The sequence below is a fragment of the Chlamydotis macqueenii genome, chromosome 30 (assembly GCF_036417535.1).
Source record: "Chlamydotis macqueenii isolate bChlMac1 chromosome 30, bChlMac1.mat, whole genome shotgun sequence".
NCBI classification, from domain to species: domain Eukaryota; kingdom Metazoa; phylum Chordata; class Aves; order Otidiformes; family Otididae; genus Chlamydotis; species Chlamydotis macqueenii.
Window position 1 is genome coordinate 642,349 of NC_141585.1, and position 67,928 is coordinate 710,276.

At 63.6% G+C, this 67,928-nt stretch overlaps 4 protein-coding genes across 4 annotated transcripts in view; 2 read left to right on the forward strand and 2 right to left on the reverse strand.

Moving 5' to 3' along the window:
- Window positions 1–13,890: 13,890 nt before the first annotated feature.
- Window positions 13,891–29,800, reverse strand: VAV1 (vav guanine nucleotide exchange factor 1). Its single transcript, XM_086769095.1, has 27 exons — window positions 29,583–29,800; window positions 28,444–28,560; window positions 28,301–28,359; window positions 27,682–27,747; window positions 26,667–26,775; window positions 26,484–26,573; window positions 25,481–25,549; window positions 24,693–24,799; window positions 23,622–23,718; window positions 23,442–23,537; window positions 22,416–22,484; window positions 21,349–21,435; window positions 20,881–20,966; window positions 20,001–20,133; window positions 19,387–19,496; window positions 19,166–19,267; window positions 18,423–18,520; window positions 18,239–18,261; window positions 18,071–18,113; window positions 17,821–17,957; window positions 17,041–17,106; window positions 16,856–16,887; window positions 16,282–16,398; window positions 16,113–16,200; window positions 15,883–15,997; window positions 14,498–14,646; window positions 13,891–14,103 (listed from the first exon to the last, which is right to left on the reverse strand). Exons 1-27 carry the CDS (start codon window positions 29,784–29,786, stop codon window positions 14,050–14,052), a joined length of 2,523 nt encoding a protein of 840 aa, XP_086625221.1. The 5' UTR covers window positions 29,787–29,800; the 3' UTR covers window positions 13,891–14,049.
- Window positions 29,801–31,829: 2,029 nt separating this feature from the next.
- C3 (complement C3) lies at window positions 31,830–46,840 on the forward strand. Its single transcript, XM_086769094.1, has 40 exons — window positions 31,830–31,935; window positions 32,668–32,860; window positions 33,225–33,384; window positions 33,735–33,805; window positions 33,886–33,980; window positions 34,062–34,144; window positions 34,221–34,311; window positions 34,515–34,617; window positions 34,752–34,872; window positions 35,168–35,283; window positions 35,552–35,698; window positions 36,526–36,738; window positions 36,827–37,021; window positions 37,439–37,600; window positions 37,681–37,810; window positions 38,015–38,086; window positions 38,230–38,430; window positions 38,781–38,892; window positions 39,227–39,312; window positions 39,631–39,770; window positions 39,859–40,071; window positions 40,376–40,442; window positions 40,801–40,887; window positions 40,977–41,180; window positions 41,467–41,542; window positions 41,629–41,788; window positions 41,967–42,062; window positions 42,196–42,346; window positions 42,455–42,618; window positions 43,123–43,281; window positions 43,683–43,833; window positions 43,916–43,967; window positions 44,131–44,218; window positions 44,483–44,572; window positions 44,863–44,968; window positions 45,227–45,316; window positions 45,481–45,567; window positions 45,819–45,902; window positions 46,270–46,405; window positions 46,602–46,840. The coding sequence occupies exons 1-40, from the start codon at window positions 31,865–31,867 to the stop codon at window positions 46,741–46,743; spliced, it is 4,965 nt and encodes a 1,654-aa protein (XP_086625220.1). The 5' UTR covers window positions 31,830–31,864; the 3' UTR covers window positions 46,744–46,840.
- A 3,962-nt stretch (window positions 46,841–50,802) lies between these two features.
- LOC147597000 (uncharacterized) lies at window positions 50,803–54,503 on the reverse strand. The gene is made up of 3 exons (XM_086769023.1): window positions 54,312–54,503; window positions 52,299–52,332; window positions 50,803–51,224 (listed from the first exon to the last, which is right to left on the reverse strand). The coding sequence occupies exons 1-3, from the start codon at window positions 54,501–54,503 to the stop codon at window positions 50,803–50,805; spliced, it is 648 nt and encodes a 215-aa protein (XP_086625149.1).
- A 3,352-nt stretch (window positions 54,504–57,855) lies between these two features.
- Window positions 57,856–67,928, forward strand: part of HACL2 (2-hydroxyacyl-CoA lyase 2) — a 10,995-nt gene continuing 922 nt past the window's right edge. The window contains 15 exon segments of the mRNA XM_086769096.1: window positions 57,856–57,882; window positions 61,711–61,855; window positions 61,988–62,189; window positions 62,681–62,808; window positions 62,917–63,055; window positions 63,271–63,382; window positions 63,476–63,575; window positions 64,969–65,066; window positions 65,481–65,617; window positions 65,696–65,830; window positions 65,912–66,026; window positions 66,911–66,916; window positions 67,602–67,716; window positions 67,718–67,766; window positions 67,854–67,924. Of these exon segments, the coding sequence (XP_086625222.1) occupies window positions 61,742–61,855; window positions 61,988–62,189; window positions 62,681–62,808; window positions 62,917–63,055; window positions 63,271–63,382; window positions 63,476–63,575; window positions 64,969–65,066; window positions 65,481–65,617; window positions 65,696–65,830; window positions 65,912–66,026; window positions 66,911–66,916; window positions 67,602–67,716; window positions 67,718–67,766; window positions 67,854–67,924 (1,521 nt within the window). The 5' untranslated portion in view covers window positions 57,856–57,882; window positions 61,711–61,741.

Consider the following 67,928-nt stretch of genomic DNA (forward strand, 5'->3'; position numbering starts at 1 on the left):
AGGCGGCGGGAAAAGGCTGGAAACGGAGCGATCCCGGGGGAGAACACGCCGGAAGCGGGCCGTTCCGCAGGAGAACGCTGGAAATGGGGTGATGGTGGAGTGAAAAATGGGGAACACTTGGAAGAATGCTGGAAATGGGGCGTTGTGTGGAAAAACGATGGAAGCTTGTTGTTTCCTAGAGAAAACGGTGGAAATGGGTCAAATCTGCAGGAAAAAATGCTGGCGATGGGTCCAAACAGCAGGGAAAATGCTGGGAAACGGGGCTTTCCGTGGAAGAAATGCTGGGAGCGGGACGTTCTGTGGAAAAAAATGCTGGGAATGGGGCGTTCTGTGGGGAAAAAAATGCTGGGAATGGGTTGTTCCATGGCAAAATGCTGGAAATGGGTCAAGCGTTGGGGGAAAATGCCGAAAGTTAATCGGTCCTCGGAGAAAATTCTGGAAGCGGGTGACATCTGCGGGCAGGATGCTGGAAACGGGACGTTCCGTGGAGGAATGATGGGAACTGGTGGTTTCTTGGAGAAAATGCGGGGAATGGGTCAAAATGGCAGGAAAAATGCTGGAAGGGGGTTGTTCTGTGGGAAGGGGCTGCAAATGGCTCGGTTTTGGGGGAAAACGCCGGAAATTGGTCGTTTCTTGGAGAAAATGCGGAGAATGGGTCGGATGTGCAGGAAAAATGCTGGAAAATGGTTGTTTCACAGGAAAAACGCAGAGAATTTTTCCATCCTGGGGGGAAGCAGCTGGGTACGGATTGATTCGTGGGGGAAATGCTGGAAATTGGATGTTTATTGGGGAAAATTCTGGAAAATGTGGGGGAAGTGCTGCAGATGGGCTGTTCTGCAGGAAAAATGCTGGAAACAGATCCGACCTGGGGGGAAAATGCTAAAATCAGGAAAAAAAAACCCCTAGAAATGGGTCAGATTGGCAGGAAAACTGGGAAGATGGGTTGGATGGGTCGGAAATAGGCCGGAAAGGGGTGGGATGCGCCGGGGTGGCCCGGGGGGTGCCCGCTGTCACTTCTCCCACTGGCAGCCCTCGGCGCTGTGGCTGTGCGGCCTCTCCGCCTCCTGGAGAGGAAAACGGGGCGGCGGCGGGGTGAAACGGGGACAAAACGGGGTGAAGTGGGGCAGAGATCCCGGTGGCGTCTTGCCAGGCACCCTGGGGAGACTCGGGGGTCCACGCAGCCACCCCTGTGCCACCGCTGGCCCCCACATCCTTTTGGTGGCAACCAGAGGACCCGGATGTTTGGGTGCCCACCCGTCACCCCCCAGGGACCCAGATATTTGGGTGCCCACCCATCACCCCCCAGGGACCCGGATTTTTGGGTGCCCACCCGTCACCCCACAGGGACCAGGACGTTTGGGTGCCCACCCGTCACCCCCCAGGGACCCGGATTTTTGGGTGCCCACCCATCACCCCACAGGGACCCAGATATTTGGGTGCCCACCCATCACCCCACAGGGACCAGGATTTTTGGGTGCCCACCCGTCACCCCACAGGGACCAGGATTTTTGGGTGCCCACCCGTCACCCCACAGGGACCAGGATTTTTGGGTGCCCAGCCGTCACCCCCCAGGGACCCGGACGTTTGGGTGCCGGAGCGCCCCGGGCGCTGGCGTGTCCTTACCGTGATGTAGGTGACGTGCGTCTCGGTGGTGGGCATCTCGGGAGGGTGCGCTCGTCGCCGCAGCGCCCTCAGCCAGCGCCGGTACTGCTCCGTCACCTGTGGACGGGACCCACGCGTGCGTCCCCGTCCCCTCCCGCACGTCCCACGCCTGGGTGTCCCCCCCCCGCCCCCGCCGTGGTACCTGCCGGTTGAGGACGCAGTGCACGAGGAAGATGAAGGCTCCCTGCAGGCTGTTGACGATGGTGAAGACGAAGGCCACCGCCGTGTCCCCCCGCGCCTGCAGCAAGCCCAGCCCCCAGGTGCAGCCCAGGATGCAGACGTGCGCCAGCGCCTTGAACGTCATCAGCCTGTCGGAAGGCTCTTTTTCACCCCGAACCCATCCCCGATGCTCTTCCTCCTCCTCCTCCTCCTCCCCCCCAAAACCTCGGCGCGTTTCCCGCCGGCGTAAAAACCCACCGAGTGTTTTTTAAGGCCGTGGCGTCGGTGTTGAGGGAGGAGAGTCTGTCCCGTAGAATCCAGAGGGTGGTGAGGAAAAACAGCAAATTGACCTGGGCGGAGAGCGAAACAACTCGTCGTTTTTCCAAGCTGGGGCCCGCGGGGTGTAAATTTGGGGTGGGAAAGGGGCAACGGTGCAAAAAACCGTAATTAGTGCCCCGCGGGGCAGCCCCTGCTGAGCGCGCCCGGCCCGCGGGGCGTCCGCTTCGTCCTGTTCTCCGAGGTTCGTCTAAATTTGCCTTTTCTCACCCATTTTTTTTTCCCTTCTGCCTCTGCGAGACACCCACCAGGATGATGACACAGACGGGACCGAGGAAGCTCCAGATGAAGCCTTCCTCCACGCTCAGCCAGCAGCTGAAAACGGAGCAGATCAGGAATGACGCCCCGAAAATCCCGTGGGTGATTGCGGTGGCGTCTGGACGCCGCGGCCGTGATTTTGGCGAAACGCGTGATCTTCTCCGCCGGCGACCCCGCCCCGCTCGGTTGAGCCCCGCCTGGGTGCCGCTGGGACTCACTGTTTCTCGGTGCCGTAGCCGCCGGGGTGGACGGCGGCGGAGATGGCCACCACGATGGCCGGCGTGCCGTAGCCCACCGCGTAGATGTACCGCTTCCTGAAGCGGCTGGCGCTGGTGTAGTTGAGGACGCGCAGGTTCCTGACGGTGAGGAAGAGGTGCAGACCCTCCAGGAACATCCAGGCGAAGCAGGCGAGGAAGAGGTAGTGGAGGAAGCCCGCCGTGATGGCGCACGCCAGCTGGAGGGGGGACACCAAGGCCGTGCTGGGCTCCCCGGCGTCACCGCAGCGTGGCCTGGGATGGTGGTGGCATCTCCGGCACTTGGGAGATGTTCCACGCGCCCCAACGTGGAGGAACCTCAAGGAGATGGAGATGCTTTGGGCTGGGGGCAGACCAGAGACATTCAAACGTCTCTTCTAAGCTGAGCTATCCCACCCAGCCAGAGGAAGAAGGGACCCAAGAGCCTTGAGGAACCCCCACTGGGTGGACCTGAGGAGGTAGAGTTGGCCTGGAGACCTCCAAACATCCCATCCAACCTTGGTTATCCTCTCATTCAGGTGCTTTCGCTCCCCTGGAGAGCGATGGGACCCAGCGACTCTTGAGGAACCTCAGCCAGTTGGACCCACTTGGAGTGGAGATTGGTCTGGAGACCTCCAGCCATCCCATTCGGCCTCCATTATCCCATCATCCAGGCGCTTGCACCCACCCAGCGTGAGATGGGACCCCCGGCAGAAGGTCTGCTGGAGCTGTTGGGGTAGAAGCTCCAGCTAAGAGCCGGGACCCTGGGGTTCTTTTCCACACGAGGAGCTCGGGAAGGTCCTGGGGAGCTTGAGGAGGCCCCAAAGACCTCATGGAGACCCCCCATGGAGCCCCCGATGGCCCCAAGGTGCTCAGGGAGACCCTGAGGAGCATGGGGAGACCCCAGGGAGGCTCAAGAAAGCCTTGAGGAGCCCTTGGTGGCCCCAAGATGTTCAGTGAGACCCCGAGGAGCATGGGGAGGCCCCAAGGAGGCTCAAGAAGGCCTTGAGGAGCCCCGATGGCCCCAAGATGCTGAAGGAGACCCCAAGGAGCCCAAATGACCCCAGGGAGGCTCAAGGAGACCTTGAGGAGCCCCAGTGACCCCAAGATGCTCAGGGAGACCTTGAGGAGCCCCAGTGACCCCAGGGAGGCTCAGGGAGACCTTGAGGAGCCCCGATGGCCCCAAGATGCTGAAGGAGACCCCGAGGAGCCCCAGTGACCCCAAGGAGGCTCAAGAAGGCCTTGAGGAGCCCCTGATGGCCCCAAGATGCTGAAGGAGACCCCGAGGAGCCCCAGTGACCCCAGGGAGGCTCAGGGAGACCTTGAGGAGCCCCGATGGCTCCAAGATGCTCAAGGAGACCTTGAGGAGCCCTGATGGCCCCAAGATGCTCAAGGAGACCTTGAGGAGCCCTGATGGCCCCAAGATGCTGAAGGAGACCCCGAGGAGCCCCAATGACCCCAGGGAGGCTCAAGGAGACCCTGAGGAGCCCTGATGGCCCCAAGATGCTCAAGGAGACCTTGAGGAGCCCCAGTGACCCCAGGGAGGCTCTAGGAGACCTTGAGGAGCCCCAGTGACCCCAGGGAGGCTCTAGGAGACCTTGAGGAGCCCCTGATGGCCCCAAGATGCTGAAGGAGACCCCGAGGAGCCCAAATGACCCCAGGGAGGCTCAAGGAGACCTTGAGGAGCCCTGATGGCCCCAAGATGCTGAAGGAGACCCTGAGGAGCCCCAATGACTCCAGGGAGGCTCTAGGAGACCTTGAGGAGCCCCGATGACACCAAGATGCTGAAGGAGACCCCGAGGAGCCCCAGTGACCCCAGGGAGGCTCAAGGAGACCCTGAGGAGCCCCGATGACACCAAGATGCTCAGGGAGACCTTGAGGAGCCCCAGTGACCCCAAGATGCTCAGGGAGACCTTGAGGAGCCCCAGTGACCCCAAGATGCTCAGGGAGACCCCGAGGAGCCCGTACCCGGTTGGCAGTGCGGTGCACGGTGGCGAGGAAGAGGAGGTCGGCGGCGAAGAGGCAGATGCTGAGCTGCAGGTGGAGGGCGACGCTGACGCTCCAGAGCGAGCGGCACAGGAGGAAGGTGAGGATGGCGAGGAAGAGGCAGAGCAGCGACACCGACAGCCCCACGGAGCTCACCACCGTCAGCGCGAAGCTCTCCTGCAGGCGACGTCGGCACGCGCGTCCCGTCCGGGAAGGAGGGGAACGCGCCCCTGCGCCGGGAGTTTTCGGGGCGCGGGCGGGGCCTTACCGCGTCGGGGTGGACGGCCACCAGCACGGCGAAGGTGGAGAAGTGGGTGCAGGCGCAGACGGAGCGCAGGGCGTCGCCCCCCAGGCGGGCGCAGCCCCGGGACGTCCAGCGGCTGGCGGTGCCGGGCCCCCGCCAGGACACGCAGCGCGGCTCCTCGCCCGCCCGCAGCGCCTGCGGAGCACGGCCCGCTCGCGGTGCGGCCCGGCGCGGCGCGCCCTTCCCGCCGCCCGTTTGGGGGCGGAACGGGACGGGGGCGTGCTGAGCCCCCGGGTTTGCAGCGGGAAGGGGATGCGCCAGCCCTGAATTTGCACGGGATGGGGATGCGCCAGCCCCAGATTTGCACAGGATCCAAATTTGCACGGGATGGAGATGCACCAACCCCAGATTTGCACGGGATGGGGATGCGCCAGCCCCGGATTTGCACGGGATCCAAATTTGCACGGGATGGAGATGCACCAACCCCGGATTTGCACGGGATGGGGATGCGCCAGCCCCGGATTTGCATGGGATGGGGATGCGCCAGCCCCAGATTTGCACCAGGATGGGAATGTGCCAGCCCCAGATTTGCACAGGATCCAAATTTGCACGGGATGGAGATGCACCGACCCCAGATTTGCACGGCATGGGGATGCGCCAGCCCCAGATTTGCACGGGATGGGGATGCGCCAGCCCCAGATTTGCACGGGAAGGGGATGCGCCAGCCCCGGATTTGCACGGGATGGGAATGCGCCAGCCCCGAATTTGCACGGGATGGGGATGCGCCAGCCCCGGATTTGCATGGGATGGGAATGCGCCAGCCCCGAATTTGCACGGGATGGGGATGCGCCAGCCCCGGATTTGCACGGGATGGGGATGCGCCAGCCCCGAATTTGCACCGGGATGGGGATGTGCCAGCCCCAGATTTGCACAAGATGGGGATGCACCAGCCCCAGATTTGCACGGGATTCGGATTTGCACCGGGATGGGGATGCACCAGCCCCAGATTTGCCAGGGAACGGGGATTCACCCCCAGATTCACCATCACCACGCTCCAAATTTGCACCCTCGCGCTGCCAAACCCGCCGCTATTTCACCCTCGGTGCCGCAAACCCTGTTGTGCGTCCTCGTGCAAACCCCGCCCCGTGCAAACCCTGCCTCGTGCAAACCCCGCCCCATGCAAACCCTGCCCCGTGCGAACCTTGCCCCATGTGAACCTTGCCCCATGTGAACCTTGCCCCGTGCGAACCTTGCCCCATGTGAACCTTGCCCCATGTGAACCTTGCCCCATGTGAACCTTGACCCGTGTGAACCTTGACCCGTGTGAACCCTGCCCCGTGCAAACCTCGTCTCGTGCGAACCCGCCCTCGTGCAACCCCTGCCCCGTGCGAACCTCGCCTTCTGCAAACCCCCTCCCCGTGCGACCCCCTCCCCGTGCGACCCCCTCCCCGTGCAAACCCCTCCTCGTGCAAACCCCTCCCTGTGCAAGCCCCGCCCCGTGCGACCCCCGCCCCGTGCGACCCCCTCCCCGTGCGACCCCCTCCCCGTGCGAACCCGCGGCGCCCACCGTGCGGTGCCGCAGGGTGATGTTGAAGGTGACGTTGAAGGTGACGCCGGGCGTCCCCACGCTGCCGCCCACCACCGGCGAGTTGAGCTTTTCCGTCGCGCCCTTCAGCAGATCCTCTGCCTCCTTGTAGACGATGAAGGCCACCGCCTGCTTCCCTGCCCGGAGAATCGGGTCAAAACCCACCCAAATCCGTCAAATTTGGGGGTTTGTTCAGGTTTTTTTTTTAATTTTTTCTTCTTTTTTTTTTTTGCAGCCGTACCTGCCTGGGCGTGGCTCAGCACCTCGTGGCACCTGATGGCCAGGCTCTCCTCGCCCACCGCCAGCACCAGCGTGGCCCGGGGGCAACCGTCGCGCACCACCTCCACCGCGGCCGCTGATTTGAGGTGAAAAAAGGCTTTTTTGGGGCTCTTTTTACGCGGCCCTGGGCGCCGCCGGGCTCTCGCGGAACCCGGGGGATGCGGCGAGGCCGCCAAACTGGTTCTTGGGGGGCTGCGGTGGTTTTGGGGGGCTGCGGTGGTTTTAGGGGGGTTGCGATAGTTTTGGGGGCGCTGGCAGGATTCGGGGGCGGGGTCTTGGGGGCACCCATGGGTGCTGACGTACCCATGGTGGAGGTGTTGAAGTTTTGGGGGCCGGAGCTGGGGATTTTGAGCGCCGCATGCAGCACGAGGGCTTCGGTGCTCTGCAGGAGGAGCTGCGTGGCGTTGGCGTGGCGTTCCGTGAGCGCCCGCGTCTGCAGCTGCTCCAGCGCTTTCTGAGGGGGGAACACGCGTGTGTCGGGGTGCACGCGTGTGCGGGGATGCACACGGGGAGGGTGGCGTGGGGGAAGGATGCGTGGGGGCGATGGGGGATGCACGCAGGGATGGGCACATGTAGGGTGCAGGGGGTGCACGTGGAGTGGACATGTAGGGGACAGACGTGGGACATGCACACATGTAGGGGACAGATGCCGGGATAGACACGCGTAGGGGATGCATGGGAGAATGGACGCATGTAGAGAGGATGGACGTGTGTGCGGGGAGTGCACATGGGATGCTCACGTAGGGGCGCACATGGGATGGACACATGTAGGGGTGCACACGCATGCAGTGGGTGGACATGGGATGGACATGTAGGGGACAGACGTGAGACACACGTGTAGGGGATGCATGGCAGAATGGACACATGTAGGGGACAGACACAGGCCATGCACGCGTGTAGGGGATAGGCACTGGGATGGACACGTGTAAGGGATACATGTGGAGGGGACGCACACGGAATGCACGCGTGTAGAGGCTGGACATGGGTTGCACACACATGTAGGGAGATGGACGTGGCACGCACACGTGTAGGGGTCGGACACGGGGTTGCACACGCGCAGGGCCCAGGCGTGGGGTCGCACACGGGAATGCACAGGGGATGCTCGCGGGGCACACGCGTGTGCTCGCCCCCTCACCTGCAGGTTGCCCTGGGTGGGCTGGGCGCAGGCGGCCGCCAGCAGCTGCTGGGTGCTCTGCAGCGGGTGCAGGGTGGGCCCCCCGCGGGGACGGGGGCAGGGCGGCAGGGCCCACCGGCGTTCCGTCCCTCCCTCCGTCCCTCCATCCCTCCCTCCATCCCTCCGTCCCTCCATCCGTCCCTCTGTCCGTCCCTCCCTCCCTCCATCCCTCCCTCCCTCCCTCCATCCCTCCCTCCATCCATCCCTCCGTCCCTCCATCCGTCCCTCTGTCCCTCCGTCCCTCCCTCCGTCTGTCCCTCCCTCCATCCCTCCCTCCCTCCATCCCTCCATCCATCCCTCCGTCCGTCCCTCCCTCCATCCCTCCCTCCCTCCGTCCCTCCATCCGTCCCTCCATCCCTCCATCCCTCCCTCCATCCATCCCTCCGTCCCTCTGTCCCTCCATCCATCCCTCCCTCCGTCCCTCCATCCCTCCGTCCCTCCATCCGTCCCTCCGTCCCTCCATCCATCCCTCCCTCCGTCCCTCCATCCCTCTGTCCCTCCATCCGTCCCTCCGTCCCTCCATCCATCCCTCCCTCCGTCCCTCCATCCGTCCCTCCGTCCCTCCATCCCTCCCTCCCTCCGTCCCTCCATCCGTCCCTCCATCCCTCCATCCCTCCCTCCATCCATCCCTCCATCCGTCCCTCCATCCCTCCGTCCCTCCATCCATCCCTCCCTCCGTCCCTCCATCCCTCTGTCCCTCCATCCCTCCGTCCCTCCATCCGTCCCTCCATCCCTCCCTCCCTCCGTCCCTCCATCCGTCCCTCCGTCCCTCCATCCCTCCCTCCCTCCGTCCCTCCATCCGTCCCTCCATCCCTCCGTCCCTCCATCCATCCCTCCCTCCGTCCCTCCATCCCTCCGTCCCTCCATCCATCCCTCCCTCCGTCCCTCCATCCATCCCTCCGTTCCTCTGTCCCTCCGTCCCTCCGTCCCTCCATCCCTCCCTCCATCCCTCCATCCGTCCCTCCATCCGTCCCTCTGTCTCTCCATCCCTCCATCCCTCTCTCCCTCCATCCCTCCGTCCCTCCCTCCCCACTCCCCCCACCCCCCCACCTCGGGGCCCGGCCCGGCGCGCAGGGCGGGGACGCCGCAGCAGGACGCGGGGTTGGGGCCGAACGCTGCGGATTTGGGTCAGGTTGGGGGGGCGGGGGGGGGACACCCCCATCCTGCCCTGCCTGGGCACCTGGGGGGGCTCAGCGCCCCCAGGATGGGGGGAAGGGGGGGAGGTAAAATGGGGGGGGGAGGTAAAATGGGGGGGGAGGTAAAATGGGGGGGGCATTGGACGGGTTGGGGGGCTCGGACCCAGGCTTGGGGTCCCCCGCTCTCCACTGGGGGGGGGGGCAGCACCCAAGTCTGAGTCTGACCCCCCCCATCTCCTGCTGTGACACCCAAACTCCCCCCCAGAGCCCCCCCAATCCCTCACAGACCCCCCCCACCCCCCCGAGCCCCCAAATCCCTCACAGACCCCCCCAGAGCCCCCCCAATCTTTCACAGACCCCCCTCCCAGACCCCCAAATCCCTCACAGACCCCCCCAGAGCCCCCCAATCCCTCACAGACCCCCCTCCCAGACCCCCAAATCCCTCACAGACCCCCCCCAGAGCCCCCCAATCCCTCACAGACCCCCCCCAGAGCCCCCCAATCCCTCCCAGACCCCCCTCCCAGACCCCCAAATCCCTCACAGACCCCCCCCAGAGCCCCCCCAATCCCTCACAGACCCCCCTCCCAGACCCCCAAATCCCTCACAGACCCCCCCAGAGCCCCCCCAATCCCTCACAGACCCCCCTACCTCCCCAGAGCCCCCCAGTCCCTGACAGACCCCCCCCGGAGCCCCCAATCCCTCACAGACCCCCCCCCACCCCCCCACTCACTCGTGCGGTTGCCCCCGCTGCGGGGGAGGTGGCTCAGGAGGTGACACAGCGCTGGCGGGGGGGGGCACAGGGGGACGTCAGCACCCCAGGACCCCCCCTTCCATGAGTGACCCCCCCGCCCAGCATCGTAGGGCTCAAACCCCACTTTTGGGGGTCAAACTCTTATTTTGGGGGGTCAACCCCCCCACGTTGGGGTCAACCCCCCCCCCCGTTGGGGTCAGCCCCCCCTTTTGGGGTCAACCCCCCCCGTTTTGGGTCACCCCCCCCCCCCTTTTGGGGTTCATCCTACCCCTGTGAGAGCTCAGAGGCCCCTTTTCGGGGTTCACCCCCCCAAAACTCAAACCCTTTTTTGGGGGGGCTCACCCCCCCCGCCATGAGATGTCACAAGCCCCATTTGGGCCTCAACCCCCCATTTTGGGGTTAACCCCCCCCTTTTTGGGGTTAACCCCCCCTTTTTTTGGGTTAAACCCCCCCTTTTGGGGCCCCAACCCCCTTTTTTGGGGTTTAACCCCCCTTTTTGTGGCCTAACCCTCCCTTTTTGGGGGTTAACCCCCCCTTTTTGGGCCCCGACCCACTTTTTGGGGTTAAACTCCCCTTTTGGGGGTTAAACCCCCCATTTTGGGGGTTAAACTCCCCTTTTGGGGCCCTGACCCACATTTTGGGGTTAAACCCCCCTTTTTGGGCCCCAACCCCTTTTTTGGGGTTAAACCCCCCTTTTTGGGGTTAAACCCCCCCTTTTGGGGCCCTGACTCCCCTTTTGGGGTTAAACCCCACTTTTTTGGGGTTAAACCCCCCCTTTTTGGGCCCCGACCCCCTTTTTGGGGGTTAAACTCCCCTTTTTGGGGTTAAACCCTCCCTTTTTGGGCCCCGACCCCCCTTTTTGGGGTTAACCCCGCCTTTTGGGGCTCAAACCCTTCCTTTTGGGGGTCCAGACCCCATTGGGGGGGCTCAGCCTCCACCCCCCCAGACTCAAACCCATCATTTTGGGGCTCAACCCCCCGTTTTGGGGCGTGACGCGCCCCTCCCCGGCCCCAGAAGCCCCATTTTGGGGTGATTTCAGGCCGTTTTGGGCCGCTCCGCACTGCCCCCACCTACTGCTGTCCCTGCCTCAGTTTCCCTTTTCCCGTTTCCCCGAATTTCGCCCCAGACCCCCCTGGGGCGGAGCGGGGTCGTGACTCACCCCAGAGGCAGGCAGCGAGCCGGGGACGCCCCATGGCAGCAGACGGGGGACGCGGTGGCCCCGCGGCGCGGGTGGCAGAGGGGAAGTGGAACCGGACGGCCCCGAAAACCGCTTCCCCCCACCCGCGCCCCACGGCCACCCCCTGCCCCCGCCCTGCCGCGGGCTGAGGCCTGAGGCCGCTCGTGGCACCTAACAGCAGGGAGAACGCTCCCCCGGCCGGGCGGCTGGGGCCTCCTTGCAGATGTTGACCCCATGGTCTCATCCCCGCCCGGACATCTGGGTCCCTTCCTGGAGACACCGACCCCATGGTCTCATCCCCACCTGGACACCTGGGTCCCTTCCTGGAGACACCGACCCCATGGTCTCATCCCCACCTGGACATCTGGGTCCCTTCCTGGAGACACCGACCCCATGGTCTCATCCCCGCCTGGACATCTGGGTCCCTTCCTGGAGACACCGACCCCATGGTCTCATCTCCACCTGGACACCTGGGTCCCTTCCTGGAGACACCGACCCCATGGTCTCATCCCCGCCCGGACACCTGGGTCCCTTCCTGGAGACACCGACCCCATGGTCTCATCCCCACCTGGACATCTGGGTCCCTTCCTGGAGACACCGACCCCATGGTCTCATCCCCGCCTGGACATCTGGGTCCCTTCCTGGAGACACCGACCCCATGGTCTCATCTCCACCTGGACACCTGGGTCCCTTCCTGGAGACACCGACCCCATGGTCTCATCTCCACCTGGACACCTGGGTCCCTTCCTGGAGACACCGACCCCATGGTCTCATCTCCACCTGGACATCTGGGTTCCTTCCTGGAGACACCGACCCCATGGTCTCATCTCCACCTGGACATCTGGGTCCCTTCCTGGAGACACCGACCCCATGGTCTCATCCCCACCTGGACACCTGGGTCCCTTCCTGGAGACACCGACCCCATGGTCTCATCCCCACCTGGACATCTGGGTCCCTTCCTGGAGACACCGACCCCATGGTCTCATCCCCGCCTGGACATCTGGGTCCCTTCCTGGAGACACCGACCCCATGGTCTCATCTCCACCTGGACACCTGGGTCCCTTCCTGGAGACACCGACCCCATGGTCTCATCCCCACCTGGACACCTGGGTCCCTTCCTGGAGACACCGACCCCATGGTCTCATCCCCGCCCGGACACCTGGGTCCCTTCCTGGAGACACCGACCCCATGGTCTCATCCCCGCCCGGACACCTGGGTCCCCTCCTGGAGACACCGACCCCATGGTCTCATCCCCACCTGGACATCTGGGTCCCTTCCTGGAGACACCGACCCCATGGTCTCATCCCCACCTGGACATCTGGGTCCCTTCCTGGAGACACCGACCCCATGGTCTCATCCCCACCTGGACATCTGGGTCCCTTCCTGGAGACACCGACCCCATGGTCTCATCTCCACCAGGACATCTGGGTCCCTTCCTGGAGACACCGACCCCATGGTCTCATCTCCGCCTGGACACCTGGGTCCCTTCCTGGAGACACCGACCCCATGGTCTCATCTCCACCTGGACACCTGGGTCCCTTCCTGGAGACACCGACCCCATGGTCTCATCCCCGCCTGGACACCTGGGTCCCTTCCTGGAGACACCGACCCCATGGTCTCATCCCCGCCTGGACACCTGGGTCCCTTCCTGGAGACATCGACCCCATGGTCTCATCCCCACCTGGACACCTGGGTCCCTTCCTGGAGACATCGACCCCATGGTCTCATCCCCACCTGGACACCTGGGTCCCTTCCTGGAGACACCGACCCCATGGTCTCATCCCCACCTGGACACCTGGGTCCCTTCCTGGAGACACCGACCCCATGGTCTCATCTCCGCCTGGACACCTGGGTCCCTTCCTGGAGACACCGACCCCATGGTCTCATCTCCACCTGGACACCTGGGTCCCTTCCTGGAGACACCGACCCCATGGTCTCATCTGCACCTGGACACCTGGGTCCCTTCCTGGAGACACCGACCCCATGGTCTCATCTCCACCTGGACATCTGGGTCCCTTCCTGGAGACACCGACCCCATGGTCTCATCCCCACCTGGACACCTGGGTCCCTTCCTGGAGACACCGACCCCATGGTCTCATCCCCACCTGGACACCTGGGTCCCTTCCTGGAGACACCGACCCCATGGTCTCATCTCCACCTGGACACCTGGGTCCCTTCCTGGAGACACCGACCCCATGGTCTCATCCGCACCTGGACACCTGGGTCCCTTCCTGGAGACACCGACCCCATGGTCTCATCTCCATCTGGACATCTGGGTCCCTTCCTGGAGACACCGACCCAATGGTCTCATCCCCGCCTGGACACCTGGGTCCCTTCCTGGAGACACCGACCCCATGGTCTCATCTCCACCTGGACATCTGGGTCCCTTCCTGGAGACACCGACCCCATGGTCTCATCCCCACCTGGACACCTGGGTCCCTTCCTGGAGACACCGACCCCATGGTCTCATCCCCACCTGGACACCTGGGTCCCTTCCTGGAGACACCGACCCCATGGTCTCATCCCCACCTGGACACCTGGGTCCCTTCCTGGAGACACCGACCCCATGGTCTCATCTCCACCTGGACACCTGGGTCCCTTCCTGGAGACACCGACCCCATGGTCTCATCTCCACCTGGACATCTGGGTCCCTTCCTGGAGACACCGACCCCATGGTCTCATCCCTGCCTGGACGCCTGGATCCCTTCCCAGAAACACCAACCTCGTGGTCTCATCCCTGCCCGGACGCTTGGGTCCGTTCCCGGAGAAGCCGATTGCACAACTTTGACCTCGTTGTCCGCCTGGACACCTGGGTCCCTTTCCCGGAAAAACCAACCCTGTGGCTTCATCCCCCACCCAAACTTCTGGGTCCCTTCTGGCAGAACCCTGCCCTGCAGCTCGTCCTCGTCCTCATCCTCATCCTCGTTTATTGTCCCTCCTGGGCAGGAAGAGGCATAAATTAACGGGGAAGGTGGGCTGGGGGGCGTGGGGGAGCGATGTGGTGGCCTCTGGGGGGGTCGTAGGTGGTGGGACACAAGGTGGTGGCTGGGATGGGGTGGGGGTCCATGGTCAGCAATACTCAGAGTAATCTTCCTCCACGTAGTTTGCGGGGAACCATCCAACCTGGGAGAAGGAGGACACGTTGGAGAAAGTGGACACGTTGGAGAAAGTGGACACGTTGGGAGAAGGTGGATGCAGTGGGAGAAGGAGAACGTGTTGGGAGAAGGAGGACGCGTTGGGAGAAGGAGGACACGTTGGAGAAGGTGGACGCGGTGGGAGAAGGAGGACGCGGTGGGAGAAGGAGGACACGTTGGAGAAGGAGGACGCGGTGGGAGAAGGAGGACGCGGTGGGAGAAGGAGGACGCGGTGGGAGAAGGACACGGAGAAAGTGGACACGTTGGGAGAAGGTGGATGCAGTGGGAGAAGGAGGACGTGTTGGGAGAAGGAGGACACGTTGGAGAAGGAGGACGCGGTGGGAGAAGGTGTGAGGAGCTTGGAGGTGGGGAAAGGTCCATACCCGCCCGTAGATTTCTCCTTTCCACCAGCCTGGGTGGCCCTTCTTGCTGAGGACGCGGATGACGTCACCCTCCCGCAGCGTCAGCTCCGTCCGGTCCCGGGCGCAGAAGTCATAGCGGGCTTTGGCCGAACCGAAGCTGCGCACGGCTCCTGGGAGTTGGGGGGGACAGGGACACGGCTGGCTCCCCCGGGTCGCCCCCCGTCACCTCTGACGTGTCCCCAGAGCCCAACCGTCCCCCCTTGGCCCAGTCCCACCTCGTCCCTCTTGGCCACGTGTCCCTCCGACTCGTCCCACCGCTGATCCCTCGACCCAACTCTCGGTCATCACCAAGGACTTGACCCCCGTGACTCAAGCGTCCCCCTCCTCCCAGTCCCAGCCCCCCAGCGGGGGCTCCTCGTTCTCCCTTGGCCTCAGCCACTCCCTTGGCCCGTCCCTTGGGCGTGTCCCCTCCCTGTGACTCAGCTGTCCCCCCCCCCCCGTCCTCTTCACCACGCAGGAGCACCCCATCCCACCACGTCCATCCCACCACCACCATGATGGGAGACCCCACCGCCTGCACCCCACCGTCACCACCCCACCACCTGCACCCCACCGCCTGCACCCCACCGCCTGCACCCCACCACCTGCACCCCACCGCCTGCACCCCACCGCCTGCACCCCACCGTCACCACTCCCACCGTCACCACCCCACCGCCACCACTCTACCACCTCCACCCCACCACCTCCACCCCACCGTCACCACCCCACCACCTCTATCCCACTGTCACCACCCCACCGCCACCACTCTACCACCTCCACCCCACCACCTCCACCCCACCGTCACCACCCCACCACCTCCACCCCACCGTCACCACCCCACCACCTCTATCCCACTGTCACCACCCCACCGTCACCACTCTACCACTTCCACCCCACCACCTCCACCCCACCGCCAACACCCCACCGTCACCACCCCCTCCATCACCATCCCACCATCACCATCCCACCACCTCCACCCCACCGTCACCACTCCACCACCTCTATCCCACCGTCACCACCCCACCGCCACCATCCCACCATCACCCCACCGCCACCACCCCATCACCACCATCCCACCATCTCCACCCCACCGTCACCAACCCCACCGCCACCACCCCACCGCCACCATCCCACCATCACCCCACCACCCCACCACCCCACCACCTGCACCCCACCGTCACCACCGCCACCACCCCCATCGCCACCACCCCACCATCTCCACCCCACCACCCCACCACCCCACCGCCTGCACCCCACCGCCTCCACCCCACCGTCACCACCCCCACCGCCACCACCCCCATCGCCACCACCCCACCGTCTCCACCCCACCACCCCACCGCCCCACCACCCCACCCCCCAGGTCCTACCGGGTGGCTGGGGACCAGCCCGGCTCTCGGGCTCCTTGAAGGGCACCACGAGCGCGGTGTCGAGGGCTTTGAAGCAATCCTTGAGCGAGTTGCGCTGGTAGAACTCCACCAGCTCCTGCGGACGATGGCGTCGAGCCCTGAGGTCCCCCCAGCCCCCAGCCCCAATTTTGGGGGGTACCCGATGGTCTGGGTTGGGGGGATGGGGCAGAGATGGGGCCCCCAGCGCTCACCACCAGCCCCTTGAACGCCTTCTTCTCGGTGACGCGGTAGAGCCCGTCCGCCGTCATCACCTTGATGTGCTTCACCTCCCCGCGGTACCTGGGTGGGGGGGTCGCGGTGGGCGGGGCCCGGGACCCGCGCCCCACCCTGCCCCACCCCCGAAGTCCCCCTGGTCCCCACCTGATGCTGATGGCGAATTCGCCGGCGTCCTTCACCCGCTGGCGCACCAGGAAGGCGCCGTCGCAGCGGGGCAGCAGCAGCTGCTCGGCCTCCCCCCGCTCCATGGGGCCAGCGTACCTGGGGGGGACGGGACGGGGGTCCTCAGCGCCCCCCCGCCCCCCAAACTGGCACCCCCTGCCCCTTCCCTGGGGCGACTGGCGAGGATTTGGGGATGGAGGGGGGGCTGGGGGGCAACCTGGAGGAAGGATTTGGGGGTGGGGGGCACCAGGAAGGTTTGGGGCCCGTGGGGAATGGTTTGGGGGGGCCCTAGGAGCCGTGGGGTGATCACGGGAAGGACGAGGGGCCCAGAAGAAGACCTGGGGGGCTCTGGTGCCAAGGGGGTGACCCCGAGGGAGGATTTGGGGGGGTGGGCAGGAAGGATGGAGGCGCTCAGGGGAGGATTTGGGGTGACCCCAGGAAGGACCCCAGGGGAGGGGCTCCAGGGTGACCCTGGGGGAGGGGTGGGGAGACTCCCAGGGACTCCAGGGGCTCGGAAGAGGATTTGGGGTGCCCCGGGGGGGGCCCCAACACCGACCAGGGGTAGGCGGAGAGATCCGGCAGCGGCACCTGGGGAGAGAAGCAGAGTTGGGGATCAAGGGGGGCAGAAGGTCACTCCCCTGAGACCCCCGGCCCCCCAAATCCCAGGAGACCCCAAACAACTTGGGGACACGGGAGTGGGTGACGGGGCTCCTGGAGACATTTTGGGGTCCCCGCACTCACGCTGATGAAGGGTCTCACGGCGGCGCACGGGAACCAGCCCAGGTCACCGTTGGCCATGTTCCTGCCCTGGGGATGAAGGACCGTGGGGCCAGGGGGACCTTAGGAGGGTCCTCCCTGCCCCCCAGGAGGCTGGAAGGACCACGGGGGTCCAGCTCCAGCTCCATGGTGAGGGTTCGGCATGGCCACGGGGGTCCAGCCCCATCACGAGGTCCAACCCAACCACAGCTCTCCAGCTCATCGTGCTCTAGCCCATCTTGTGGGGGTCCAGCATGGACGTGGGGGTCTGTCCCAGCCCATCATGAGGGTCCACCCCAGCACGGCCATGGTGGTCTACCCCCATAGCAGAGGTCCACCCCAATGTGGCCATGGTGGTCTACTCCCATAGTGGAGGTTCAGGAGGTCCATCCCAGCACGGCCATGGTGGTCTGCCCCCATAGCGGAGGTCCATCCCAGCACGGCCATGGTGGTCTGCCCCCATAGAGGAGGTCCACCCCAGCACGGCCATGGTGATCTGCCCCCATAGAGGAGGTCCATCCCAGTGTGGCCATGGTGATCTGCCCCCATAGAGGAGGTCCATCCCAGCGTGGCCATGGTGGTCTGCCCCCATAGAGGAGGTCCATCCCAGTGTGGCCATGGTGATCTGCCCCCACAGTGGAGGTCCACCCCAGCGTGGCCATGGTGATCTGCCCCCATAGAGGAGGTCCATCCCAGCATGGACCTGGGGGTCTGCCCCCATAGTGGAGCTCCACCCCAGAACAACCACGAGGGTCCCGTCCTCACCTGCCACCAGAGCTGCTCGGCCTCGGCCACGGTGACCTCCACGACGTCCCCAGGGCTGAGGCGCAGGGCAGGACCCACGGCCCCCGGCGGCGGTGGGACGCCGCTGTAGGGCTGGCTCGCCTCCATCTTGGGCAACCCTGCGAGGAGGACACGCGATGGGGGGGAGTGAACCCAACCGGCTGGGGCCCGGCCGCGCCCTCCGCCCACAACCGCGCGGACCCAACCGGCCGGGGCCCCACGTTGTCCTCACCCAGGTCTCCCCACTTCTTCTCGGGGCCGGGCCGCGACTTGTTCTGGGGAGCGAGGAGACCCCCGGTTGGCCCCAAGGTGGGATGGGGGGGACGTGACGCCCCCCCCAAGGCCTCCCCGCTCTCAGTTTTGGGGCGTTTCTGCCCGTTTTGCCTCGTTTTGCTGTTACCTTCCTCGTGCCAGAGCCCGGATCTGCGGGGGGGGGAAGAGGCAACACTTGCTACTGCTGCTCCGTGTCGGCCATCTTGTATCCCACAATGCCCCGCTCCCCCAGCCCACCCCAATGCCATGATGCTCCACTCTGTTCCGCTCCCCCCGCTCCCATCCCCTCGCTATCCCACGATGCCTCTCACCGGCGCCGCCCTTGCCGCAGGTCCCCAGCCGCCCCAGACACTCCTTGTGCGCGGGGGCCCGGCACCGGCTGCAGCGGTAGCCCTGGTAGAACATCCCCCTGGGGGGACACCAGGACACGGGGGTGGGGGGGACACACAGGGACACAGTCAGTGCATGGGGACGCCTCCTCGGCCCACCTGCACCCGTCCACCTCGTCCCACCCAGGACTGGCCCAATCCTACACCCACCTGGGCCCTGAGCGCGCCCAGTCCTCGACCCACCAAGTCCTTGGACTGTTTGGTCTTGGCCCCACCAGCGTCCACCCACCTCGGTTTTAACCCACCCAGGCCTTGACCCACCTTGGTCTTGACCCACCTCGGTGTCCCCCACCCAACCATTGACCCACCTTGGCCTCCACTCAATCCTTGACCCACCTTGGCCTTGGGGCCACTCAGGGCTTTACCCATCAGCTCCTTGACCCACCCGAGACTTGACCCACATCGACTTCACCCATGTTGGCCTTGGCCTACCCAAGACTCAACCTACCCAATCATTTACCAGCTCAGACCTTGACCCACCCAAGGCTTGACCCCCCTTGGCCTCAACTCACCCAGGTCTTGACCCATGAAGACCTCATCCCACCTCCAATCACCTCCCTGGGGTTTCCCCTTCCCCCAGAGTCCCCCAGCCTCATCTTACAGGTCACCCTGTCCCCCATTGTTCCCCCCCCAGGGTAGTGGGGGACATAATTTTGGGGTTCTACCTCAGCAACATCTGGCAGGCCCTGCAGGATGTGGTTTCCTCGAAGGAGAACATCTGGAACTCATGCCCATCGGCCAGCGCGTTCGCGGGGAAGATGTTGGAGCTGGCAAGAGATGCAGGGATCTGGGTCCAGTGGGGGCAAATTGCCCCCCCCCCCCCCCCCGGGGCCACTCAGCTCTCCGTGGGGCAAGTCCTCCCACCCCAGGGCACAGAGGCACCTACAGAGCCATCTCAAACTGCTCCAACCACTTCTTCTTCAGCTCGTGGGTCTTGAAGAAGAGCTCGTAGCCCTGCAGCCCGGCCGTGTTGACGAGCAGGAAGGTGTGGGTCCACTGCGCGGACAGGTGGGGCTCAGCGGTGCCCGGACGCCGGGGTCCACTGCCGCCCACACGCCTGGAGCCGCTGGCGCCAGCACTCCTGGGGCCACCAGGCTTCAACAGATCCACCAGGGACCTGGACGCTTGGGTCCACCAGACCTGGATGCTTGGGGTCATTGGGAACTGGACACCTGGGGCCACTGGGAACTGGACACATGGGTCCACCAAGGACCTGGACATTTAGGTCCACCAGACCTGGACAGTTGGGACCACCAGGGACCAGGATGCTGGGGTCCACCAGACCTGGACGCCTGGGTTCGTTGGGAACTGGACACCTGGGGTCATTGGGAAGAGGACACTTCGGGCCACCAAGGACCTGGATGCTTGGGCCCGCCACACCTGGATGCTCGGGACCACCAAGGACTGGACATTTAGGCCCACCAGACGTGGACCACCAGGGACCACCAGGCCTAGACGCCTGGGGCCACTGGGAACCGGACACCTTGCGTCCCAGGGTACCTTCTTGCCGTCACGGGGGCCAAGGCCACCATCCCACAGTTGGTGGCTCTGCAGGTCCACGACGTCTTTGGCCTCGTAGGAGTCCCCACGGCGCTTGCAGATGATCAGGGCTTTGTCCAGGAGGAAGCCGTACCTGGGGACAGGGACGAGGGTGGCATCAGGTTCCTGAGGCCGCCGTGGGCCTTGGAGGGGCCCCACCACTGCCCTGGAGTGGCCCCTGCTCTGTGACAAGGGTGTCCCCAGGGTGTTCCCATCCTTATATCCCTGTCGGTGTCCCCACGGAGGTCCGTGTTTCCCCATGTCCCCATGAACGTCCCCGAGGTGTCCCATGGTGCCCCTGTGGCATGCCTAAGTCCCCGTGGGTGTCCCCAGGTGCCTGTGGTGTTCCTAAGTCCCCGTGGGTGTCCCTGTGGTGTCTCCTCGTCCCCCTACGTGTCCCCACGTCCCTGTGGTGTCTCCCCATGATGTTGCCGTGATGTCCCCATGGTGTCCCCACATCCCCATGGTGTCCCTACAGTGTCCCCGTATCCCCATGAGTGTTCCGGTGGTGTCCCCTTGGCGTCCCCACGTTCTTGTGATGTCCCCATGGGTGTCCCTGTGGTGTCTCCATGTCCCCACATCCTTGTGGTGTCTCCCCATGATGTTGCCGTGATGTCCCCATGGTGTCCCCACATCCCCATGGTGTCCCCACAGTGTCCCCGTATCCCCATCAATGTTCCGGTGGTGTCCCCTTGGTGTCCCCACATTCTTGTGATGTTCCCCTGTCCCCGTGGGGTGTCCCGGCAGTGTTGCCACTGGTGTCCCCAAGGTTCCTGTGGTGTTCCCATGTCCCCGTGGGTGTCCCCATGGTGTCCCCATGGTGCCCCTCACCCCGTCCCACCTGTCCACCTTGGAGCGCCGCTCGGTGCTGGAGACCTTCAGCTCCCCGTCGATTTTGGGGCGCCCAAACTGCGCCAGGGACTGCGGCTGTGCCAGACGTCAGCGGGGACACGGGGGACACGTGGGGGGACACGGGGGGTCATGAGAGGGGCAGGGACATGGGACATGGAGGTACTGGGGTGACTGGGAGCACATGGGAGGTTGGGGAGACGTGGGGGACATGGGGATTTGGGGGGGATGTGGGGATTTGGGGGGGACATGGGGATCTGGGGGGGACATGGGGACTTGGGGGGGACATGGGGGACGTGGTGGGGGTCCCAGGGCTGCTGGAGGGTTTTGGGGGGCTGGGGAGATCCCCACCGCATTGTGGAGGCGCTCGGGAGGATTGGGGAGGGTCTGGGGGGCGCGGGTTGGGGGGTCCCGGGGGAGTTGAGGGGTCCCGGGGGAGTTGGGGGGTGGGGGTCCCCACCATGTTGTGGAGGCAGAGCTGGATGCTGGTGAGCTGCTTGAGGGTCTCGTTGTCCCGTTTGACCTCGTTCACGCACTGTGCCAGGTCCTGGGGGGGCGCCAGTCAGGGACCCCCCGACCCCCGGGGACCCCCCCAAATACCTTCCACCCTCCCCTGACCCTCAGATACCCCCTGAACCCCAAGACCCCCTCAGGAACCCCCCAAACACCCCCACATTTCCCCCAGACCACCCAGCGTACCCCGAGACCCCCCAAACCCCCCAGGAGCCCTCCACGACCCCCAGGAGCCCCCCTGACCCCCCAGGATCCCCCCAAGGCCCCTCAGGACCCCTCCAAACCCCCCCAAGATGCACTCAGGACCCCCTAAGACCCCCCAGGATCCTCCCAAAACCCCTCCAAGAATGCCAAGACCCCCTCAGGACCACCCCAAGACCTCCCCGAACTCCTCCAAAACCCCCAGGACCCCTCCAAGACCCCTCCAAGAGCCCCAGGACCTCCTCAGGACTCCCCAGGTCCCCCCAGATGCCCCCAAGACCCCTCAAGATCACTCCAAGAATGTCAGGACCCCCTCAGGACCCCCTCAAGAGCTCCCAGAACCCCTCCAAGACCAATAGGACCCCTCCAAGACCCTCCAGTACCCCTCTAAGAAGCTCCAGGTTCCCCCCAGACCTCCCAGAACCCCTCCAAGACCCCCAGGATCCCTCCAAGACCCCTTGAAGGGCCTCAAGACTTCTTCAGGACCCCCCAAAGCCCCCTCAGGATGCCCCCTGAGACCCCTCAAGACACCTCCAAGAATGCCAAGACCTCCTCAGCACCATGCCAAGACCTCCCAGTACCCCTCCAAGACCCCCCGAACCCCTCCCAAGACCCCCCAGGTTCCCTCCAAGACCCCCAGAATCCCTCCAAGACCCCCAGGACCTCTCCAAGATGCCTCCAGGACCCTTCCAAACGTCCCGAGGTCCCCCCTGCCATGCCCCAAACCACTCCAAGACCCCCTGAGGTTCCTCCCCAGCCCCACCCCCCAACCTCTCCAGGGCCCCCCATCCCCTCCCCCACTCCAGGACCCACCTTCATGGCGTCCAGGGCCACCCGCAGCCTCTCCCTCTCGCCCGGTTCTGGGGTCAGCTTCACCAGCTCCTGGGGGGCGGGGGGCGGGGTCAAGGCTGCCCCCTTGCCCCCCCCCACCGCCCCAGCCCAGTGGGACCCAGGCGTTTGGGGCCCCCAAGGGACCCAGATGTGGCCCAGGTGTCCCCCCTGTCCCCAAGGAACCCAGATGTGCCCCAAGGGTCCCACAGGTGCCCCGAGGGACCCAGATGTGGCCCAGGTGTTCCCCCTGTCCCCCAGGGACCCAAATGTGTCCCAGGGGACCCAGATGTGCCCCAGGTGTCCCCCCTGTCCCCAAGGGACCCAGATGTCCCCCAAGGGTCCCACACGTGCCCCAAGGAACCCAGGTGTGCCCCAGGTGTCCCCTCTGTCCCCAAGGGACCCAAAGGTGTCCCAGGGGACCCAGATGTGCCCCAGGTGTCCCCCCTGTCCCCAAGGGACCCAAACTTGTCCCAAGGGACCCAGATGTGCCCCAGGTGTCCCTCTTGTCCCCAAGGGACCCAGATGTCCCCCAAGGGTCCCAAACGTGCCGCTAGGAACTCAGGTGTGCCAGGTGTCCCCAAGGAGCCCAGGTGTCCCCCAAGGGACCCAGGTGTGCCCCAGGTGTCCCCCCTGTCCCCAAGGGACCCAAACGTGTCCCAGGGGACCCAGATGTGCCCCAGGTGTCCCCCCTGTCCCCAAGGGACCCAGATGTGCCCCAAGGGTCCCACACGTGCCCCAAGGAACCCAGGTGTGCCCAGGTGTCCCCAAGGAGCCCAGGTGTCCCCCAAGGGACCAAGGTGTGCCCCAGGTGTCCCCAAGGAGCCCAGGTGTCCCCCAAGGACCCAGGTGTGCCCCAGGTGTCCCCCCTGTCCCCAAGGGACCCAAACGTGTCCCAAGGAACCCAGGTGTGCCCCAGGTGTCCCCCCTGTCCCCAAGGGACCCAAACGTGTCCCAAGGAACCCAGATGTGCCCCAGGTGTCCCCCCTGTCCCCAAGGGGGCGAGCAGACCTGGAGGAGGAGGTGGTACTTGAGCACCCGCTGCATCGGCACCATCAGGAGGTCCCGCAGGGAGAAGCGCCCGTTGTTGGCTCGTTGGGAGCACTCCTGGGGGGTCACGGGGGGGTCACGGGAGGTGACAGGGGTCACGGGGGGCCCTCAGGGACGTGGGGGTGGGGGGTCCGAGCCCACCTGCAGCTTCATGCGCAGGTCGGTGTTGGCGGCCAGGTGGTCCAGGCGCCGCGCGGCCGCTTCCACCTGGCTGCAGTAGCGGCCGTAGAGCAGGAACCTGCGGGGGCCATTACCCCAGTCCACCCCAGTCCACCCCAGTCCACCCCGCACCCCCCAAAATGCGCCCAGAACCCAGCCCAAACCAGTTAAAACCAGAGCCGGCGCCGGCCCGGGAGTGGACCCCCCCCAAGGGGCCTGGAATTGGAGCCAAAATTGGCGGAGTTGGCCCCAAGTCGGACCCCAGGTTGGGCCCAAACCGGAGAAGGGTGGAGCTGACACCAGACCCCAAACGGATCTGAAACTGGACCTGGAACTGGGAGAACTGGCCCCAAACTGGGCCTGAAGTGGACGGAATTGGCCCCAAAATCCGACCAGAAGTTGGACCCCAAAATAACCCCAGACCGGGCCAAAAATGGCTCCCGGATTTTCCAAAATGGACCCTAAAATGCCCCCCCCACCCCGTACACCAGTTCCCCCCCAGGACTCCCCTGAGCCCCCCCCCCCAGGACCTCCCAGTGCCCCCCAGGACCCTCCCAGCATCTCCCATTGGCCCCAGGACCCCCAGTGCCCCCCCCCGGACCCTTATTGCCCCCCCTAGGACCCCCAGGATCCCCAGTGCTCCCCCTCAGGACCTCCATTGCCCCCCCCCCTCCAGGACCCCCAGTGCCCCCTCCCAGGACCCCTGTTTCCCCCCCCCAAGACCCCCTAGTGCCCCCCAGGACCCTCCCAGCACCTCCCATTGCCCCCCAGGACCCTCCCAGCACCTCCCAGTGCCCCCCAGGACCCTCCCAGCACCTCCCATTGCCCCCCAGGACCCCCAGTGCTCCCCATTGCCCCCCCCCGCACCCCCCAGTGCCCCCCCCCGGACCCCCCAGTGCTCCCCAGTGCCCCCCCCAGGAGCCCCAGTGCTCCCCATTGAATCCCCCGGACCCCCCAGTGCCCCCCACAGGACCCCCAGTGCCCACCCCCAGGACCCTCATTGCCCTCCAGGACCCCCCCCCAGTGCCCCCCCGGCCCCCCAGTGCCCCTCACCTCTCCTTGTAGGCGAGGAAGAGGGAGGGCAGCCCGCGCCCCCCCCCGGGCCCCCCCAGTGCCCCCCGCAGCTCCCCCACGAACAGGCGGTGCAGCTGCAGCAGCTCCTGGGGGGCGGGGGGGGGTCACCCACCGAAAGAGGGGGGACCCCCCGCCCAGGACCCCCTAACTGTGCTTACTGGGGGTTACTGTGAGCACTGGGAGGGGCAACTGAGGGGACTTAGACGTTACTGGGCATTTCTGGGAGTAGTGGGAGGGGTTACTGGCAGCACTGGGAGGGCTACTGGGAGAACTGGGAGGGGTTACCGGCAATTTCTGGGAGCAGTGGGAGGGGTTACTGGGAGATACTGCAGTTACTGGGAGAGGTTACTGGGCATTTCTGGGAGCACTGGGAGGGGTTACCGGCAGCACTTGGAGTACTGGGGGCTTACTGGGAGCACTGGGAGAGGTAACTGGAGGGACTTGGACATTACTGGGCATTTCTGGGAGCAGTATGAGGGGTTGCTGGGGGTTACTGGGAGGAGTTACTACGAGCACTGGGAGCTTTGAGGGAGGAGGTTACTGGGAGGAATGAAATGAGGTACTGGGCATTACTGGGAGCATTGGGGGGGGTACTGGGAGCCCTAGGGGTTACTGGCAACAGCAGGAGGGGTTACTGGGAGTACTGGGAGAGGTTATAGGGAGCACTGGGAGCCCTGGAGGGTTACTGGGAGGAGTGGGATTGGTACTGGGCGTTACTGGGAGCAGTGGGAGGGGTTACTGGGAGCACTGGTGGGGACTGGGAGCACCTCGATGTTGATGAAGATGCTCTCGAGGTCTTGGGGCTGCAGGAAGTGACGCAGTGGCCGCAGGAAGTGCTGTGGGTACTGGGGTTACTGGGAGTACTGGGAGGGGGTACTGAGGACACTGGGGGAACCTGCCCTGTGCCCCATGTCCCCAATGTCCCCATGTCCCCCAGTGCCACCCATGTCCCCAGTGTCCCCTCGTGTCCCCAGTGTCCCACCGTGTCCCCAGTGTCCCCAGTGTCCCCCCACATCCCCAGTGTCCCCCCACATCCTCGATGTCCCCACATCCCACCGCGTCCCCAGTGTCCCCCCACATCCCTCACATCCCCTCGTGTCCCCCGTGTCCCACCACGTCCCCAAGGTCTCCAATGTCCCCCCACATCCCCATGTCCCACCATGTCCCCAGTGTCCCCAATGTCCCCAATATCTCCCCACATCCCCATGTCCCACCATGTCCCTGATGTCCCCCCACATCCCCAATGTCCCACCACGTCTCCAGTGTCCCCAATGTCCCTTTATTTCCCCAATATCCCCCCACATCCCTCATGTCCCCTCGTGTCCCCAGTGTCCCCCCACATCCCCATGTCCCACCACATCCCCAATGTCTCACCATGTCCCAAATGTCCCCCACGTCCCCTTATTTCCCCAATGTCCCCCCACATCCCAAATGTCCCACCATGTCCCCAATGTCCCCCACGTCCCCTTATTTCCCCAATGTCCCCCCACATCCCCATGTCCCACCATGTCCCCAGTGTCCCCCCACGTCCCCATGCCCCAACATGTCCCCAGTGTCCCCAATGTCCCCCCACGTCCCCATGCCCCACTGTGTCCCCAATATCTCCCCACATCCCCGTGTCCCACCATGTCCCCAATGTCCCCAATATCTCCCCACGTCCCCAGTGTCCCACCACATCTCCAGTGTCCCCAGTGTCCCCTTACTTCCCCAAAATCCCCCGTGTCCCCAGAGGTCCCCCGTGTCCCCGTGTCCCCCCGCTCCCCGGCCCACCTGGCAGATGGACTCGAGGGTCTCGGTGTACCTCTCCTCCGTCTGTCTCAACTCCTGGAGGCAGCAGAGCCGCCGGTCCACCTCCACCTTCTGCGGAGACAGCGGGACCCCCGCGTCCGGGTGGGGTGGGGACACCCAGTCACCCGCGAGGGGACACCCGGGGCGGGGGGGACGGACACCCACCGTCGCCGGGGGGGGCTCCACCCTCATCAGATCCTCGTAGATGTCGTCGCCATCGTCCCGCTCGCCTTCCACGCAGTCGTAGAGGTCGTCGTCTTCCTCCGCCGTGTCGCTGCGTGGCCACAGCTCGGGACCCCCGCCCCGCCCCCCGTGTCCCCCCAGCCCTCCCAGTTACCCCCCGGTGCTCCTCTAACGCCCCCCAGTTCCCCTGCTACTCCTTTAATCCCCCCCCAGTCCCCCCCTAATGCTCCCAGTACCCCTCAGTACCCCCCTAGTGCCCCTCTAATGCTCCCTGGTGCCCCGATATCCCCCAGTACCCCCCCAGTGCCCCCGTAATGCCCCCGGCACCCCCTAACCCCACCAGTACCTCCCAGTACCCCTCTAATGACTCTTAATACCCCCCTAATATCCCCCAGTAACCCCCTAATGACTCTTAATACCCCCAATATCCCCCTAATAACTCCTAATACCCCCTAATACCCCCCAATACCCCCTAATACGCCCCAGCATCCCCTAATGACTCCTAATACCCGCCTAATACCCCCCTAATATCCCCCAATACCCCCCAATATCCCCCAATACCCCCTAATATCTCCTAATATCCCCCTAATGACTCTTAATACCCCCTAATATCCCCCAATACCCCCTAATATCCCTCTAATATCCCCCAATGACTCTTAATACCCCCAATATCCCCTAATAACTCCTAATACCCCCCTAATATCCCCCAATACCCCCTATGACTCTTAATATCCCTAATATTCACTAATACCCCCTAATATCCCCCTAATATCCCCCTAATAACTCTTAATACCCCCAATGACTCTTAATACCCCCCAATATCCCCAAAAACCCCCTAATATCCCCCTAATGACTCTTAATACTCTCTAATAACACTTAATACCCCCCTAATATCCCCCAATATCCCCCCATGCCCCCCCCCAATACCCCCTGGCACCCCCTAACCCCCTCCCAGTACCTCCCAGTACCCCCAGTATCCCCCTAGCGCCCCGCTCACTCGATGAGGTCGGAGAGGCCGCTGTAGATGTCATCGTCCCCGACGCAGTCCTCGGTGGGGAAGGGCCTGGGGAGGGGAGGGGTGGGGGGGGACACAGCCCGGACACCGGGGTCGCTCGGGGAGGGGACAGCGGGGTCCCTCGGGGTCGGGGAGGGGACAGTGGGGTCCTCGGGGTCGGGGAGGGGACAGCGGGGTCCCTTGGGGATGGGGAGGGGATAGCGGGGTCTTCGGGGACGGGGAGGGGACAGCGGGGTCCTCGGTGTCGGGGAGGGGACAGCGGGGTCCCTCGGGGACAGGGAGGGGACAGCGGGGTCTTCGGGGACAGGGAGGGGACAGCGGGGTCCTCAGGGTCGGGGAGGGGACAGCGGGGTCCCTCGGGGACGGGGAGGGGACAGCGGGGTCCTCGGTGTCGGGGAGGGGACAGCGGGGTCCCTCGGGGACGGGGAGGGGACAGCGGGGTCTTCGGGGACGGGGAGGGGACAGCGGGGTCCCTCGGGGATGGGGAGGGGACAGCGGGGTCCCTCGGTGTCGGGGAGGGGACAGTGGGGTCCTCGGTGTCGGGGAGGGGACAGCGGGGTCCTCAGGGTCGGGGAGGGGACGCCGGGTCCCCTGCACTCACGTGAAGCCTTTGCTCTGGGCGATGGGGGTCCAGGAGAGCGTCGAGAGGGTGTCGATCACCTGGGGACACAGAGGGGACACTGGCAGGGGACGGGGTGGGACCCCCCACCCACCTCGGGGCCGCCCCGGCCGCCGGGGTCCCACCTTGCCGAAATCCTGGACGTCGAAGAGGTCGAAGGCGCCGAAGAGCCGGTGCTTGGGGAGCCCGAACTTGTCGGCGCAGGCGGTCAGGAAGGTGCGGATGTTCCTCAGGCACAGGAACTGCGGTGGCAGCGTCACCGTCACCGGTGCCATCGCCGCCCCCCCCCCATTGTCACCACCGCTCTCGTCCCCATCGGCACCGTCTGCCCCGGCACCTTCCCCCGATTGTGACCACCAGCGTCACTGGCACGTCCACCGTCTCCGTCACCAACACCCTCGTGGTCGCTGGCACCCCCATCGTCAGCATGGTCAGCGTCACCAGCATGGTCATCGTCACCTCTACTGGCACCAGCACCATGATTGTCACCATCACCACCACTGTCACCATCACCACCATTGTCACTGTCACCGTCACCCTCATTGGCACCAGTGCCACCGTCATCACTATGATCGTCACTCTCACCAACACCGTCAACGTCGCTGTCACCGCCACCATTGGCACCAGCACCATCGTCATCACCGTCATGGTTGTGGTCATGGTCACCGTCACCCCTGTGGTCACTGTCACCATCAACATCACCCCCATTGGCACCATCATTGTCACCTCCATCATCACCAACATCATTGCCGTCACCGTCACCATCACTGTCACCCCCATCACCATCGTCTCCATTGTCAGTTGGTACCACCATCCTTATTGTCACCATCTGTCATTGTCACCATCGTCCCCACTGGCACCAGCACCGCCACCGTCATCGTCACCACCATCATCATCACCTCCGCTGTCACCACCGCCACCGTCGTCCCCGTCATCATCACCATCACCCCGTTGCCGTCGCCCTCGTTCACACCAGCCTTGCTGTTGTCACCGCCACTGTCAGTGTCACCATCACTCCCGTTGTCACCATCATCATCATCATCCTCACTGGCACCAGCACCACCACCATCATCAGCACCACCATCATCATCACCACTGCTGTCACCACCGCCACCATCGTCCCCGTCACCCTCACTCACACCAGTCACCGTCATTGTCGGTGTCACCATCATCCCCAGTGGCACCAGTAGCCCTTTCTGGGGCAGTTGTCCCCCCGATTTCCCCACCCTGGGACACTTCCACCCCTCCCCACCCCCGGTCGCACCTGTGACATCTGGGGACGGGGACAGATGTCCCGGGGGGGCACGGCGCGGGGCAGGAGGGCGTTGAGGAGGTGGCAGAGCAGCACCCCGTCCCTCAGCGCCTGCGCCAGGTCCCACACCTGCCCCTCGGGGCTGCTCGCCCGGTGCCCGGCCGGCAACACCCGCGCCGCCACCAGCCAGCGGGCGCACTGCCGCCACGCCTCCATGGCGCCTGCCGACGCAGGGACAACGGCGACGGGGTCCCGGTGGGATGGTGTCTGGGGAGGAGGCGATGGAGGTCCTGGTGGGACCAGTTCTGGGGAGGAGCTAGTAGAGATGGGGTCCTGGTGGGACCAGTTCTGGGGAGGAGCTGGTGGAGATGAGGTCCTGGTGGGGCCAGTTCTGGGGAGGAGCTGGTGGAGATGAGGTCCTGGTGGGATGGCTTTTGAGGAGCAGTCAATGGAGATGAGGTCCTGGTGGGACCAGTTCTGGGAGAAGCAGCAGCAGATGAGGTCCTGCAGAGCAATCAGCTCTGGCGAGGAGTCAATGGAAATGAAGTCCAAGTGCAACCACTTTGGGGGAGGACTTGATTAGGATGAGGTCCTGGTGGGACTGCTTGTAGGGAGGAGCCAATGGAGATAAATTCTGGTGAGACCACTTCTGGAGATGATGTCCTGCAGTGCAGCTCCTTCTGTGGAAGAGCCAATGGAGAGGAGGTGGGGCGTTGTCTGAGGAGCAGCTGGTGGAGATGGGTCTTGGTGGGCCCCACTTCTGGGGAGGAGAAGCAGAAGATGAGGTCCTGCAGTGCAACCACTTCTAGAGAGGTTCCGAGAGAGGTGAGGCCTTGGTGGGAGCGCGTCCGATGAGGAACCGATGGAGGTGGGGCCCTGGTAGGATGAATTCTGGTGAGGAACCGGTGGAGATGGGTCTTCAACTGCTTCTGAAGAGGCTCCCACAGCGAGGGGGGTCCTTCTCCCCACAAGAACCACCACAGCCGGGGAGGAGCTGGTGGTGATGGGGCCCCGTGGCGCAGCCGCCGGCGGTGAGAAGCGGCCGGCGTCGGTCTCCTTCCCGCCACCGCCGCCGCGCCCGGAGGAGGCCGGGTGCCGATGGGCTCCTTCCCCCCGGCGTACCCGTGTCTGGGGAGGGTCCGGTGGCCTCAGGGACCCCCCAGTGCGGGCAGCGGTGGCCGTGGGGCCCGGCCGGGCCTTGGGGGTTCGCGGGGGTGCCGGAAGCCAGCAGCGCCGCGCCTGCGCCCTGGGGCGCCGCGGGGGCCAATGGGAGCCTCGACGCGGCGCCCGGATGCCGTGGTCCTTCCCGCCCCGGCGCCTGCAGCTGGGGAGGAGCTGCCACCCCCGGGGGCCCCCCTTGAGGTCACGGCCTGCGGTGGTGGGGACAATGGGGGGCCCGTGGGGGGACCCTGGTGTCTGGGACCCATCTGAGGACCCAAACGTCTGGGGCCTGCACCCGCACCGGGGGTCGCGGGAGAGGACCCACGTGTCCAGGCATGGTGACCCAAGGGGTGCTTCTGGTGTGCAGGACCTTCTGGGGAGTCTCGGGGGGGACCAAGGTGTCTGGGACCTGATGGGGGTCCAGGGGGGACCCCGGTGTCCAGGTCCAGGGGGGACCTGGGTCTGGGTCCTACCAGGGGTCCAGGAGAGGACTCAGGTGTCCGAGTCCTACCAGAGGTCCAGACGTGGACCCAGATGTTGGGGGGCGTCTCAAAGGGGACCCAAGCACCAGGGTCCTGCCCACCCCAACCCCGTGGCCCGGGAGGGTCGTAAGTGTCCCTTGGTGTCCCCCCCCCATCGTGTCCCCCTCTTCCACTGCCCCTTCCCCCCCCCTCCCGCAGCTCCAGGTGGTGTCGCAACTCCCCCGTGGCCCCTCGCCAGCCGCCTTCCCCGAAATGAGGAAGGATCCAGGCATCCGGGCAACCCCTCCCCCATCCTCCCCCATGGGTGGGACCCAAGCGTCCTGTCCTTCCCAGCCCCCCACCCAGGTGGACCCAAGGGTCTGGGACCACCCCCACCCCACCCAACGGGTCCCGTGGCGCGGGTGGGCCCAAGGCTCCAGGTGGACCCTCCCCAACGCCCAACCGTGCAGGCCCAAGCGTCCAGGCCTCTCCCACCCCCGCCCCCTGGACACAGCCCCCCCGCCCCAGTCAAATATGGGTGGGCCCAGCTGTCCGGGACGCTGGTGTGGGTGGGCCCGGGCGCCCGGGTGCTGGTTACCCATTAACCGCTGGTGCCACCATAAAGGGACCCCTCGTCCCCCGGACCTCTCGTCCCCCCCCACCGCTGCGGCCATGGGGGCTCTGGCGCTGCCCCTCTTCCTCGGGCTCCTGCTGCTGCACGCGGCTCCCACCCACGCCCAGCTGTGAGTCACTGGGACCCCCTCTCCTGCCGGTGGGACCCCCACCCCAATCCCCCATGTGCCTATGGGACCCCCCAACCCAGTGGACTCCTTCTTCTAAGACCCCCCCCTGCCACCTTGGGATCCTCCCTGCACCCATGGGACCCCCTCACCCATGGGACCCCCTTCCCACCCATGGAACCCCCTCTTCTGGGACCTCACCCCTCCTGGGATTCCTTCTATACTCCTAGGCCCCCCCCCCTACATATGACCCCCTCTTCTGGGGTTCCCCCATGCACCCGTGGGACCCCCACCCTCCCCAAACCCATTGGGGTCCCTCTTCTGGGCCCCCCCCTCACCCATGGGACCCTCTCCCCAGCCAAGACCCCCTGCTCTAGGTGGAACCCCCATGGTGAATCCCCCCCACCGTGGCCAGGACCCTCACTCTGAAGGAGACCCCCATATCCAGGACCCCCAGAACCAAGACCCTTCTATCTGGGACCCCCACCCCAACTCAGACCCCCCCTGCCAGGGATTCCCCAACCTCCCCAGGACCTCCCTGACCAGGACCCTCACCCCAGATGGGAGCTCTGGAGAGCAGTGGGGGGGCCATCGGGGTGCAGTGGGGGGGCCATCGGGGTGCAGTGGAGAATTTGGGGTCACTTCAGGACCATGAGGCAGATCGGGGGGTTCTGGGGGGGTCCCCAGGGTGCTGGGGGTTCTGGGTGCTGTCGTCTTGACGCCCGGTGTCCCCAGGGTGACGATGGTGACACCAGCGGTGCTGCGGCTGGAGACGGAGGAGCGGGTGGTGCTGGAGGCGCCGGGGCTGACCGGCCTGGTCGACGCCAGCATCCTGGTGCAGGACTTCCCCCTCAAGCGTCACATGCTCTACCAGGTCCGTGTGCAGCTGAGCCCCGCCGAGGGCATGTTGGCCACCACCACTGTCAAGGTACGTCACCACCCCCGTGTCACCTCCCTGCCGGTCACTGCCCCCTCCCGCCCCGGGAAGAGTGGCCTATGAGGCTCAACCCTGTACGAGATGATGGAGAATCTCCGTGGGGCTGATGGGACCTAGAGGGGGATGGTCAACATGGGGTCCTTGAAGATGGTGACCCTATGACTAGAGGATGGTCACTTGTGGGTCCATGGGGGTGGTGACCTCTGGATCCTTGGGGACAGTCATGCCAAAGTCCTTGGAGATGGTCACGCTTGGGTCTTTGATGGTCACCCGGGGGTCCTTGGGGACCATCACCTGGCATCCTCAGCCCTGTTCCCCGGACATGGGTGCCACCTGGTGTCCTCTGCCACCACAGGTGTCGGCCAAGGCACCGCTGCAGATGACGGGGAAGCAGTTTGTCTCTGTGACGGCGCGGGTGGGCCAAGTGACCCTGGAGAAGGTGCTGCTGGTGTCACTCCAGAGCGGTCACATCTTCATACAGACTGACAAGCCCATCTACACCCCTGGCTCCACTGGTGTGTCCTTGGGATTCTGGGTCCCCTTCATGGCATCTTGGGATCTTGGTGGCATCTTGGGGGTGTTGGGTCCCCTCCATGGCACCTTGGGGTCTTGGTGGCATCTTGGGCGTCCTTGGGGTCTTGGTGGCATCTTAGGGGTGTTGGGTCCCCTTCATGGCACCTTGGCATCTTGTGGTGTTGGGTACCTTCCACAGCACCTCACAGTGCTGGTGTGACCTTGGGGTGCCGCTGGGGTCCAGCACCCATTTGAAGACCCTTCTATGATGATCTCCCCGTTGAGGTCCAGCACACATTTCTGGGTGTCCCTGCACCACCTCTGCTCACCTTGTCCCCGTGTCCCCTCCCAGTGCTCTGCCGCCTCTTCACCGTCAACAACCTCATGGAGCCAGCGCCCAAGACGGTGATTGTGGAGGTCAAGGTGGGTGCCCACTGGGAACACAGGCACATGGGGACACCGCCACCCATGCCACTGTCCCCAACCGCTGCATGTCCCTGCAGACCCCTGATGATGTCATCATCAAGCAAGTGCCTGTGTCCTCGCCAATGAAGACTGGCATCTTGTCCCTTAACCACAACCTGCCTGAGGTCGTCAGGTAGGTGCCACCTCCCAGGGTGGCTGAGGGACATCTGTGGCTCTGGGCTTGTCCCCTCACCCTGTCCTCCGCCTCTTCCAGCCTGGGGACATGGACGATAATGGCCAAATTCGAAGACTCACCAGAACAGGTCTTCAACACCCAGTTTGAAGTCAAGGAGTATGGTAAGACGCGGTGGGAGACGCCTGGGCCCTTGTGCCTGTCCTGGATGCCTGGGATCATTGGTTGTCTACCCAACAGTGCTGCCAAGCTTTGAGGTGGCCCTGGAGCCAGAGGAGAAGTTCCTCTACATCGACCGGAAGGAGGATTTCCGAGTGTCCATCACGGCCAGGTGGGACGGGGACTCCAAAACTGCTCATTTCGGCGGGGGGGTGGGGTGACGCTCCCATGCAAAGTCCTCCAGGACGAGGGGGTAGCATGGCTGCAGGGTGATGGGGGTGGTGGTGATGGGGATGTGGAGCGACAGGGTTGCGTGACAAGGGGATGTGGGGCCACGGGGATGGGTTGATGGTGACAGCGGTGGCTTGAACCCAGGTACCTGTATGGGAAGTCCGTGCAGGGGACGGCCTTCGTCCTCTTTGGCGTGATGGTGGACGACGAGAAGAAAAGCATCCCCCAGTCCCTGCATCGTGTCCAGGTGACCCTGTCCGTGTCCCTGTCCCCTTCCCTTGTCCCTCTTCCCATCCCCTGTTGAGCTGTCTCTTGCCGAGCCCCGTCATCCTCATTCTTGTCCCCGGGGCCGTCCCCTGTCCCGCCAACTCCATGCTGCAGGTGACTGACGGGGATGGGGAAGGTGTGCTGTCCATGGCCACGCTGCGGCAGCGGTTCGCCAACCCCCAGGAGCTGGTGGGACACGCGCTCTACGTCTCCGTCACCGTCATCACCGAGTCGGGTGCGCAGGGGGACGCGGGGGACTGGGGGGCGCAGGGACAGCAGGGACGAGTGAGGCCACGGGCTCTGTGTCTCTGTCGTGGTCCTCAACAAGTTAGGTAGGTTTGGGGACACCTGGGGACGTGTGGAGACATAGGGGGACGGGGACAGCAGGGACACGTGGGGCTGGGGACAAGTGGGGTTGGGGACAGCGAGGATGGGGACATCTGGGGCCACCCAAGATCAGATGGGACTGTCCCTGGCGGGGAGCCCTGTCCCGGCGCTGGGTGACATGGCCGTTCCCGTGGCCACCGCAGGCAGTGACATGGTGGAGGCGCAGCGCAGCGGCATCCATATCGTGACGTCCCCGTACACCATCCACTTCACCCGCACCCCCAAGTACTTCAAGCCGGGGATGCCCTTCGATCTGACGGTAACGGCGTCTGGGGACGGGGAGGGGGACGGCGGTGGCGTTGGCCTAGGGTCCCCGTGGTACCCGTGTCCCCAGCTTCAGCGTAGGAACGGGACAAACCTCGTGGGTGGAGGAGACTTGGGGGGTGGGGTCCATCCCTGTGTCATGTCGCTGTGTCACCTCAAGAGGGCCTGGGGACCGTGGTCTGTCCCTGTGTCACCTGGATGGCACAAGAGGACATGTCCCTTGTGCCACGTCCCCACGTAATGTCCTCGTGTCGCCCCTGCAGGTCTACGTCACTAACCCAGATGAGTCCCCGGCTCCGCGCGTCGCTGTCAAGGCTGATGGCTTCCAGGGTCTCGTCTCCACCCAGCGTGATGGCACAGCCAAGCTGGTCCTCAACATGCCGGCCAACAGGGACACTGTCCCCATCACTGTGAGTGGGGACGGGTACCAGAGTGGCCTTGGAACTGGGGTGGCTGGGGACAACAGGGGTGGTTGACGTGACCTGGGGGTTGGGCTTGCTGAAACAACCAATATGGCTGAGATGTCCAGGGTGACCAAGGACAATGGCCAGTGTGGTCACTGTGGACCAAGGGCCAGGACAGCAGGATCAGGGGACCAGGACATCCTAGATGTCCATGGTGGCCAAGGGTCAGGGCCACCCTGGTCACCATTGACCAAGGACCACAATGGCCAAGGTCAGGGAGACCAGCGTGGCTGAGATGACTGTGGTGATCAAGATGTCCAGAGTGCCCAAGGACCAGGGCCATCCTGGTCACCACTGACCAAGGAGCAGGATGACTGGTGTCAGGGGGACCATGGCGGCCAATGCAATTGGGTTGACCAAGACATCTAGGGTGATCAGGGACCAGCGTGGCCAGTGTCAGGGAGACTGGTGGAGATGCCAGTAGTGGCCAGGTTGTCCATGGTGGCCTGGAGCCAGGGTCAGCATAGTTCACTGGTGACCAAGACCCAGGACAGCCAAGGTCAGGGGGATGGGAGTGGCCAAAGATGTTCAGGGTAGCCAAGGTCCAGGAGGGCCAATGTCAGGGAGATGGAGGTGGTTGAGTTGACTAGATTGGCCAAGGCATCTGGGGTAGCAGAGATGTCCAGGTTGACCAAGGAGATGATCACCATTGACCCAGGACCAGGGCAGCAGGGGTCAGAGACACCAGGACAGCCAAGACCTCCGTGGTGACCCCTGCCCAGGTCCACATCTCTCCCTGTTGACCAAGTGCCACTGCATCCCCCGTGCCGCAGGTGCGGACGGACCAGCCGGGGCTGCCCCGTGACCGCCAAGCCTCGCGACAGATGACAGCCCAGGCTTACCGCAGCCAAGATGGTTCCGGCAACTTTCTCCACCTGGCCGTGGCGACCACCGAGCTACAGCCTGGTGACAACCTCGCCGTGAACTTCCACCTCAAAAGCAACAGCGACAGCGTCCGTGTCTCTGTCCGCTACTTCACCTACCTGGTGAGCGCGCTTGGCCTCTGCCAACCAACCGCCCCTCATCTTGGAGACCTAGGTGTCCACCAACCCTGCCTTTCCTCGCCCGGCACAGATCATGAGCAAGGGACGCATCGTCCACGTGGGACGACAGCCGCGCGAGGCTGACCAGTCCCTGGTCACCATGTCGCTGCCCGTGACGGCCGAGCTCATCCCCTCCTTCCGCATCGTGGCCTACTACCATGTGATGCCTGGCGAGATTGTTGCCGACTCTGTCTGGGTTGACGTCAAGGACACGTGCATGGGCAGTGTGAGTGTGTCCCCAGTGTCCTAGTGGGTGGGGGAGGAGTGTGGGGGTATTGACTTGGCCTTGGAGGTGGTTTAGGTGGCCCTTGAGTGGCCCACGATGGAGACTGGGGTGTCACCTAAATGGTTTGGGTGGCCCATGATGGAGACTGGGGTGTCACCTAGATGGTTTGGGTGGCCCATGATGGAGACTGGGGTGTCACCTAGATGGTTTGGGTGGCTCATGAGGGACTTGGGCATCTCATGGGTGACCTTGGAGGGTCCTGATGCTCCATGGTGGAGGACACGCCAATCAGCTACCCTTGGAGGACTCCAAAACCCATGGGGCTGGGGTACCTCCACGGGGCAGCTCCTGGGGATGCAGGGGGTTTTTGTTGGGTGTCCTGTGGACATGACACCCCCCTCCCTGTGTCCCTGGTAGCTGGTGGTGAAGGGAGCGACGGAGGCTGACAACCGGGTGCGCGAACCAGGGACACCCATGCGGCTGCGCATCGAGGGTGACCACAACGCCCAAGTGGGGTTGGTGGCCGTGGACAAGGGCGTCTTTGTCCTCAGCAAGAAGAACAAGCTCACCCAGTCCAAGGTGGGCGCCTGGATCCCCGTTCCCCCGCTGTCCCTGGGTGGTGGCCAGTGGCTGTCATGGCTGTCCCCTCTTGGTCACAGGTTTGGGACACAGTGGAGAAGAGTGACATCGGCTGTACATCGGGCAGCGGGAGGGACAACGTGGGCGTCTTTGCTGACGCTGGCCTCAGCCTGGTCACCAACGTGAAGATCGCCACGCCGCAGCGAGCAGGTAGGGGGCCTGCTGGGGACGGGGACAACCTGAGATGGCGTCTTGGGGACGGGGTGAGTGACACTTTGGGGATGTGGCCCTTCAAGGATGGGGACATGCGTCCCTTGAGCTTTGGGACGCGACAACTGATGTCAAGGGCAAGCGACGCCCGGGTTTGGGGCTGTGACCCCACGGGGTCCTGACGCGCGTCCTCTCCTCCCCCAGAGCTCCGGTGTCCGCAGCCCGCGAAACGCAGGCGCCGCTCCCTGCAGCTCATCGAGTACAAAGGCTCCAAGGGTAGGTGGCACCGGGAGCGTCCCGTGTCCCCGAGGGTGCCTACCGCAGCATCCCAAAGGCCACCGGAGCGTCCCGCGGCCCTGACGGCCCTCGGGCCAGGGGCTTTGGGACCGGGTGCCGGATGGGCGCCTCGCTTCCGGCAGCGGCTGAGTACGCGGACAAGGCGCTGCGCAAGTGTTGCGAGGACGGCATGAGGGAAAACCCCATGGGCCACAGCTGCGAGCAGCGCACCGCCTACATCCAGGATGGAGAAGCCTGCGTCCGGGCCTTCCTCGACTGCTGCAAATACATCAAGGGCATCCGCGAGCAGAAGCATCGCGAGCTCCACCTCGAGCTGGCTCGAAGCAAGTGCTGGGCGGCCGTGGGGGTGATGACAGGGTTGGGTGGAGGTTGGGTGTTACTTGTGCTATCCTTGGGCAATACTTCTGATGAATTTTGGGCGATGCTTGGGCCATGCCTAGGCGATGCTTGGGCCAAGGTTGAGCCATGCCTAGGCGATGCTTGGGCCATGCCTAGGTGATGCTCGGGCGATGTTTGGGCCATGCCTAGGTGATACTCGGGCGATGCTTGGGCCACGCCTAGGTGATGCTCGGGCAAAACGAGGGTGGTGCTTGGATGATGCCGGGGTGATACTGGCTCTGCCCAGTTTTTAGACCCCTGGGGCTACAGCCGGGAGGAATGCCACCACCCCCAGGTGAGGAGGACGATGAATTCCTGTCTGACGAGGGCATCACCTCCCGGAGCCTCTTCCCGGAGAGCTGGCTGTGGCAGGTGGAGCAGCTGACGGAAAAGCCAAATGAGCTGGGGTGAGCTCCGTGCCCTTGTCCCACTGCACCTCCTCCATGGGGCTCAGCTTGAGGATCGTCACCTCCTCCCTGTCCAGCTCTGGACACTGCCCTGCCCAGGCTGGAGACCGGCTATGATCCTTCTTAAGTCCAGACATCTTCTGGTCATCTTCTGACTCCCCTCAGGACTAGCTTTGACACCTTGGTCCAGCTCAGGGGCCATCTACAACCCCCTGGTCTAGTTGGGGGACCAGCTATGACCCGCCCACCTTACTCCAGCTTGGTGGCTGGTTACACCTCCCTAGACTGGCCTGGGGCCGGTTATGACCCCCTTGGTTGTTCTCGTCCTCTCCAGCATCTCCACCAAGACTCTGCCCGTGTACCTGAAGGACTCCATCACCACGTGGGAGGTCCTGGCCGTCAGCCTCTCGCAGACCAAGGGTAGGTGATGGAGTAGGAAGGTGACCCTGGGGATCAAAGGAATCTCCCAAACCTTGGGGGTGGTCCCTGGGAATCGAAGGGTCTCCTAAAGCCTGGCAGGTTTTCCTGGGGTTTGAGCCATCTCCAAAATCTTAGAGGGCTGCATACCACAGGGAGGTCCCCCAAAGCTCGGTGGCAGTCCCTGGGACTTGAGGGATCCCCTAAGCCTTGGGAGGACCCCATGGGACTTGAGGGATCTCCGAAACCCTTGAGGACGTCCCTGGGACGTGAGGGGCTCAGCAAACCCTGAACCCGGTGTCCCTGGGGGCCACCCCGCAGGGCTGTGCGTGGCTGACCCCTATGAGATCACGGTGAGGAAGGACTTCTTCATCGACCTGCGCTTGCCCTACTCCGTGGTGAGGAACGAGCAGGTGGAGATCCGTGCCATACTCTACAACTACTGGACGCACGAAATCACGGTTGGCGGGGGACCCACGCCTGGGCTTCTTGGGGTGGGGGGGTTGGTGGCCACCTGAACCCCACAGCCAACAACTCCGTGCCGTGCAGGTGCGCGTGGAGCTGATGCACAATCCAGCCCTGTGCAGCGCCTCCACCTCCAAGGCGCGCTACCAGCAGATCCTCCGCCTGAAACCCCAGTCGTCGTGGGCCGTGCCCTTCGTCATCGTGCCCTTGCAGCTGGGCCTGCACGACATCGAGGTGAAGGCAGCCGTCCGGAACAGCTTCATGGCCGATGGTGTCAAGAAGAAGCTCAAAGTTGTGGTGAGTGGCCATCGCTGCTCGTGGCGTCTCCATCGCATGGTGCCACCTCTATCCCTGAGATGTCCCCAGCATGGTGTCCCCGTGACATCCCTGTCCCCACTTTCATCCTGGTGTTGGTAGCCGGGGATGAAGGATCCTCCACCCAGGATGCTCAAATGCGGTCTCCTAGGGCTCTCCCAGTTTGTCCAATGACCTGGGGGTGCTGGTTTACACTGGGGACACCTTTCCTGGCCAACCCAGTGAGGTTTGGAAGGGGGCACCCAAAACCAGCCCAGCCTTTAGCGTTGAACTCTCACCTCCGCAGCCTGAAGGGATGAGGTTGGAGAAGACGGTGAAGATAGTTGAGCTGGACCCGAACACGAAGGGAATCAGTGAGTGCTCCCGGCTGGTCTTGGGGGATCTCAGCCCCATGAGGATGTCCCACTGAGGGGAAGGGTGTGGGGCGTCTCAGGGGACAGGGGAAGTCTCACTGTGGGCCTGCGACATCTTAGGGGAGGAAGGATGTGCCACCAAGGGTAGGACTGGGGCATCCTTCGTGACAAGGGACATCCTACTGTGGAGCTGGGGCATCTCAGGGAAGAAGGGACGTCCTGGTATGCCTCTGGAACATCTTGAGGGACAAGGGACATCCTGCTGCAGACGTGGGGCAGGGCTGGGTTGTCTCAGGGTGGAGGGGGACACAAAGGATTTGGGGCCACGTGTCTCCATCCTGGCCTCTCTGCCCTGCAGATGGTGTACAGGAAGAGAAGGTGAAGGCAGCCAACCTCTCTGACATCGTCCCCAACACCGAGTCGGAGACCAAAGTCAGCATCCAAGGTGAGGGCAGGGGAAGGGACACAGGCGGGGACAGGGAAGGGAGGGGGCAGGACACTCCTGGCTTGACGTCTCCCCTTCTTCTGGTCCAGGCAACCCAGTGTCCATCATGGTGGAGAAAGCCATCGACGGGGACAAGCTGAAGAAACTCATTGTGACGCCGTCGGGCTGCGGGGAGCAGAACATGATTGGGATGACGCCCACCGTCATTGCCACCCACTACCTGGACAGCACGATGCAGTGGGAGAGCTTAGGTGTTGACCGCCGTACTGAGGCCATCAACTTGATTAAAAAGGGTAAGACCATCCCCCGCTTTCCTCTTGTTGGGGTGCAAAATGTCACCATCTTCCAAGGTGCTGAAGAAACCAACGCTTTTGAAGAAAACATGAGTTGGGTGCTACCAGTTTGGGGATTTCTAGAGCTACTGGTTTGCATTGAAATGAGCTTCAGGCCACCAATCCGCTCCGGAGCGGCCTCAGCTGGGCTGCGTGCTCCTTGTGTTGGCCAATGGCTGGAGGGCAGGGGTGGCCTGAAGCCACCCCGGGTGCTCTTTGTGTCGGCCAACCACCATCTCCTCACCAGGTTACACCCAACAACTTGCTTTCCGGAAACCTGACAGCTCCTACGCCGCCTTCAAGGACCGCCCATCAAGCACCTGGTGAGGGTCGTGTTGCCACCACTGCCACCGCCACGTGGGTCTGGGTGATGAGGTTAGACGCGATGCTAAGGTCCTCCTGTCTCCAGGTTGACAGCCTACGTGACCAAAGTCTTTGCCATGGCCATCAAGCTGGTAGACATTGAGCCCGAGGTGGTTTGTGGTGCCATCAAATGGCTCATCCTGGAGAAGCAGAAGCCGGATGGGATTTTCCAAGAAGATGCTCCTGTCATCCATAGCGAGATGGTGGTATGGTGGGATCCAAACCCTGCCCCTGCTGGTGGCCAAAGCCCTGTTGGTTTGAGGATGGGCTTTTGGAATGAGCTGTGGGGAAAGGAGTATGTTGGGTGACAGGGACAAGTGTTGGGGGAATTTGCTGTGCAAACCACCATCCTGAGGTTTTTTCCCCCTCCATTTTGTCACGCAGGGAGGCTACAAGGGTGCCGAGCCCGAGGTGTCACTCACAGCCTTTGTCCTCGTTGCGCTGCAGGAGGCTCGGGAGGTCTGCAAGGACCACGTCAACGTGAGTGGCCCGGTCCTCAACCCCACATGGGGAAAGAGAGGATGACTGGCACCTGTCACAGTGCTTCGAGACAAAGTGCTCAACCTTTATAGCAGCCACCTGAGAATCCAAACTTACCATCCTTTCTGCCTAGAGCTTGGACGGGAGCATCAACAAAGCTGCCGAATACCTCGCCCGGAAATACCAGTCTCTGTCACGACCCTACACGGTGGCCCTGGCCTCCTACGCGTTGGCCATGACGGGGAAACTCAAAAGCGAGAAAGTTCTCATGAAGTTCTCCAAAGGTGACGTCTCACCAGGGTCATAAAACTGGGGGCAGGGGGAGAGTAATGATGGGTCACCTGGTGGGGGGAGAGCACCTAGAGGGTGCTGAGGGACCGATGTCACCCTAGACCGCAAAAGTTGGGAGGAACGCAATGCCCACACCTACAACATCGAGGGGACGTCCTACGCCTTGCTGGCCTTGCTGCAAATGGAGAAGTTGGAGCTGACGGGGCCGGTGGCCCGCTGGCTTGCCCAGCAGAACTACTTCAGTGGTGGCTACGGATCCACTCAGGTGGGCTATGGACCCCACCATGGCACCCATGGGTGCTGTCCTGACGCCTGCTGCCATGGGGAAGTGGGATGAGAAGGTGGAGGTTGAGGGCTTTGTTGGGGGTTGCTGGGGGCGCTTTATGGCCCTGGCGACTCCACGGATATGGCGTGTCTCTTGGGGGGACATCTCTGGTCCCATGGGACCTCAAAGGCATTGGGGGTCACCTCGTGGCCCTTCAGACCTCCCCCCCACATGGCACGTCCTTGGGGAACACCCTTGGTCCCAAGGGATTTCAAGGGCTTTGGAAAACCCAAAAGGCCAGATCCTGGGGGCCACCTCCAGATCCTGGGGACCCTCAGGGACATGTCCTGTCCCCAGGTGACACTTCTTCTCCATAAGATGCCCAAGGGTATGTTCCAGGTGGCCCAAGGACTTGGAGTCACCCTGGGCGTGGGACCACCCAGGGGGCTTTGGGGATGCTCCAGATGGTGTCCCCAAGCCCTGGTGACACAAGTGTCCTCACAGGCCACCATCCTGGTCTTCCAAGCATTGTCCCAGTACCAGGTACTGACTCCGCGGCAGCTCAAGCTCAGCCTTGACGTGTCGGTGCTGCTGCCGCGCCGCGCCAACGCCATCACCTACCGCATCGAGAACCGCAACGCCCTGGTGGCACGCTCCGCCGAGGTACCGGCACCCCCGTCACCGTTGTCACTGTCACCATGGGATGGCTCTTGTCCATGTCCCAGGACAACTTTGTCCCTTTGCCATGGTCTTGAGTGTCCCTGTCCCCTCTGTGTCCTTCCAAGGCTTGGGATGTCCCTCCACGTCCCAGGCCGATCTTGTCCCCTCCCTTGCTGTGACCTGGAACGTCCCTGTCCCCTTCACGTCCCTCTCCGATTTCCTTGCCTCCTCTACGTCCTTCAACGTCCCTGTCCTCTTCGTGTCACGTGATGCCACTGTCCCCTCCATATCTTTGCACGTCCTTGTCCCTTCTACGTCTCCTCCATGTCCCACCATGCCTCTGTGGCCATGGACGCCATCCCTTCCGTGTCCCTGTCCCTCACCAACGTCCCTGGTCCCCGCAGACCAAGTTGAATGAGGACTTCACGGTGAAAGCTGAGGGCACGGGCAAGGGGACGATGACAGTGGTGACGGTCTACAACGCCAAGGTCCCCGACAAGGAGAACAAGTGTGACAGCTTCGACCTGCGGGTGCAGGTGGAGGACGTGAAGACAGGCGAGTCCCACACATGTCCCTCCCGTGTCCTCTTTGACGTCCCCCGTGCCCCCTCATTGTCCCTGTGTCCCCCCCGCCGCAGGCAAGGAACAGGAGGACGTCATCCGCTCCGTCAAGATCACCATCTGCACCAGGTTGGACAGGCTGGGGACAGCGGAGGCGCTAGAGATGGGGAGGGGACGTCAGGGACAAACAAGGCTTAGCCCCACCTTGTCCCCTCGGGACCCTTGGGAACGGGGACGTCGGGGATGGGGATGCTGGGGGCAGCTGGGGACAGGTGGGTGGCTGTCCCCACAGGTACTTGGACAACGTGGATGCCACCATGTCCATCCTTGATGTCTCCATGCTCACGGGCTTCTTCCCCGATCTCCAGGACCTGAAGCGGGTGAGCGCAGGGACGTGGGGACCCAGGACCTTGCAACTTTTGTCCCATCGTGTCCCCCCGTGTCCTTGTGTCACCATGTCCCCTGCTGTCACTGTGTCCCCACACCCCTACAAGTCCTCTCCATCTCGCCATGGCCACGTGTCCCATGTGGCCACCACGGCCGTGTCCCTACGTGCCCCTGCGCCCATACATCCCTGTCTCCCGAAGCGATTGCGTGTCCCCATGTGTCACGTGTCCTCATGTGTCGCGTGTCCCTGTCCCCAGCTCACGGACGGGGTGGACAGGTACATCTCCAAGTTTGAGATCGACCAAGGGCAGTCGGAGCGCAGCAACGTCATCATCTACCTCGACAAGGTGGGGACATGGAGGGCACGGGGAGAAGATGGGACAGGATGGGGACGTGGCAGGACAAGGAAGGACCCACGATGGAGTTGGGGACATGGACAAGGACGGAGATGAAGCTGGGGCCACGGGCGGGGTTGGGGACATGGATAGGGGTGGGAGTGAAGTTGGGGACATGAGTGGGGACAGGAAAAGGGCCTCAGGGACAGGGATGGGTCTCAGTCATGGATGGGGACACGACCGGGGACAGGACCAGGTTGGGGTTGGGCCGCTGACCGCCGTCGCCGCGTCCCCGTCCCCAGGTCTCGCACAAGGCCGAGGAGTGTTTCGCCTTCAAGGCCCACCAGCGATTCCGGGTGGGCTTGATCCAGCCGGCGGCCGTCGCCGTCTACAGCTACTACAAGATCGGTGCGCCCCGCGTCCGCTTCCGTCACCCTCGGGTCCCCTCCGTCCCAGCGCTCTCCTCCGTGCCCTCCATCTCCCACGCGTTCCCCTCTGCGTCGCACCAAGTCCCTGCTGATCTTCTCCCCGTGCCTGGGTCACCATGTCCCGCCACGTCCCCTTGTTGACCCTCTCCCTCTGCACGTCACCACTCTGTCCCCGTGTCTTCTACTGGTCCTTTCCCCTTGCGTCCCCCCTCCGCCTCACGTCCCCGTGTCCACGCAGATGACCGTTGCACCCGTTTCTACCATCCGGACAAGGACGGTGGCCAACTGAGCAAGATCTGCTACGGGGACGTGTGCCGCTGCGCCGAAGGTGACATGGGGACAGACTGGGTCAACGTGTCATGGCCGTGGTGGGACACGTCATGGCCGTGATGGAGCCACGTCCCTGCTGTGGTGGGACGTGTCCCTGCCACCATGGGACGTGTTGGTGCCACAATAGACCTTGTCATGGCCGTGTCCCTGTGTCCCCCACAGAAAACTGCTTCATGCGGCAGAAGGAGGACGTCCAAATCACCGTCAACGAACGCATCGAGCGCGCCTGCGAGCCGGGAGTTGACTATGGTGGGACGTGGGGACGTGGAAGGATGGTGGGAGATCTGGGGTCATGGGGGCACTTGGGGCACAGAGAGGGGACGTGAAGGAGATGGTTGGGGACATGAAGGGCCACGGAAGGACATGAGAGGCACCGAGAGACAGGAGGGGACAGGGGGAGGAAAGCGGGGGACAGAAGGGTCCCCACGTGCTGAGGGGCCACCCGGGAGTGGAGGTGCCATGACACGGTGGGGGTGACACGGTGACATCCCTCTCCCCAGTGTACAAGGTGAAGCTGGTGGCAGTGGAGCAGTCGCCGTCCCATGACAACTACATCATGACCGTCCTCTCCGTCATCAAGATGGGTACGAGCGCGCCAGGGCTTGGGGGACAAGGCCACCCACCCTGAGGGACATGGTGGGGTGGGGTGTCACCTAGGGCTGGGGACCCCCAGGTGGGCTGGTGTCACCGAGGTGGCTTAGGGACCCCCAGGTGGGTTGGGATCACCCAAGGGTGCTAGGGACACCCAGGTGGGTTGGGGTCACTCAAGGGTGCTGAGGAAAGCTGGAGAAGGCTGGTGTCACCCATGGCTGGTGTCACCGGTGAAGTGATGACAACATGGAGGTCCCTGGGGACTGAGAGCCGCCACTGTGGGATGTGTCAGAGGGGATGTCCCCGTTGCGTTGGGGTGGAGGTGACGTGTCACCCGTGTGTGTCCTCCCCTGGGGCCAGGCACCGACGAGGACCCGGCGGGAAGCAACCGGACCTTCGTCAGCCACCGGCAGTGCCGGGACGCTCTGAAGCTCCAGATTGGCCAGGACTACTTGGTCTGGGGGCTGGCCAGCGACCTGTGGGTCAGCGGCGGCAGGTAGGGACGCGGGGACACGTGTGGGGACGTGGGTGGGGCCATGGGGACGTAGAGATGCAGGGACGTGGTGAGATTCCCGAGATTCTCCAGTGTCTCGTATAGGGTTGTGCACCCCGTTGTCCGTCCCCGTGTGTCCCCACCCGGGGTGCCACCCTCTTCTGACCCACGTCCCCTCCTGTCCCCTTGCGGTCTCCAGCTTCTCCTACCTCGTGGGCAAGGACACGTGGCTGGAGCAATGGTTCTCGGAGGCGGAATGCCAGGAGCCTGACCTGCAGCCCCTCTGCCAGGACTTCGTTGAGTTCGCCGAGGCCATGACCATGTTTGGGTGTCCGTCCTGAGCACGTGCCCCCCCCGCCCCATCCATGGGTGCTCCCCACCCCTCGCTGCCTCTGCCCCCTCCTTTTTTTTGGGTTAAAAAAAGGTCCTTTCTGACAACCTGGCTTTGGGTCTGCGTGGTGGGGGTGCTGGGGGGCAACGGGGGGGTGAGGCCTTCGTAGTTGTCGTGGGGTCCTTGTAGGGGACAAGAGGGTGGTGGAGACTCCGTAGGGCATGGTGAGGTCATGGGGAACGCTGTAGGGGACAACAACGTGGTGGGGACACCATAGGGGATGATGGGGCCACCATAGGGGCCTTGGGGACTTTGTAGGGGCGATGGAGGTTTTGGGGACTCCATAGGGGATGATGGGGTCATGGGGACACCATAGGGGACCTTGTAGGGGACAACAAGGTTGTGGTGACTCCAGAGGAGTTAATGGGGACACCATAGGGGCCGTGGGGATGCTGTAGGGGACAACAAGGTGGTGGGAACACCATAGGGGATGATGGGGTCACCATAGGGGCCGTGGGGACGCTGTAGGGGATACAGACCTATGGAGACCCTGAGGGGACACTGAGGTCGCAAGGACTCCGTAGGGGACAAGGGAGTCGTGGGCACTCCATAGGGGCTGATGGGGTCATGGGGCCACCACAGGGGCTGTGGGGACTTTGTAGGGGACAACAAGGTTGTGGGGACTCCATAGGGGATGATGGGGCCACCATAGGGGTCACGGGGACGCTGTAGGTGACACTGGAGTTGTGAGGCCCCCATAGGGGACGTGGGGACTCCACGGGGGATGATGATGTCACGGAGACTCTGTGGGTCACGGGGGCATCGCAGGGGCTGGGGGGATTCTGCAGGCGATGATGGGGCTGCGGGACCCCTGTAGGGGTTTTGGGGGCCCTATGGGGGACAACAGGGTTGTGAAGGCTCCATTGGGGACCTCGTAGGGGACCACGGGGCTTTGGGGAGTCTGTAGGGGACCATGGGGGTCAGGGGGCCACGGGGGGCTGCACAGGGCCATGGGGGGCCCTCTGGGACCCTCTGGGCACCTATGGGGCCACACCGGGGCTGGGTGAGGCCCTCTGGGCTTGGTGCACGCTGCTGCATGTCTCTCGATGCACGGCGCAGCGCTCGGTGCACGCTGCTGCCCGTTGCTTGGCGCACGGCGCTGCGCGGCCTCGGTGCACAACCCACGGCGCACGGCGCTGCGCGGCCTCGGTGCACGCCGCTGCATGGCGTCGCATGGCCCTCGGTGCACGGCACTGCACACCCTCGGTGCACAGCGCGGCGTGGCGTGCGATGCATGGCGCAGCGTGACCTTTGGCGCGGGGCGTTGCACGCCGCACGCTGCTGCACGCCCTCAGTGCATGGTGCTGCGCTCCCTTAGTGCCTGGGGCTGCACGCCTGTAAGTGCACAACCCTCGGCCGTGCACATCCTCCGTGCAGGGCGCTGCACGTCCTCAGCGCACAACTCTCGGTGCGCGGCGCTGCACAGTGCCGCACGGTGCTGCACGCCTTCAGTGCACGCTGCTGCACGGTGTTGCGTGGTGCTACACGCCCTTGGTGCACGGTGCTGCATGGCAGTGCGTGGCCCTTTGGTGCACGACGCTGCACGGTGTTGCGTGGCCCTCGGTGCTGCACGCCCGCGGTGCGCAGCGCCGCATGGCATTGCGTGGCCCTCGGTGCACGGTGCTGCACGCTCTCGGTGCACGACACTGCACGGTGTTGCATGGCCCATGGTGCACAGCACTGCATGCCCACGGTGCACGGTGCTGCATGGCGTTGCATGGCCCTCAGTGCACGACGCCGCACGGTGTTGCGTGGCCCTGGGTGCACGGTGCTGCACGCCCACGGTGCACAGTGCTGCACGCCCTCAGTGCACGATGTTGCGCAGCGCTGCATGGCCCTCGGTGCACGGCACTGCACGCCCTGGCTGCGCAACGCTGCACGGTGTTGCGTGGCCCTCAGTGCACCATGCTGCATGCCCACGGTGCTGCATGGCATTGCACGCCCTCGGTGCACGGCGCTGCACGCCCTGGGTGCACGGCACTGCACGGTGTTGCGTGGCCCGCGCTGCACGCCCTCGGTGCCCGGCGAGGCGCGGCATGCGGTGCAGGGCGCAGCGTGACCTTTGGTGCGCGGGGCCTTGCGCGCAGGTGCACGGTGCCCGACCTTCGGCCGCCGGCGCCCGGCGGTTTCCTGCCGCCGCAGTAAGGCCTCGCGCGGCGGCGCTTTCCGGTGCCTTATCCGGCGCCCGCGGCACCGCCGTGCGCACGCGTGGGGCGTGCATGTGGGTGCAAGCGTGCAAGGGCATGTTTGCAAACATGCGTGGGCGCACAAAAGCGCCCCCCCCCCCCAATTCCCAAGCGCCCTTTGGAGTGGAGATTCTCTGCTGGCTGATATGAGGTTGTGCCCCTGATGTTTTCTCCCTGTCCCGGGGTGGAGGGGGGTTGAATCCAGGATTTCGGGGGGAGGAGGGGGGAATTGACCCCCCAGATGTGTGTGTGCCCCCCCCCCCTCCCCCGCACCCCAAAACCTGGGTCCTTTCCAGCTCCCCGTGCAAGCGGCGCGCGGCCCTCGTGCGAGCGTTGCGTGGGGGGAGGATTTCCTGCTGCTGGAGGCCGGATAAAGCTTGGGGGGGGGGGGGGGGGTGTGCATGTATGCCCACGCGTGTGCTTATGCACATGTATGTGCGTTGCTGGGTGCGTATCTGCAGTTGCACATGCGTGTGCGTGCTCACACCTATGGACATTTGCATTTAGACACATACGTGCATATTTGCATGTGTGTTTGCACACATGTGAACATCGACACGTATGTGTATTTGCATTTACACACCTATGTGCAAATGTACGTGCACTGGTAGTTGCACATGTATGCACATGTACATGCATCTGCATGTGTGTTTGCATTTGCACACGTATGTGCATTGGTACTTGCATGTAGATGAACATGTGTGTGCCTTTGCATGTGTATTTGCATTCGCACACATATGTGCGTGTGCACATGCATGCTTATTTGCATTTGCACGTGCGTTGCACATGTATGCGCATGTGCACACACGTGTGCATTTGCAAACCTTCTTGCTGTTTTGCACACGCGTGTGCACCAGGCATCCAGACCAGTGACGCCCCGCCAGGGAGGGATGGCCCCACGGGGGGGCGGGATCCCCTTTTTGGGGCAAATTAAGGCCGTTTTGGAGCGGGGGAGCCATAAATAAATTTATTAATTAATAAATAAAGCGGCTGCGAGTGCCCGATAATAATTTAGAGGGGGGAGGGCCCCTCCCAGACCGGCTGGGGGGGGGGGGGCGCTGGAACCAGCAGGGACCCCAGTGTCCCCAAACTGGGGGTCTGGGAGGCCCCACGGTGTCCCCACATGTCCGGCACGGGGGTGGCCAAGGTCCCCCCGATGTCCCCAACGCCCGCGCAGGGAGGGCTGCGAGGTCCCTCGGCGCCGCCAGGCAAGGGGGGGGTCCAGCCCCAGATATTCCAGCACAGGGGGCTGCGATGTCACCTGGTGTCCCTGCGTGTCCCCAATCTCTGGGCGTGGGGATCAGCACTGTCCCTTGATGCCCCTGCGTGTCCCCAATCTCTGGGCGTGGGGGTCTTGGGACCCAAATCTCCAGGCATGGAGGTCAGCGACGTCCCTCGATGTCCCCAAATCGCTGGGGACAGAGGTCAGCAATGTCCCTTGATGTCCCCAAATCTGCAGGCGTGGGAGTCGTCAATGGCCCTTGGTGTCCCCAGATTGCCGGGGGACGTAGCAACGTCCCTTGATGTTCCCAAGTCTTTGGGCATGGAGGTCAGCAATGTCCTTTGATGTCCCCAAATTTCTGAGCATGGGGGCCTTGGGACCCAAATCTCCAGGCCTGGAGGTCAGCGACGTCCCTTGATGTCCCCAGATCTCCAGACATGGGGGGTCTTGGGACCCAAATCTCCAGGCCTGGAGGTCAGCGACGTCCCTTGATGTCCCCAGATCTCCAGACATGGGGGGTCTTGGGACCCAAATCTCCAGGCCTGGAGGTCAGCGATGCCCCCAGACATCCCCAACCTCCAACGCCCTGCCACCCCACACGTCACCCCCCGGCGATACGCAGCAACCCCACGAAATTGCCCTCCCGCTCGTCCTGCGCCAGCTGCCACCCGTCCCCGGTCAAGTCCCCGGCCAGCGTCAGGCTGAGGACGTCTCCAGGTTGGAGCTGCCCGACGGCTTGAGTCAAACCAGAGCGCGCCGGGTCGGACCCCGCGCCGTCGGGCAGCGCCAACGGCACGGTGAGCAACGGGCGCGGCGAGCCGGCGCGCTGGAGCTGGAGGGTGACGGTGCCGGGGGGACAAGTGGGTATCGTGCAGGTGAGGGCAAATTGGCCGTAGAGGAGGTAGAGGCCACCCGCTGTCACCCGCAGCTCACCGGCTGTCATCTGCACGTCACCGCTGAGGAAGACGCCGTTGATGCCTTCCTCGTAGCGCCAACCGGGTCCCGACGGCACCAGCAACGAGCCTGGAGGGGAGAAGGTTGGTGGGTGCTCCTGGTTGGTGATGGGTGCCCCCAATGGGAGACGAGCGTCCTTGGTGGGAGATGGAGGTGGCCCCAATGGGAGATGGGTGCCCCAATATGTGACGGGTGTCCCCAGTGGGAGATGGATGTCCCTGATGGGTGCCCCAATATTTGACGAGTGTCCCCAGTGGGAGATGGATGTCCCTGATGGGTGCCCTTGATGTGACATGGGTGTCCTTGATGGCACGTGCATGTCCCTGATGGGAGATGGGGGTGACACCGACGAGAGATGGGTGGCCTCAGTGGGAAAGAGGGGTTCCCCAGTAGGACCACCCAAGGGTGCCTGGGATGGGACCAAGGGATCAGCGGGATGGAGGGTGCTCTGTGACACCCTGTGGACTGTGGGGACAGGGGACACGCTGTGACACCGCAGGGATGGAGGATGCTCTGTGACACCCTGAGGACACTGTGTGACATCTTGGGGACCATGGGGATGGAGGATGCTCCGTGACATCCTGGGGACAGTCCATGACACCCTGGGGACCACAGGGATGGAGGATGCTCTGTGACACCCTGAGGACACTGTGTGACATCTTGGGGACCTTGGGGATGGAGGATGCTCCGTGACATCCTGGGGACAATCCATGACACCCTGGGGACTCTCTGTGACAACCTGAGGACCGCAGGGACAGAGGATGCTCCGTGACACCCCGGGGACAGTGTGTGACATCTTGGGGACCAGAGGGACAGAGGATGCTCTGTGACACCCTGAGGACACTCCGTGACACCCCGCGGACACTCCGTGACACCCTGGGGACCGCAGGGACAGAGGATGCTCCGTGACACCCCGGGGACACTCCGTGACGCCCTGGGCACTGCGGCCGCCCCGCGACACCCCCAGATCCTCCCAAGGTGACGTTTCCGCGCCGAGGACGGAAGGAGGAACCCGCGGGACGCTTTCGAGATGACTGGGCCAGCCGCCTCGGGAAGGACAACCCCCCACCTCCGCCACCCCTCCGCCACCCTCCTCTTCCTCGGAGCCCCTCACCGTCCCCTCGGGCCTGGGGGGGGACTTACCGGCGCTCAGCAGCACGTGGGCGGCGGTGGCAGCCTGCGAGGGGACAGGAAAGAGAGCGTCAGGGGGCGGGAAGGACCCAAGCGTCCCTCTGTCACCCCACCCCCCCCCTTTCACCGTGCGTCCCCCCGCTTCTTGGTGAACGGGAAGTTGGGCGTCACGTCGGGATTCGGGGACTTTCCGGCACCCCCGTTGGGTTTTTTTGAGGGGGGTCTCCACGGGATGGGGGTGAGGCCTGGGTTTGAGGGGGGATTTGGTGGTTTCGGGGATGGGGAAACTGAGGCAGGAGGAGGAGGATTCAGGTGGACGCACAGACGGACGCAGCCGGGATGCGCAACGCGGATGGACACACGGACACAGCGTCCGTTACCCAGGAGGATGGTGGGGGAGGAAAGTCCGGATGGACAGACAACCAGACGGACACCCGGAGGGACAGGCTGATGGGTGGCCGGCCGGACACCCAGATAGAGGGACATCCAGAGGGACACTTGGGTGAGCGTCCTGACAGACACGGACGGATGGACAGCGAGATGGACGGACACCTGGAAAGACAGAGATGCGGGGAGACAGTTGGACTGACGGACAGACGGACCCCCGCCCTGGTTAAGAACCAGCAGATGGGTGGACAGATGGACAACTGGGTGGGCACCCGGCCAGACGGACAACCGGGCGCCCAGGTAGATGGACACCAGATGGGCAACTGGGAAGACGGAAGGACAGATGGATGAATGGACACCTGGACAGACAACCAGACACCTGGATGGACGGACACCTGGACAGGCAGACACCCAGACCGACGGAGAAATGGGCAGAGACAGGCAGGCAACTGGAGAGACCCCCCCCGGACAGACGGACATCCGGACGGATGGATAAGTGAGCAGATGGAAAGATGGACAATTGGATGGACAACTGGATGAACATCCCCTCGGGTGGATGGACGCTTGGACAGACGGACAACCAGGCATCAGGATGGACAGGCGGACATTGAGCTACCCGGGCAGATGGACACACGGACAACCAGACAGACGGATGGACACCAGGACAGACAGACACCTGGAGAACTGGACAGATGGACAACCCAATGGACGGACATCTGGAGAACTGGACAGACAGACAACTGGACACTTGGACAACAGGACAGGCGGACACCTGGACAAGAGGGACACTTGGACAACCAGAGAGATGGATGGACACCAGGACAGACGGATACCTGGACAACTGGACAGACGGACATTTGGACACTCGGACAGACAGACGCCTGGACAACCAGACAGAGGGGAGACTGGATATCTGGACAGACAGACAGAGGGACATCCGGACAGATGGACTGACAGTCAGACAACCAGATGGAAAGACAACTGGACAGATGGACACCAGGACAACTGGACACAGGAATAGATGCCTGGACAACTGGACAGATGGACAACTGGACACCTGGACAGATGGACAACTGGACACCTGGACAGACGGACACCTAGGGCACCTGGACAACTGGACAGACCGACATCCGGCCAAAATGGACAACTGGACATACAGACGGACACCAGGATAGACACTTGGACAACTGGACAGACAGACCAACGGATACCCGGACAAATGGATACCCAGACAGCCGGACAGATGGACAACCAGATACCCGGACAAACGGATACCCGGACAATCCAACAGACAGACAACTGGCTACCCGGACAATCGGATATTTGGACAACCAACCAGACGGACAACCGGACAGATGGAGAACCAGATACCCGGACAAACGGATACCCGGACAATCCAACAGACAGACAACTGGCTACCCGGACAATCGGATATTTGGACAACCAACCAGACGGACAACCGGACAGATGGAGAACCAGATACCTGGACAGACGGATACCCGGAGAGACGGATAACCGGACAGATGGACAACCGGCTACCGGGACAGACAGAGAACCGGAGACCCGGACAACCGGACAGATGGAGAACCGGCTACCGGGACAGACGGACGGATGGAGCCCCCCAGCCCCGGTGCCCACCTGCGGGGGGGTCTCCCCCCGGAGCATCCCCAGCAACGCGGCGGCGGCAGCGGCAGCTCCGAGAGCGGCGGCTCCGAGGGCGGCGAGAACCGGTAGGAAACGGCGGCGGCGGCCCCGGCACCGGCACGGGCACGGGCACCGGCACGGGCAGGGAGGCGGCCGGGGGCTCTCGGGGTCGGCGAGCGGCAGCATCGCGGCGGGGACCGAGCGGCGGAGCCGCCTTATAGAGGGGCCGGGAGGGGCGGGGGAGGACCGGGGAGGGGACGGGGACACCGGGGATGGGGACAGCGGGGAGGGGCCATGCGGGACCGGGCGGGGCCGGGGACACCGGGGATGGGGACAGCGGGGAGGGGCCATGCGGGACCGGGCGGGGCCGGGGACACCGGGGATGGGCACGGCGGGGAGGGGCCATGCGGGACCGGGCGGGGCCGGGGACACCGGGGATGGGCACGGCGGGGAGGGGCCATGCGGGACGGGGAGGGGCCATGCGGGACCGGGCGGGACCGGGCGGGGCCGGGGACACCGGGGATGGGGACAGCGGGGAGGGGCCATGCGGGACCGGGCGGGGCCGGGCCGGGCCGGGGACACCGGGGAGGGACAGGCCGGCACCAGGGGGAGGCGATGGGGGCCGGACCAGTGGGGACTGGGGAGGGGACAGGGACACCACGGAGGGGCCGGGGACACCGGGGAGGGGACCCTGGTGACGTCGGGGGGGAATCGAGGGGGACAGACCGACGTGAGGGGAGACACCGCAGGGGACCGGGGGGGGGGAACTGGGGAGGGGGACATCGGGGAGGGGCCGTGGGGGACCGAGAGGGACCGGAGGGGACCCTGGTGACACCGGAGGGGGGGGCGACAAACCGGCACCGGGGGGGGGACTACACCGGACGGGGGGGGACAGACCGAGGAGGAACCGGTGGCACCGGGGGCGGGGGGAGCACAGGGGACATCGCGGGGGAGGGGGCTGTAACTGGGACTCAGCCCCCGCCCCCCCCCCCCAAATTAGGTGCCCCGGTGCCCAATGGTGGTGACGTCACCGTGGAGGGGAAGTGTCGTGTCCCCCTCCCCCGGCCGTGACGGAGCCACGGAGTTTCCTGCCACGGAGCGGGGCTGGAATTTTTGCCCCCCCCCCCGGGGGGAGGACACAGGATCGGGAAGGAGTTTGGGAGCGGGGAGGGGGTGGGGGGGTCCCCAGCACGGCCTGGGGGCGGGGCAGCTTCCCGGATGCCTGGGGCCCACGGTGGATGCGCCCACGCGCGTTTCTGCAGGCGGGTGTGAGAGCCCCCCCCCCCCCGCCATGAAGATCCATGGAGCCCCCTCCCCTTGTTAGACCCCCCCCCATGTGAAACCTCCCAAGGGGGAGCCCCACGGGATACCTGCCCCCCCCAAGAGAGACCCCCATGAGAGACCCCCACCCCCGCCATGGGAGACTCCTCCAAGTGGGACCCCCCCCCCCATGGGAAACCCCCAATTGAGACCCCCCCTCGGGAGACCTCCCCCCCCCAAGTGAGAATCCCATTGGAGACCTCCATATGAGACCCCCCCCCACCGAGACCCCCCCCCCCCATGGGAAACCCCCAATTGAGACCCCCCCTCGGGAGACCTCCCCCCCCCAAGTGAGAATCCCATTGGAGACCTCCATATGAGACCCCCCCCCACCAAGTGAGACCCCCCCCAAACGAGACCCCCTCCCCCAAATGACACCCCCCCCTCCCGCCCAAGAGACCTTGCCAAGTGAGACCCCCCATGCGAGCCCCCTCCCCCGCAATGAGACCCCCCCCCAAATGAGACCCCCCCAAGTGAGACCCCCTAAATGGGCTCCCCCTCCCATGTGAAACCCCCCCCAAAATGGCACCCCGTCCCCCCCCCCCGGGAGACTCTCCCCCCATAGGGGACCCCTAAGCGACGCCCCCCCCTCCATGTAACCCCCCCCCCCCGGGGGAAGCCCCACGGCGGACTCCCTTCCCAGGCCCCGCCCTTTCCCTTGATCCCGCCCCTCCCCGCGATCCACCAATCAGCGCGCCCCGCTGGAGGAGGGGGCGGTGCCGGAAGGCTGTGTCACGTGACGCGGACAGCGGAGCCGGTTCTCCCTCCCCTCCTCCCCGGGGCGGGGGGTGGGGTCGTGGGCGGGGCTGAGCGGGGTGGGCGGGGCCACGAGGCGCCGTGCTTCCGGGAAGGGCAGGTGAGGGGATCCCGCGGGGGGAGGGTGCGTGGGGGGGTTTCCCCAAACTGGGGGGGGCCATGGGACCGGGGGACACCCCGAGTCGGGGGGGTCATAGCAATGGGGGGGTTCCGAGTGGGGGGAGGGGCGTGGGACCGGAGGGACACGCGTGGGGGGCGTGGCACGGGGAGTCCCCGTGGGGGCGGGGGGAGAGTGTGGGACCGGGGGTGTTGGGGGGGGGTCATGGGGGAGGAAGAGGGGTGGGGGGGGTCCGTGGGGTGTCAGGGCACCCGTGGGGTGGGGGGGACACTCAGGACAGGGGTGGCCGTGGGGGGGGAGGGGACACAGGTGACCGTGGACAGGTGGCCACGGGGGGGGGGGACACGGAGCAAGGACAGGGTGGCCGTGGGGGGAGGGGACAGCCAGGACAGGGGTGGCCACGGGGACAAGGGGGACGTGGGGGGGGACAATTGGGATGGGGTGGCCATGGGGACGTGGGGGGGGACAACTGGGACAGGGGTGGCCATGGGGACATGGGGGGGACACAGTTGGGACAGGGGTGGCCATGGGGACATGGGGGGGGGCACAGTTGGGACAGGGGTGGCCATGGGGACATGGGGGGGGCACAGTTGGGACAGGGGTGGCCATGGGGACATGGGGGACAATTGGGACAGGGGTGGTCATGGGGTCAAGGGGGGGACAACTGGGACAGGGGTGGCCATGGGGACAAGGGGGGAACAACTGGGACAGGGGTGGCCATGGGGACATGGGGGGGGCACAGTTGGGACAGGGGTGGCCATGGGGACATGGGGGACAATTGGGACAGGGGTGGTCATGGGGTCAAGGGGGGGACAACTGGGACAGGGGTGGCCATGGGGACAAGGGGGGAACAACTGGGACAGGGGTGGCCATGGGGACATGGGGGGGGCACAGTTGGGACAGGGGTGGCCATGGGGACATGGGGGACAATTGGGACAGGGGTGGTCATGGGGTCAAGGGGGGGACAACTGGGACAGGGGTGGCCATGGGGACAAGGGGGGAACAACTGGGACAGGGGTGGCCATGGGGACATGGGGGGGGCACAGTTGGGACAGGGGTGGCCATGGGGACATGGGGGACAATTGAGGGGGGACAATTGGGACAGGGGTGGTCATGGGGTCAAGGGGGGGACAACTGGGACAGGGGTGGCCATGGGGACATGGGGGGGGCACAGTTGGGACAGGGGTGGCCATGGGGACATGCGGGGGACACAGTTGGGACAGGGGTGGCCATGGGGGGGGCACAGTTGGGACAGGGGTGGCCATGGGGACAAGGGGGACAAGACGCCAACGGGGCAGAAAACCAAAACTGAGCTCGTCCCCATTTGCCACAGGGACCCGCCGTCACCTGGCCGTCACCGTCACCCAGCAGGTACCGCCGTCCCGGGTGGGGGGGGACCTGAACCCCAAAACGGGATTATTTTGCCCAATTTGAGCCTTTTTTGCCCCATTTCGCTCTCCCCTTCGCCACCATTTTTAAGCCCTGAAATTGGGGTTTAAGGAGAAAATCTGGCTCCGGGTGCCGGAATTGGCTGAAGCCGCGCGTGTTTTGGGGGAAATTAGGCCGGGTTTGGCGTTCACCGCCTCTTCCCCTCGGGCCTTTACACGGGCGCCACGAATCGCAGCAGACTGACGCCGGGGCGCGGCCGCCGCCTTCGTTAGGTGGTAATTACACAAATGAGCTGGGCTTGGGCTTGGGCTGGCGCCGGGGCTGAGCCGCAGAAGTGGTACCAGCTTCAGTTAAGCTGGGTTCAGTTAAGCTGGGTTCAATTCACCAGATTCAGTTAAACTGGATTAAATTAAACTGGGTTCAGTTAAACTGGGTTCAGTTCACCAGATTCAGTTAAACCGGGTTCGGTTAACCAGGCTTATTGAAAGCGGGTTCAGTTAAACTGGGTTCAATTCACCAGATTCAGTTAAACCGGGTTCAGTTAACCAGTTAATGAACGTGGGTTCAGTTAAACTGGGTTGTATTTATCAGGTTGAATTAAACTGGGTTCGATGAAACTGGATTCAGTTAACCAGTTCTGATGAAACCAGATTCAATTAAACTCGGTTCAGTTAGACTGGGTTCAGTTAAACCAAGTTCAGACAAACTGAATTTGATCAAACTGGGTTCAGTTAAACCGGGTTTAATTCTCCAGGTTCAGTTAAACCAGGTTCAGTGAGTTCAATTACAGAATCCCAGACTGGTTTGGGTGGGAAGGGACCTTCCAAGCCCACCCAGCCCAACCCCCTGCCAGGAGCAGGGACATCTCCAACCGGATCAGGGTGCTCAGAGCCCCGGCCAACCTGGCCTGGAATGTTTCCAGGGATGGGGCATCCACCGCCTCTCTGGGCAGCCTGGGCCAGGGCTCCACCACCCTCAGTGTGAAACATTTTTCCTAATATCTGATCTGGATCTGCCTCTCTCTATTTTGAACCCATCACCCCTCGTCCTGTCCCAGCAGGCCCTGCTGAAGAGTCTCTCCCCATCTTCCCTGCAGCCCCCTTTGGGCACTGGGAGCCGCTCTCAGCTCTCCCCGGAGCCTCCTCTTCTCCAGGCTGAACAGCCCCAGCTCTCCCAGCCTGTCCTCACAGCAGAGCTGCTCCAGCCCTTTCATCATCTTCGTGGCCTCCTCTGGACCTTCTCCAACTGGTCCACGTCCTTCTTGTGTTGGGGGCTCCAGAACTGGACACAGTACTCCAGGTGGGGTCTCACCAGGGCAGAGTAGAGGGGCAGAATCACCTCCCTTGACCTGCTGGCCACGCTTCTCCTGATGCAGCCCAGGATGCGGTTGGCCTTCTGGGCCGCAAGAGCACATTGCCCACTCATGTTGAGCTTCTCATCCACCAGCACTCCCAAGTCCTTCTCCTCAGGGCTGCTCTCGATCCAATCCCCGCCCAGCCTGTATTTGTGCCTGGGATTGCCCTGACCCAGGTGCAGGACCTTGCACTTGGCCTGCTTGAACTTCATGAGGTTGGCACGGGCCCACCTCTCCAGCCTGTCAAGGTCCCTCTGGATGGCATCCCTCCCCTCCAGCGTGTCGACGGCACCACACAACTTGGTGTCGTCGGCGAACTTGCTGAGGGTGCACTCTATCCCACTGTCCATGTCCTGACAAAGGTGTTGAACAGGGCCGGGCCCAGCACGGACCCCTGAGGGACGCCACTGGTGACCGGTCTCCACTTGGACATTGAGCCGTTGACCACCACTCTCTGAGTGCAGCCATCCAGCCAACTCCTTATCCACCGAGTGGTCCGTCCATCAAACCCATGTCTCTCCAGTTTAGAGAGAAGGATGTCGTGCGGGACAGTGTCAAAAGCTTTGCACAAGTCCAGGTAGATGATGTCAGTTGCTTTCCCTTGTCCACCGATGCCGTCACCCTGTCATAGAAGGCCACCAAATTGGTCAGGCACGATCTGCCCTTGGTGAAGCCATGTTGGCTGTCACCAACCACCCCCTTGCTCTCCATGTGCCTTAGCATGGCTTCCAGGAGAATCTGCTCCATGACCTTGCCAGGCACAGAGGTGAGGCTGACCGGCCTGGAGTTACCCGGGTCTTCCTTATTCCCCTTTTTAAAAATTGGGGTTATGTTCCCTCTCTTCCAGTCATCGGGGACCTCACCAGACCACCACGACTTCTCAAATATGATGGCCAGTGGCTTGGCAACTTCATCCGCCAGTTCCCTCAGGACCCGCGGATGGATCTCATCAGGTCCCATGGACTTGTGCACCTTCAGGTTTCTCAGATGATCCCGAACCTGCTCTTCCAGTACAATGGGCGGTTCTTCATCCTTGCAGTCCCTGCTTGCACCTTCTACAGCTTGGGCGGTGGGACAGGAACTCTTGTTGGTGAAGACTGAGACAAAAAAGTCATTGAGTACCTCAGCCTTCTCCATGTCCTGGGTAACCAGGACACCAGTTCCCTTCCGGAGGGGGCCTACATTCTCCTTGGTCCTCCTTTTGTCCCCTACATACCTACAGAAGACTTCCTTGTTGTTTTTGACATCCCTGGCCAGATTCAGTTCCGTCAGGGCTTTGGCCTTCCTCACCTGGTCCCTGGCCACTTGCGCAGCCTCTTTGTAGACCTCCCAGGCTACCTGTCTTTGTTTCCACCCTCTGTAGGCCTCCTTTTTCACTTTCAGTTGGTCCAGGAGCTCCTTGCTCATCCACGCCGGCCTCCTGGCCTTTTTGCCCGACTTGTTTTTCATCGGGATGCACCTCTGCTGAGCTTGGAGGAGGTGCTCCTTGAATACGGACCAACTTTCCTGGCCCCTCTTCCCTCCAGGGCCGCCTCCCATGGCACTTGGCCCAGCAGGTCCCTGACGAGGCCAAAGTCCGCCTTCCTGAAGTCCAGGGCAGAGATCTTGCTGCGTTGTTTCCTCGCTGCCCCGTGGATCTTGAACTCCACCGCGTCGTGGTCGCTGCAGCCAAGGCTGCCCTTGAGCTCCACACCCCCCACCAGTCCCTCCCAGTTGGTGAGCACGAGGTCGAGCGTGGCGTGGCGCTCCCCAGGCGGAGCTCCGCGCGCTCCAGCCGGTTGCTGGCACAGAGAGCGACACCCCCTCCTCGTCTCCCCTTCCTGAAAAGCCAACACCCCTCCATGCCGACTCCAGCAATTACACTGGATTAAATCGGATTCAATTAAACCGAGTTCAAACAAATGGAATTTGATTAAACTGGGATCAGTTAAACTGGGTTTAATTCACCAGGTTCAGTTAGACTGGGTTTGATTAAACCCAGTTCAATTCACTGGATCCAATTAAAGCGAGTTCAAACAAACGGAATTTGATTAAACTGGGTTCAGTTAAGCTGGGTTTAATTCACCAGGTTCAGTTAAACCAGGTTCAACAAGTTCAGTTAAACCGGGTTCAGTTAACCTGATTCAATGAAAGCGAGTTCAGTTCACCAAGTTCAATTAAACCAGGTTTAATTAAACTAGATTCAATTAAGCCAGGTTTGATTAAACCAAGTTCAGTTAATCCGAGTTCAATTAATCTGGGTTCAGTTAACCTGGTTCAATGAAACCAAATTCAGTTCGCCAGATTAAGTTAAACCGTGTTTGATTAAACCAGGTTCGATTAAACCAAGTTCAGTTAGTCCAGGTTCAGTTAAACCAGGTTTAATTCACCACCACCATCCCAGGGCCCAGGGACAGTGGCGCCGCGTCGGCGCCGCCCCATCTGATGCTTTTGGTGTTTTCCCTCCGTCTCGGCAGCGTTCCCAGCCCCCGGCACGCCGCCGTCCCCATGGATCTCCTCACCGGCATCGGCTGCGCCTGCGCCGGGCTCCTGGCGGCGCTGGCGGCGGCGGCGTTGGCGGCGGCGTATCGCCTGGGGGTCCTCTACCAGCTTCGGCATCAGGTAGGATGGACCGGGCGCGAAGGGCGCGGTTTTGCCGAAAAACGCCCATTTTTGAAGCGATCCTGGCCGGCGATTCGGCGAAAGGGATGGTGACACCGCGCGCGTCCTCCCGACGAATTCCTCGCCGCGCAGGTGGACCCCCAAAGCACCCGGCACGGCGGCGAGCTGGTGGCCGAGGTGCTGAAGGCGCATGGCGTCCGCTTCCTCTTCGCCCTGGCTGGTGGCCACATCTCGCCCATCTTGGTGGCCAGCGAGAAGCTGGGCATCCGCGTGGTGGACACCCGGCACGAGGCCACCGCCGTCTTCGCCGCCGACGCCGTCTCCAGGCTCTCGGGTGCGGATATGGAGGGGGATCCCATGGCCGACGCCTTCTCCTGCCCCAATGGTTGGAGGGTTTTGGGGTGTCCCAGCTTGGTGGGGTCCCTGTTGACCTGAGAAGGGTTCAAAGACTTTTTGGGTGTCCACGGTCCCTCTGTGGTGGGTTTTGTCCCCATTTATCCCCCCACCGGCGATAATTTGGCAGCTCCCAGTGTGGTTAGGACGAGGAGATGACCCCATGGCCGGCATCTTCTCCTGCCCCAATGGTTGGAGAGTTTTGGGGTGTCCCAACTTGGTGGGGGTCCTGGTTGACCTGAGAAGGGTTCAAAGACTTTGTGGGTGTCCAGGGTCCCTCCATGGCGGGTTTTGTCCCCATTTCCCCCCCCCGGCGATAATTCAGCCACTTGGGAGCCATCATGATGAGCAACCAAGCTTCCCCTGAAGCCCCAGTTGAAAGTTGGGGTGCAGAGGGGACCCCCTTCCACCCCAACTCCCATTTTTCCGCAGGTCGCATCGGCGTCGCCGCCGTCACCGCCGGGCCCGGCGTCACCAACACGGTGACGGCCATCAAGAACGCCCAGATGGCCGAGTCACCGGTGCTGCTCATCGGGGGAGCAGCCGCCTCGCTGCAGAAGGTGGGGGGGGGACGACACCAAAAAAAATCCCCTCGTGGCCTCAATTTTTTGGGGAGAAATTCCCCGTTTTTGGAGTTCGAGGCTCATTTTTTTTCCACATCTCCGCAGGGACGGGGAGCGCTGCAGGACATCGACCAGCTCTCGCTCTTCAAGACGCTCTGCAAGGCGTGCGTCTCGGTGCGCGCCGTCCGCGACATCGTCCCCACCCTCCGCAACGCCATCGCCACCGCGCAGTCGGGGACCCCCGGTAAAAAAAATCAAGGGGGGACCCCAAAAATTAGCCCTCCGGGGCGTTCGGGTGGTGGGGTTTCGTCCGCTCCGCGCCCCGCTACGGGTCAGCCGGTGCGGTTTGCGGTGGTGTTTTGGGGCGCTGCGGTTGGAATTGAGGGGTTTAGCCCCAAAAAGGGGGTTTGGGGTGACACTGGGGGTCCCCTTGCCCCCCGCCGCACCCCGATCCCGTAGGACCCGTCTTCGTGGAGCTCCCCATCGACGTGCTCTACCCCTTCCACGTGGTGGAGAAGGAGATCGGCGGCACCAAGAGCGGCCGGGGGTTGCGGGGAAAGGCGGTGCAGTGGTGAGCGGCCCCCTCCCCCCCCCAGCACCCTAGGGTGCTGCTGGCACCCCAGGGGGTCCCAGCACCCCAATATCCGCCCCCCCACCCCGGTAGGTACCTCCAAAACTACATCCGTAACCTCTTTGCGGGTGCCTGGGAGCCCCGGGACGTCTCCCCGTTGCCCGTGCAGGTGCCGCTGGCCACCGAGGAGGAGGTGGGTACGGTAGAGCTGGGTTTTGGGGTTAAACCGGCGGGTTCTGGGGCTCAGGTGAGCTCATCTGGGGCCTAAACTGGGCTGGTTTAGGGGCTCAGTTGGACCAGGATTTGGGGCTCCGCTGAGCTGGTTTCGGGGCTAAGCTGGGCTAGTTTTGGGGCTCAGTTGAGCCAGTTTTGGGGCTTGGCGGAGCTGCTTTTGGGGCTGGACTAAGCTGGTTTTTGGACTAGACAGGGACCAGGTTTTGGGGCTCAGCTGAGCTGATTTTGGGGCCCAACTAAGCTGGTTTTGGGGTTCAGCTGAGCTGATTTTGTGTCTAAACTGGACTGATTTTAGGGCTCAGTTGAGCCGGTTTTGGGGCTTAACTGGGCTGGTTTTGGGGGCTCAGTTGAACCAGTTTTTGGGGCTCAGCTGAGCCAGTTTTGGGGCTAAACTGGGCTGGTTTAGGGGCTCAGTTGGACCAGATTTTTGGGGCTCAGTTGAGCTGATTTTGGGACTAAGCTGGGCTGATTTTAGGGCTCAGTTGAGCCAGTTTTTGGAGCTCAGCTGAGCCAGTTTTGGGACTAAACAGGGCTGGTTTAGGGGCTTAGCTGGACCAGGTTTTTGGGGATCAGCTGAGCTGATTTTGGGGCCCGACTAAGCTGGTTTTGCGGCTCATCTGAGCTGATTTGGGGGCTAAACTGGGCTGCTTTAGGGAGTCAGTTGAGCCAGGTTTTTGGGGATCAGCTGAGCTGATTTTGGGGCCCAACTAAGCTGGTTTTGGAGCTCAACTAAGCCAGTTTTGGGGCTAAACTGGGCTGGATTAGGGGCTCACTTGGACCTGATTTTTGGGGCTCTGCTGAGTAAGTTTTGGGGCTAAACTGAGCTGGTTTTGGGGCTAAGCTGGCCTGATTTTAGGGCTCAGTTGAACCAGTTTTTGGGGCTTTGTTGAGCTGGTTTTGGGGCTCTGCTGAGCCAGTTTTAGGGCTAAACTGGGCTGGTTTGGGATCTTTGCTGAGCCAGTTTTGGGGCCCGACTAAACTGGTTTTGGGGCTCAGTTGAGCCAGTTTTTGGGGCTCAGCTGAGCCGGTTTTGGACCTAAACTGAGCTGGTTTAGGGGATCACTTGGACCAGCTTTTTGGGGCTCTGCTGAGCTGGGCTTTTGGGGATAACTGGGCCCGTTTTAGGGCCCAACTGGGCTGGTTTACGGGCCCAACTGAACCGGTTTCGGGGCCCAACTGAGCTGGATTTTAGGGCCAGCCCTGCCAGGGTTGGTGCCCAGCCAAGCTGGTTTTAGCACCGACAGAGCTGGTTTTTGGTGCCCAAGCTGGGCCGGTTTTGGGGCTAACTGAGCTGGGTTTTGGCACACAGCCAAGCCGGTTTTGGGGCTAATCAAGGCGGTTTTGGGTCGCAGGTGCAGCGCTGCGCGGAGCTGGTGAGCCGGGCCAAGAAACCGCTGGTGCTGGTGGGCAGCCAGGCCATGCTGCCGCCCACGCCGGCCGAGGAGCTGCGGTGAGACGCGGAGGAACTGGTTTGGGGGACGGAGGAACTGGTTTGGGGGACGGAGGAACTGGTTTGGGGACGGAGGAACCGGTTTGGGGACCGTTGAGCTGCTGTGGGGACGGATGAACCGTTTTGGGGACAGCTGAGCTGGATTTGGGGACGGATCAGCCAGTTTGGGGTCAGATGAGCCAGATTTGGGCCTGGCTGAGCGAGCTTTTGGGCTCAGCTGAGCCAAGTTTTGGGGCCACACCGAGCCAGTTCTGGGGCCCTGACTGAGCTGGTTTTGGGGCCAAACCAAGCCAGTTTGGGTTTCCAGCTGAGCCAGTTTGAGGCCCTGTCCGAGCTGGTTTTAGGGCCAAACTGAGCCGTTTTGGAGCCCCACCGAGGCGTTTTCGGTGCGCGCTGACGCCCGCTTACCCGCAGCGCGGCGCTGGAGGCCCTGGGCATCCCCTGCTACCTGGGGGGGATGGCGCGGGGGCTTCTCCCCCCTGGCAGCCCCCTCCTCCTGCGCCACAACCGCCGCGACGCCCTCCGCGACGCCGACCTGGTGCTGCTGGCAGGTACCGAGACGGGGTGGGGTTGGGGGGCCACCCGCTGCGTCCCCGTCCCCATCCTGACACCCCGGCCGTGTCCCCAAGGTGCCGTCTGCGATTTTCGCCTCTCCTACGGGCGCCTTTTCGGGCGCCGCGCCGCCATCGTGGCCGTTAACCGGGACCGGGCGCAGCTTCTCCGCAATTCCGACGTCTTCTGGAAACCCCGGCTGGCCGTGCAAGGTGAGACCCCCGCCCTGGCTCCCCCCAGCCCCTGCCCGAAGCGAGTCGTGTGGGGTGCGATGAGTCGGGCGTCCTCGGCAGGCGATGCCGCCTCCTTCGTGGCGCGGCTGGCGCGGAGCCTGCGGGGTTACGCCTGTCCCGGCGACTGGGTGGAGGGGCTGCGCGAGGCCGACCGGAAAAAGGAGCAGGCTAACCGGTGAGCGCACGCGGGACGGGCGTGGGGACAGGGATGCAGACAGGCATGGGAGATGGAGACAGGGATGGGGACAAGGACGGGGATGGGGACAGGCTTAGGGACAGGGATGGGTGTGGGGACAGGGATGGGGACAGGGATGGGGACAAGGACAGGGATGGGGACAGGGATGAGGATGGGTGTGGGGACAGGGATGGGGGTGGGGACAGGAATCGGGACAAGGACAGGGATGGGGACAGGCTTAGGGACAGGAACAGGCATAGAGATGGGGACAGGCATGGGGATGAGGATGGGGACAGGCTCAGGGTTGGGGACAGGGATGGGGACAAGGACAGGCATGGGGACAGGCTCAGGGACAGGGACAGGCACGGGGGTAAGGATGGGGACAGGGATGGGCACAGGGGACGATGATGGGTGTGGGGACAGGGATGGGGACGGGCACAGGGATGGGCACAGGCATGGGGACAAGGACAGGGATGGGGACAGGGACTGGGATGGGGACAAGGACAGGGATGGGGACAGGCATAGGGACAAGGACAGGGATGGGGACAGGGACTGGGATGGGGACAGGCACAGGGATGGGGACAGGCATAGGGACAAGGACAGGCATGGGGACAGGGACTGGGATGGGGACAGGCACAGGGATGGGCACAGGCATAGGGACAAGGACAGGGATGGGGACAGGGACTGGGATGGGGACAAGGACAGGGATGGGGACAGGCATAGGGACAAGGACAGGGATGGGGACAGGGACTGGGATGGGGACAGGCACAGGGATGGGGACAGGCATGGGGACAAGGACAGGGATGGGGACAGGGACAGGGATGGCCATGGGGACAGGCTCAGGGACAGGCACGGAGTTGGGGACAGGGATGGGGACAGGAAAGGGGACAGTGGTAGGAATGGGGACGAGGACAAGCACAGGGACAGGAACAGGCACAGAGCTGGGGACAGGGATGGGCAGAGGCGTGGGGACAGGGACAGGGACGGGGATGGGGACCGGGATGGAATTGGGAATGGGGACAGCGACAGACTCGGGGACAGGGACTGGGATGGGGACAGGGAAGGGTGTGGATTCTCGGCCTGTTTCAGGGGGGCACCCCATTCCCAGTTTTGAGGGATCCCAACCCATTTCCAACTGGGTGGGGGGGGAGGTCCCCAGTTCCCAGTCCTTACGGAATCCCAACCCATTTCCAACTGGAAATGTCCCCATTCCCAGTCCTTAGGGAATCTCAACCCATTTCCAGCTGGAGGTGGGTCCCCATTCCCAGTCCTTAGGGAATCCCAACCCATTTCCAACTGGAAATGTCCCCATTCCCAGTCCTCGGGGAATCCCAACCATTTCCAACTGGAAAGGTCTCCATTCCCAGTCCTTGGGGAATCCCAACCCATTTCCAACTGGAAATGTCCCCATTCCCAGTCCTCGGGGAATCCCAACCCATTTCCAACTGGAAAGGTCTCCATTCCCAGTCTTTAGGGAATCCCAACCCATTTCCAACTGGAAAGGTCTCCATTCCCAGTCTTTAGGGAATCCCCACCCATTTCCAACTGGGAGGGCTCCCCCCCAACAGGGAGAAGGCGGACCACCCCCACCCCGCAGCACCTCAACCCCCTGGACCTGCTGCACCGCCTGGACGCGCTGCTGCCCCCCGAGGCCCTCCTCGTGGCCGACGGCGGGGACTTCGTGGGCACCCGCCGCCTACATCGTGCGTCCCCGCCGTCCCCTCGCCTGGCTGGACCCCGGTAAGGACCCCCCCCGGCGTTGTCACCGTAGCGGAGGGGACACGCACCCCCACGCGCGGGTGACGCCGCCGGCTGTTGTCTCCGCAGGCGCTTTCGGCACCTTGGGAGTCGGCGGAGGGTTCGCGCTCGGGGCCAAGCTCTGCCGTCCCGACGCGGAGGTAC

What these genes read in the sequence shown, in the direction of transcription:
- VAV1 (XM_086769095.1), bottom strand. Translation starts at nt 29,786, where the DNA reads ATGGAGGCGTGGCGGCAGTGCGCCCGCTGGCTGGTGGCGGCGCGGGTG. An exon ending in AGTACCACCTCCTCCTCCAG is followed by an intron (nt 22,485 to 23,441) that starts GTCTGCTCGCCC and finishes CCCGCCCCCCAG; the next exon opens with GAGCTGGTGAAGCTGACCCC. An exon ending in CGGGCTCTGGCACGAGGAAG is followed by an intron (nt 18,114 to 18,238) that starts GTAACAGCAAAA and finishes CTCGCTCCCCAG; the next exon opens with AACAAGTCGCGGCCCGGCCC.
- C3 (XM_086769094.1), top strand. Translation starts at nt 31,865, where the DNA reads ATGGGGGCTCTGGCGCTGCCCCTCTTCCTCGGGCTCCTGCTGCTGCAC. An exon ending in TCCGCTACTTCACCTACCTG is followed by an intron (nt 36,739 to 36,826) that starts GTGAGCGCGCTT and finishes CGCCCGGCACAG; the next exon opens with ATCATGAGCAAGGGACGCAT. An exon ending in GTGGCTACGGATCCACTCAG is followed by an intron (nt 42,619 to 43,122) that starts GTGGGCTATGGA and finishes GTGTCCTCACAG; the next exon opens with GCCACCATCCTGGTCTTCCA.
- LOC147597000 (XM_086769023.1), bottom strand. Translation starts at nt 54,503, where the DNA reads ATGCTGCCGCTCGCCGACCCCGAGAGCCCCCGGCCGCCTCCCTGCCCG. An exon ending in GGGGGGAGACCCCCCCGCAG is followed by an intron (nt 52,333 to 54,311) that starts GTGGGCACCGGG and finishes GTCCCCTCGCAG; the next exon opens with GCTGCCACCGCCGCCCACGT. An exon ending in CCACGTGCTGCTGAGCGCCG is followed by an intron (nt 51,225 to 52,298) that starts GTAAGTCCCCCC and finishes TCTCCCCTCCAG; the next exon opens with GCTCGTTGCTGGTGCCGTCG.